The 72,089-nt window shown below is 35.1% G+C and overlaps 3 non-coding genes across 3 annotated transcripts; all 3 read right to left on the reverse strand.

The window, feature by feature from the left end:
- Positions 1–8,459: 8,459 nt before the first annotated feature.
- Trnap-ugg (transfer RNA proline (anticodon UGG)) lies at positions 8,460–8,531 on the reverse strand. Its single transcript has one exon. It is a non-coding gene; the product is annotated as a tRNA-Pro (tRNA).
- A 26,481-nt stretch (positions 8,532–35,012) lies between these two features.
- Trnap-ugg (transfer RNA proline (anticodon UGG)) lies at positions 35,013–35,084 on the reverse strand. The gene has a single exon. It is a non-coding gene; the product is annotated as a tRNA-Pro (tRNA).
- A 22,392-nt stretch (positions 35,085–57,476) lies between these two features.
- Trnap-ugg (transfer RNA proline (anticodon UGG)) lies at positions 57,477–57,548 on the reverse strand. The gene has a single exon. It is a non-coding gene; the product is annotated as a tRNA-Pro (tRNA).
- Positions 57,549–72,089: the final 14,541 nt, after the last annotated feature.

Consider the following 72,089-nt stretch of genomic DNA (forward strand, 5'->3'; position numbering starts at 1 on the left):
TTCGGATTTTAAGTAGCTTGACGGTTTTCTTATTCTCGCTATATGTAATCGATTATTTTCCTGAGTTGGGACAAATGTTCTTTCGCTGTATGTTCTCGATCATTTTCCTGAGTTGGGATAAATGTTCTGGATCGCGTCAATATGACATTTTACTTCCATCTTTCAGCGGACCAATATCAGTTATTTGTAGATTATTATAGAAATTAGGAAATATTAACCAAAATGTTTTTGAAACGAATACAATTTGTGATTGATTGTCCAACAAAAACCTAGGAACTTCCTGCAACTGATACAAATTTATTTTGTTTATTGAACTAATAAACAAAGTAAGATTGTATCAGTTGGAGGAAGTTCCTAAGTTTGTGTTGGAGAATCAATGGTGGCATTGTGGCAGATAACAGTAGCAAATATTCATTGTGAATTTAAAAAACTCAAGCTACAACTCAAACGAAAGATAATTACGATATGTAAAATGGTTAATTTTTGGCGCGGGGTGGTGGTTGGGGGTGCGGGTGGGGCAGAGTAATTGCTTTTGCGCCGATATCCTTCTCAGATTCGAATAAAATATAATTAAACGAACTAACGACTCAAAAATATGATATTGTTTTTACAATGTATTTTACTTTCAGCAGATGATCATGGAGGAGAAAAGAATGAGGTAATGGATGACAGTCTCCTTACCCCAGCAGATAGTTACGATAGACTTCTGCTCTAATGCTAAGTTAAGAATCTAAAATGTATCCTTAACCACGAACTGTTTAAGAAAATTATGAATTAAAACATAATTGATAACTTCAAAACAATTGATGTTGCTGTTACAATAAATGCTTTTCAAAAATTTACCATTTCACATATCGTAATTATCTCTTGTTTAAGTTGTAGTTAGTTTTGTATTCACAATGAATATTGGCTACTATTATCTGCCACAATATCTTTCAGCAGATGAAAATGATGAAGTAAAAAACCAAATCGAAGAAAAGAATACCATTACCCAAGCCTACACAAACGTTATGTGTTTAAATAAATTATGAACGAGACCATGATTCCTAAATTCATAAGACTTGATATTTGTTCTTACGATAATAGGCTTATAAAATACACATTTACATTTGCTGGTGTTGTAACTGTTGTTATTTTGGTAATGTACATTTAGCATTTTTATTTTCCAAAATATCTTTCAGGAAACGAAAAAGATGAAGAACAGGAGGAACTCAATGGGAACAAGCCATTGACACCGGCCGATAGTTACGATAAACTTAACAACCCATTCTGTTCCAATGGTAAGTTCCATGCTTAAAACAGTGTGCATAAGCATGACGCGTTGAAATAAAATCTGAAGGAGAACATGTTTTATAAATGCATGTGACTTGATGATGCCGTGAAGTTAAACCCCCGTAAGAAAATTCAAACCTTGTCCAAAATGGAATTATCTACGATTGTTGTAATTGTTTCCGTTTACGAAAACTAGCCTTTCAGAAATCGTATCAGCTTCTGCACTCTTTCTTGTGACCAAATATTGATGAAACAATTTGAGACGTAAATAGAAATGTATAACATAACTAGTACAAAGCGTGCGTCACCTATATTTTATTCAAGAAGATGAAAACAATGAAGAAAATAAAGAAGAGGATAATCCTTTTAAGCCAGTTGACAGCTGTGGTAGGTTGAATTCGTTCTTTTGCAATTGTAAGAACCAGTACTTTTAGCAACAAATAGTATAAATACACTTTATACGTTGATATTCGTAAGGAAAATAATAGACAAATCGAGCACCTAAAAATACACTAAATTACAGTCTCATTCAAACTAGAGTAATACAATCAAGTCGTTCAATCTTAAGTAATAAATTCGAGACTGCGTTATTATCTTAAATTGCTTGATTGATGAATGGAATCTGGTTAGAATCCATTACTGTTATTTTCTCGTTTAATAAATGGTAAAGAAAGAAAGCGTTTCAAATTGTACTTGTACAAGGGTTGGGGGGGGGGGGGGAGAGGGCTATAATTAATCAATCACACCTCCGTCTATTGATCCGTATAAGGGATGGGGTAGTAATCAATAGTCGATCCTGAAAGATATGGCTACGTCTATTTATTAGCATCTCATTTTTCATTAAACTCGCGACGATTTTAAGTAACTCTTCCGATCTAGCCAGTTACAGCATTGGTTAGCGGGACATTGTTAATTGCTAGGTGTTTATAAGGGCGGAGTCGACGATCAATTAATTAAATAAGGTCTGTAAAGTATTACAAACGTACATGGAACTTACTCCTCGAGCACGGGATTGTTTATATTATGGGATTTGGAGATTTTATTCCTAGAACACGGGATTGTTTTTTATATGGACCGAAGAAGTAATAATAACGATGCATAAACACATTCAAGTTTAGTTATTTACGTTTAGGTTATTTCTCTCTATTGAAACATCCAAAGCAAAACAAAAATGAATAACACCTGCTATAGATACGTCCAATGTACTTTTACAATCTGTTACCTTTCTTTCATTGAATCGAGCATTTATTTTAGGTGAGAGTAGACTGAATCGATGGGTAAGGGTTGTGGCCATTAATGAGCCTAAAAAGATCGAATGTCTGGAAATGGATATCAAACCAGGTAAATATAATATCAGTTTCCTATTTCCATTTAAGATCGGTTATAGTAGACTATACAGTACTTCCCGTAAGGGTCAGTTATCTAAGGTATCCTTAACTGTCGTTTATATTATACTATCGAATTTATTATCATTGCACATTCTGCAGCAACACATACATCAAATCATAACACTTTAGCTAGCAGAAGCGTTAAAAATGTCGCCGAAACTATATTCTCTGACAATCTTTTCGTCAATGGGAAGCAGCAATGTTGTACCTTTTTGGAATATGTTGATGTCACTACTTTGGTGGGTTCACTATTTTTTTTGCGAAAATTGATGGAAGTTCTTAAAGAAATTAATATCTTTGTTTCTATCTATCTATGTATCTATCTATCTATCTATATATCTATCTATTTCTAGGCGATTTGGTGGAGCAACTGACACCTCCCAATGGTATATGGAATAAGGAGGTCAAGGATAACAAGGAAGAAAATGGGCGGATTTATTCCATCCAATTGTATTTTACCTGGTTAACAAAGAATTGATTAATGAACAGACTGGTGGAGAAGAGGGCATTATAACTGATTGTTAAATCACGATTTCACCTTCCCTCCATTAGCCATCAATAGTTTCTTTGGGGTTTTCTGGTGTGAATTTTTGAGTTAAATTTAGTCATGTTTTAATTGTTTGTTTAGCGAAATATGAACACATTTGAAAACAAATATTAACCCCATCTTACTCCCTTAACCCGCCTCTCTCTCTCTCTCTCTCTCTCTCTCTGTTTTTCTCTCTTTTGCATTTCTCATTCACTGGCAATCGAATGTAAGTGCCTATAATTTTCAGTTTCTTTGCTCACCATTGATATATGCATGAAACCCTCACCCATTCATTAATCGTTTTTGTTTTTACGTGGATATCTGAATCAGATTATATTATGTATTAATGTAAAATTATCTACGTATGAACACGTTTTTAAAACAACCCATCAGTCATCTCTCTCTCTCTCTCTCTTTCTGTATTTCTGTCTCACCTCTCTCTCTCTCTCTCTCACACACACACACACACACACACACACACATACACGCACAGTATATTTACTTTTATCTCTCTCTCTCTGTCTCTCTCTCTCTCTCACACAATCGATCAAAAGTAAATTTATATATTCTTCAATTGTACACTATTATTATATACTTAAAACCGTGAAATTAATAAATAAAACTGAACCTGAAATGTTTCTCTTCTGATTATATTTCGTGACCGCATACTGCGTTCTTTAAGAAAAAAAAAAAGCGACCATGCAATCTGTCCATCCTTTTGTCCGCTGTTCCTGTATCATTCATTCTGTGACTTGAATCTTTCATGTCAGATTACACTTTTATTATATTGAAACAGGTATTGCAATTGGAAGTAATATAAATCTTGGGCAAATACAATGAACCCTAGCATAATTACTATGAATATAATGTTACAACTCTATGTCCTTAAACTAAGAAACAGAAATGAGCCAAACCAACAAGTTTGGTAAAATTCAACAAATAAATTATTTCCCTAAAATACAACATAAATATTCAAAAATAACTTACTGTGTTGTGAATTAAATTCCCAATAGCCCTAACGGTTTTATCACAAGTCTAAATGTATAAAGTTTCAATTGAATTTCAGTGGTATTCCAAATAAGTTCAAATACTGAATGTGTTGATGTGCCTGTTGTCTCGAATATGATAATGTGAAAGTGTCCTGTAGTGTAGCTATGTACTACCAGTCTCTTGATGTATCCCACTAATATTATCCAAATATGTCTTTGTCTGAATTTACTATAATTCCAAATAAATGAGCACTGATATTCCAGTGACTATGGCATTATCTCTAAAAGGTTAATCGACAACTTCACAAATGAATCTGTTTTCTCCAACAAGCCATACATGATTTAATCACAAACTTCAGACATTAATGTCGTTTCAGCTGCGTATAACTGCATGTTCTATTTCATGCAAGAACTCTTAGAGTACCTTTTAATACGAATTTCACAACTGATTTGTTTGGGGGGGGGGTGTATTTTTTTAAGATTTTTTTTTTGTTGGGGGGGTGTATGTTATTTTTCCATCAGGAATATATCTTTCTATTGATTGAATTCAGATTCGTTGCAGGTTGGACTGTAGAGATTTGACGTGAAACTGATTGATGAAGCGGTTTACACATGGTCATCATATGACTAATGAGAGTAAAGAAAGCATTTAGTAAAGTTTCCCAATACATGAAAGCTTACCCTAGCCAGAGAATTACACTCAATACTTACCCAAGTCTAAAGTACCTTGACCGATTAAAGGTATCAGAGTCAAAACGTACCTATGAATACCAAAATGTTCACAAGTCATAACGTACTCACCATAACGAACATTCGTTGTGCGACTGATGAATTTGACCAACCATTTTAATACAAATGTGGATAGTACAGGTAACACGCTTTTTCACTGAGGCACGACAAGCATTTTTCAGAAAGTCACGAGTATGGGTTGAACATAGACGAAGTAAACCGGAATTGCGAGGGGCTTACCTGACTAAAGCGCCACCTTGTCACATCAGGGGAAAGTAACTGACCAATGTTCCCATTGTCACAGCAGGTATTTCGGTACCTATTGTTTCTGCATAGACTTCAATGATAATGTTTTGCGAAATAAATATACTTTTCTATCCGACCTCGGCATGCATGTCACACACTGTCATAGAGAACAATGTTAGATTGACAATTTGACAGGGACAAAACCAGGCACACCGTTGCATTTAAGAGAGATAACTCTGCTGGAACTAGACAAGGGTAAGAGTTATCTAGTCACAGCAGAAGCATTTTCAGTTATGTGTACCACAATTTTTTTTTAAAAATCATAAAAAAAATACAACACATAATCTAGATATAAATTAACATAATTTCACATGTTGCCAGGAGGCTCAATTGACCTTACGCCAGAAGGTAGATATTGGAGAGCAATATTTGCCATATGAAACAACATTAAGACAGAGACAGAAAGCGAGAGCATTTATCCATCGCTTGCACTTCTCTAAGTTACGTCGGTATGCGGAGAACTCGCCCCATGGAGAATTCCCCCCACGCATCTGGACAAGTCGCCCCAGAGTGGTTGGAGAAGTCGCCCCAATTGGTTGGAGAAGTCATCCCAAAACTTGTCACCCAAGAAACTTTTTATAACAGAAATAAGTCACCTTTTACGTGATTCATATATATATGCTATCACAAAAGAGATATTAACTAAATTAAAGCAATATCATAGTAATACTTATAAGGACGAAATTAAGTCTGTATATAAGCTAATGAATGACGACAGTATAGTGATTAAAAAGGATGATAAGTCATACACTATTATTATTGTGAATCAAGATGATTATGTTAAAGGAATTGAACGTCAATCAGAAATTAAATAATTAAATAAAAAATTTCAACATGCATTAATGAGATCGCTAAAACTAATAATTCCATATGTGAGGAATTTGATACTTTCCCTCTTAACATACGTACACCTCAAAATTAATAATTCCGTATATGAGGAATTTGATACTTTCCCTCTTACCATACGTACACCTCAATTCTACATATTAACCAAAACTCGTACAAATCCTGACCATAATTTAGCTTTAAATTTTCAAGGACGACCCATTATATCAGGTTGTAATTCATATACTGAAAACCTATCCAAATATATTGATTGCTTTTACAACCTTTAATGAAATCACTTCCTTCATACATTAAAGATACAGCTACTGTCATTAAAAAGTCGAAGTCTATTCCACATCTATCTGATAATTTCAATCCTGGTATCATTAGTTGTAACATCACTATATACCAACATTCCGCATGCAGATGGTATTGAAGCGTGCAAATATTTTCTTGATAACAATCCTAATAATAGCACACTATCTAGCGAAGATATTTGTAAAATAATAAAAACTTGTCTTGGAAAATAATTATTTTCAATTTAATAATACGAATTACATACAGATAATGGGTATTAATATGGCTCCTATATACTCTTCCCTTTCATGGGTTAATTAGAAAAGGATTTTTATTCAAAACGAAAAGTTTAATCCATCTCTTTGGTTCAGATTTTTAGATGACATATTTATGATCTGGAAGCATTCAACTGAAGAACTGAAAAAAATTATTGATATATAATAGTCGAGTCGATATCGACAGAAGCAGCTTGTCGGAGGAAAATGGCGGACGTAAACAGTGACTGGAGGTGTGTATAATACCGCTCGCTGATTGGTCAATCGAGCAGAATGATTGACAACTGGCGATAGGTCAATTGTTTTTAAAGCCTAACAGGAACTACAACTCTTACATATTGCACCAATCACAGCTAATTTTGTAGTTTATTTCTGAGCACAATGTTCCGTACACCTTAAGCTCCGCCCACCTGGGGTTTAACAATTGGCACCGTTTATACCAGTAACCGACCCACAAAAAGAAGTCCTTGGAGATCACGGGAAAAAAATGCCTTCTGGCGGTATTCACGCTAGCGTTGAATTCGCTAAGTAAAGAGACCCTTATGGAGTATTACACTAGTAACTGCAATAGAAATTTCAGCATGAAATTTGAGGGTAATTTACTTTTTTTTTTTTTTTTTTTTTTTTTGTTGTCTGTTTTAATAAATTGTTGCAGATTAATTTTGTGTTATTTCAATTGTTTATGGATTTCGAATGATTTCTTTTACTGGAGCACTTCAGTACAGAAACTTTTTTCATAATTTTATTACGCATATTACGCTGTCATGCCACTATTCACATCCATAAATGTATACAAGATAAGCACTGTTTTTACTTGTTTCCTTACGGTATTATGAAGGCAATAATTGTACGTACATTTATTTAGATTGTAATAATTTTGATAATATTCCATTATATATTACCCACCGCAAAGTGAAGTGTCCTTCAATGTTGTTTATCACTATCTGTTTACTACTATAAATATATTGATTCCATGTTTGTGCCTATCCGAATAACCTGTATTCGTGTTACAGTTTGTGTTTTGCGAAATCAACACGTTTTCTATTATATATATATATATATATATATATATATATATATATATATATATATATATATATATATATATATATATATATATATATATCTTAGAGCGTCCGCCATGGATGCCGAAGATGGCGGGTTCGGTTCCCGGCCGAGTCATACCAAATACATATCGCTTGGCGCTCAGCAGTAATAGCTCGTGTTAGCACTGAAAACATGTTAAAGCTACATTACATATCCAATTCGCTATCTATCTATCTATCTATCTATCTATCTATTTCTCTCTCTCTCTCTCTCTCTCTCTCTCTCTGCCTGCCTACCTTCCTCGACAAATACTTAAAGACAAAATCAATATCTACTTACGCTAAAATCTTTGGAAGTGGTCAGCCAGGATGGGTCATCAACTTGGAGAAACTTTATAAACCTTTTTGCTTTAAAAAAGATTCCATATATTTGGTTTTCCTTCTGTTTTCCAGTTCATCTGAAACTAATATGCACGTGGATCCTTTGAATTTACCAACAATGTGCTTACGAAATTGTTACTGAAGTTATTAATTAATTATTTAATTAATTGTTCGTTTACTCAAATAAAAGAAGAAGATTTTGTTTCTATTGCTATCGTTTTTATAAGTATCCGGAAGTGAGAAATAGGAGATTACTTATTGCAACAGGAAATATAAAAACCTGTCCAGGAAAAGCTGAACATTGCTTAAATATAAAGGAATAAAAATATATAGTACAAAAGAGAAATACTGGTTGTTAGAAAAATGGTATTTTTTTCCCTCCAGCAAATAAACGAAACAAAGCAAAATAATAAAAATATACAGGGCTCGTCCGGGATTTGAACCCGGGACCTCTCGTACCCAAAACGAGAATCATACCCCTAGACCAACGAGCCGTTGTTACAAATGATATGAAGCTTTTATTTACAATAGACAATCACGGATTTCACCTTGGACGGAAAGGTAAGTTTCGAACATCTATCTGTATATTTCTCAATATGTTGACGCAGTCACTCTTGACGATTAAGCAACTGATGGTGCGCGGTCAAGGATTAATTAAAGACGGAAGTCACAGGTCAGTCAGAAGAATAAAGATAAGAAAGGCAGAATAAGTAAAAGAGTATCAGTGTACCTTTTCTTTTCATTTCATACTCAGACCAATCCGACTACCGTAGCGGCGATGAGATAAAATATTTATATAAAAAAACAACCGGCATAGCCCTGAGAATCACTAGGTCTTCCCAGTAGCTGACAGTTCATTGGAATTGGATTTTGGAAAGCTCCTGCTTAGGAGACACCAAGTCAGACGCTTCTACAATTATTCATGGTAATTTCCTCCAAGTGTCAAGTCCCTATTGTACGTTGGAAGAAGCAGAACTTTAGGTGAAACAATTTCTCGATGCTGACTTGATTTGGAACATTTTCCTGTGGTTTGTCCTAGTTTGGCTATATCACAGAGTCAAGTATTTGTCCGCTGGTATGTCTAATAGGTTGTTCGCTATATTGTACAACATTATCAGCTGGGCCTTGGTTCGCCTGGACTCGAGATTCCTACTGGAGGTGATTCAAAATTGCACTGCAACTCTTACGCTATCTGTGGTGAATCTAGCAGCTCTCCTTTGAACCATCTCTCTCTTATTTTTTTAGGTCTTTATTTATACATTAATAACGAGTATATTATTCACAACGTAGTATAGAGATTGTTGTATCTTTACCAATCGGTCCAAAATTGAAACCAAGACTAACCGAATGTTAACGGCAACTTCCGTGCAGCTAGGGTACATCGAAACACCCCAAACCACCAAAATCCTCGAATCACCCAAACCCACTCGTTACATATATAAAGGAAAAAATGGAAAAAAAATATTAGTATTTACATAATTTACTGGATTTACGGTTAAACTGCAATCGAAACAATTGCTTGGTCCATACTGTAATTATGGTCTTAAACACTAATACTGCAGTCATAAGTTTGTCGGGTTCTTTTCATTGTATTAAGGTAGTCAATTTTAAAACCATAGCCCTGGGTGTCACTATATATACATGACTGATATTATTATGTTTTGGAAATGGAAACTTTTTTCGGCGTGGATAATGACAATTGATAAATTGTAGCAATTCAGTGGCATCTGTTAATTATTTCAAACCGACTTTTGAGTCAATCCATACGTATTTCCTTACATAAAGAATTATGTCCACTAATTTGTTCTGATTGCCCCTTTGATCCTTTTTATATACACCCATTTATTGTTAATGTACCTATGGTACTATTGACGTGATTTGAAAAAATTAAACATCCATATTGTTTTGTGGCTCTTTATGTGTTTTGTTTCGGGTTGGGGGGTAGTTTTGTTGTTATTGATGTTTTGTTTCTTTCTCGTGAGTGGTATATAAACTTACTGTACTTCATTTTTGGTCTTTTCAGTGCTGAATTATTATGCCAGTAGTATCGGGCTTGAGCCCAAACTAATGTGTCAAAACAGGACCGCTCCTGTGGTCATGAGCTTAGAGCCTCAGTCTCAGATGTGGGAGGTCGAAAGTTAAAACCCGGACCGAGTCATACCAAAGACATAAAACTGGTACTAGCAGCTGCCTCGCTAGGCGCTCAGTATTAAGAGTTTAGTGTCAGGACTGGTCGGCCTGGTGTAAGGATAATGTGATTGGGTGGGACATCATGCTACATGTCTGCGGTATGATACCCCAGTGCTAGTCACTGTAAACTGCCACATTGCAGACATCGTAGCGATAAGACTAAAATATTTTTACAAATTCAAATAACACACACACACACACACACACACTTTAAAACAGAATACAAACTTAAATGTAACTTTGGAAAAGTATGGAGAAACTCGGTGAGTAATCAGATACACGACCATGCAGGTTCTTATTTATAAATACCTGCATGCGGGGCCAATGACAGCAAGCGATGAGCGGGGCCCCAAGCAAACAAATTGCATCATGGAGTTGATTTCCTGAAAGCGCGGGGCCCAAGGCGTTGCCAGCATTATATGTGGATCACAGTGGTATAAACCTTTTGATGGCATATTCTAATTAGAATATCAGTATGCCCCTTATCATCTTCGCTAGCCAAGGTTCCCATGTGATATCTCTATCTACAGGATTATCATATCGGAACCTTGGCTAGCTAAGATGGCCATTATGTAAACGTGGAGTATACTCCAAGAAACATTTTATCGTAGATTGTAAATGATCGTAAATGCATAAAAACGGAAAATGAGACACTGTTATAAAGAAAATTATGGATAAAATAGGAACGTGCAGTAAGAAGCTCTTATTGTATACGAGCCATGTTTAGGATAAAAATGTAAATGGCCAAACCATGAAAAATATTGTAAGCTGTGTGGTCAAATATGAACGGCTCAACAGAAACTGAATTCTGCGAGTCAGAATATATGGCCACCGTCACCACGGCACGAAGAAGAGAACTACTAATAGAATATTAAAATACTAAAGTAAATAAAGTCATATCGCAGACACTTACATAGCCAAACAACACAATAAACATATCACAACGTGTCGCATATAACCAGACAATAAACAATTCCACACATGGTTTAGTCCCCACGAGGCAGATTATAATGAAGGTGGGACGCTGATGCTATTGACTAACGCGAGGTGGTATTGGTCAACTTGGAATATAAGAAAGAGATGAGTTTAATAATATTTTGCACAACAACACATACAAACCTAACATCCAACCACATTACCTAACCTAACACCTGCCAGCGTACCAAATAAAACCCACAATATGCATATATACACTTCAAATTAACTATTTATGTTTCTTTCCTTGTTTATATTGTTTCTTTGGAGTGGACGTGAAGGCGACTTTGAGGGGAGCGGTGGGAATCATTAGTCCACCTGGGGCTGTTATTGCTTCAATCTGATTAAAATCAGTTCTCCACTGTCCAAATAGCGCGCGCGCACACACACACGCACACACACACACACACACACACACACATCTAACTTGGCTTGTCCTTTTTTCATCTTTTTCAGATTGATTTGATTTGCCAATTACACCTCTTAGATTAAGATGCTAAGTTATCCAACATTAAGTTATTTAAAGAGTTCTCAATATCAAAGGAAATTTCTAAGGCCAATATGTTGTTATATTATTAAAGATACTACTTCTCCGTAAGTTGTGAATAGGCTTGGTTTGGTTTTAGACTGCTTTTCTTCGATCATTGTTGCAGAAAAGATACCAGATAAAGGACTCACGGTACTAATGAAATGGGTGAAGCTAAAATAGAGTATATATGGGTTAGGCTGACCATGATTGGTTAATAATGTAAGTTATGTTGTAGGAAAAAGAACCTTTTGAGAGTTTATCCTAACTGCAAGTGAAATAAATGGAGACTTTGTTTTATTAATGGAAATTTAGTCCGTTAACAGTCTTGAGTTTGGAACACTCATTACTAAGATTAGCTCCTGACTTTGGTGCGGAATTGAAAGCACATGTTTCAAACACATGCTGGTCCAGAAAATGCCGCGGCTCATATCCTTTCCTCTACACAGAAGCTGACATCCAGATTTCATCTATACTGTTAAATAGAGGTTTCATCATGAGCACTCCAAAATTATAAGTTATTGTATTTTTAATATCATGGGGTTTGCAGAGGTTTACTATGGGAAATGAATTAGTACCGTGAGTCCTAAACGGAGATATCAACACTATCTGCGTCCTTTCGTTATTCGTGACAAATAGTTTTAAATAACTATATTTTTGCGAAACGGTTATAAATGTCACAAATTAATCTTTAAAATTTTTGATCACATGTTTGACACGTGTCAAGTACGGCAACTCGGCGACATACGGAATGGTGTGAAACATAATCATGCCAAATCTAAGTTTGCAGAAAAATTCCGATAAAAAAGGAGCGAAAACACGCCACCCACCAAAACAAGAAACCAAAAAGAAAACCGCATGCCCTGTTTTAGTTATTTACTAGTGTATGTGAATGTGTTAAGTTTACGTTTTCTTTGTATTACTGCGATTGATCCTGATATTTTCAGGAGTGCATTTGTTTTCTGCTTGAACATTACATCATTTTTTCCAAGTCTACTAAATATTTTCTCGGTTGTTAAGCATGTGTGTTTTGTATTTACCTGCCCTCTCTGACTCATATTTTGTCCAGGCTTGGCATCCAACTCAATTCTTCTGCCTACATCAATAGTATAGCTAATAAATTGTATACTTCATTATCAACGGTTCCTACTGTGATCAATACGTTCTCTAATGTCAGAAGTATCTGCTAAAACGTTAGCCTAATCATTCCTCTTTATTTACTGCTTTAAGATTTAAACGTATTCAACAATTGACATGTATATCAAAGTCGTGTACTGGTCATATAAGTGTAGTATCTATAAGTTGATATATTTTCGTTTCTTTTAACTCAAGATAATTAATAGTTTTAAAAAATAATAATAAAATAAAAATAATAATATTATGTATGTAATATGTTGTTATTTTACTATAATGAGATCAAGACAATATCCAGTATTAACAGGCGGAAAGTGTCAGTCCCTTGCCCAAGAACATTGAATTGTTGGTTCAGAAATACCGCGGTAGAAAGTTTTCGTAGTGTCTGTTCTAAAGAACTTCGAAATCCTAAGCAACTGTTGACGTCACTATATTCTCGACGTCATCTGCTGGTTGACATGGGACGTTGTTAGTGTTAGTCTAGCACCGTTCTCGTATTTAACACGCGTTGCTTCAGACAATGTTAAATTTCGATAAAATGGTAGATCTAAAGCTATTTAATGGTCTTGGGGATAGCTACGGTGTATTATCGTAAGTATCACTGCCACTTTTGCTTTGCTTTTAATGCCTTGCTTTGTTTGAAATATATCGTTAAACGATAAAAGTATAACTTAGATTGCAATATCGGTTTCAGTTACAGATTATCGTATAAAATTTACTCAAAGAGTATCCATGCTTAAGGATATCGTGAAACAGGCCGGCATTCCTTCAGTGAGTTCATATCCGAGTTGACATGACCATAAACATAATTTGTATGCGGCTGATATATAAATGTGCTGCAAAATAAAAGTCGTGAATGGGAAATAAATGCGTCGATAGCGAGGCAGATAGGTTAGATGTGTATTTAACAAGGAAAATAGGTTTATAGGTACATACATTGTGAGTTGTAATCTATCTTATTGATCAAAATCAACCATTAAGCGATTTCGGTCCAGTCCTTCCATCGTATAATTTATTTATTTATTTATTTATTTATTTATTTATTTATTTAGTTAGTTATTTAGTTACTTGGTTTAGTTAGTTTAGTTAGTTACATATTCAGCCAGTTTGTTTGTCCACGCATACTGTATGTCATCCAGGCATACTCACAGTCAGTCAGTCCCTGCACCCAGCACGAAAACCTGGAGGGCAGTCCATGCATCCACTCAATTAATCACTTAACATATTCAGTCAGTTATTTTAGTGGGCTGTTTGGTACCTTAGTTACATTAGCAGTAAATATATTTCCTTTTTTGTGTTAGGCATATCACTGCATGAATCATGGTATGTATTGTGTCAGCTTAAGCTAGTAAAATTACAACAGAGCAAATGAGTCGTTCTTCTCGTTTCTTAGAGACGTTCCATTCTGGTTGTCTGTGATGCAATTTCGTACCCAGCTGGAAAGAGAGTTTGCCTAAAAAGCAGAGAAATGGTGTAAGAACATGTCTGATAAATTTAATATCCTGAGACAACACAACGTTGATGGTAATTTTCCTACATGTCTCCATGTGTCCTATTTTCTTCTTTAATAAGAGTTATTTTTTTGATGATATTCATTTACAAAAGGAGATTGGGTTGGGTTGAGTTCATTGCATAGGTTCTTTAGTAATATATAATCCTTTGACCATATTCACTCGCGGTAACGATTGATCCAGATTCCACCCATTTTCCACGCTAGCTGGTACTCCTTTTATTGCTAAAATAAAACTCTTCTTGTGTGTATATACTGAAACATCAAGTACTTTATTTTTAAAGTAAGAAATTAACATCTACTTATCGATCCATCTACCCATCAACTTCAAAGATATCACGAAAGGAATAAGCATTGCTTGAATTAAACATGCCAACAAGTAAACAGTGTATCATTCCATCGTTCTCACTCTCATTTCGAAACACTAATTCAGTTTGACTATCTTTTCGTCGTTACTTCTCAATCCATTGACAATCTCGTCCCACAAAACGTAGCACCACAGTCTACTACAGTGCGATATATCAATTCGTAAGCTCTTTATTGGTTTGTAGATATAATTCAGATAGAATATGCTCTGCGACTGTAAGTGGCAATGATGGAAGAAAGGACCCGTTTTGCTCGTAAATTATTATGTTCCTATGAAGAGTCTGCCAAACTCCTTCTCAAGTGAGTAAAACTGTTAAGTAGAGTAGTGTGCAAATGGTCGATTTTGAACGACCCAGCACCAGTTCAAACCAGATTAAACCCGTCATCGTCTGTTTCCAATGCGAGCCAGTTAAATATCATAGATTTACTCTCGCATGTAATGGCAAAGGTCAAGGGTGTTCCAAATGAACACAACCCCAACCACTCAACCCGTACCCGCTTGGAAATAGACGACAGAGCATTTGAGGCTGAGAATGAAACTAAATAGCCCATCACCATAACCATGTCCATGTTGGGAATCCTACAAAACAACCTTAAGTAAAAGAAAAGAAATAAAAGTATGGCAGGTTGCATCGGAATGGTGATCTCCATGCTTTAGATTCCTTATAGTGGGAATAAAGATCGATTTATGAAAACTTGAAGCCTATCTAATTGCGTGGTTACTTACATAATTACTACTTTCTGGCATGTAACGAATGTCGCGATTATGATTATAATGATGATGATATATATTGCTATTATTATTATTATTATTATTATTATTATTATTATTATTATTATTGATTTTTATTGTGGATATATAGTATGTTAGATAATCAGTTTCCATAAAATATCACAATAATTTGTTATGAATCCTTTGAACTGTACATATTTTGTAAGTAAATATAAAGCTGTGAACAAACGAACCAGGGTCCACTTACTGTTTTAATGGCGAAAATTGTCGATCAGTATGGTTTTATTTTGGTACAGTACCTGAAGTATGTCAAGACATTTCAATATATGTTCGGGGAGATTGGGTATTTGGTAAAAGCGATGTCTGTATCTTAGTCATTAACTGGTATAGAGTAAAGATATTTCCCGCGACAATACAGTCTTATATCCTTTTAATTTACAGTGAGAGAGAAGCTGATGAAAAAGTCATCTTGAAAAAATACGACACGTCCTTCCAGGAGATGCTGAACCCGTACAAACGTTTCTGTAATAGAGTTGAGAAAGGACAGAAGGTACAGTAAATTTAGTCCAGAGTGATTAAATGCTACTATATTCATTTGTACAGACGGGGGCTCAACCGAAAACGTTTGTACAATATTAATAAATATCTTCATTCAATTCAATAAGAAGTTATGAAACAGTAAGCCTCATCTTGATGAGTTCGCGTCGATCAATATGATAGTTTTGCTGGTTCATAAAACTTAATTCATCCATGTTTTATTTCCTGATTTAGAGTAAAAAATACAACATAACTTATTTACCTAATTAACAACCTAGAAGTGTAATAAATAGGTTTATCACATAGTTGATATCATTTACATATAATACTTGTCGTTTATTATATTTGATATGTCAACACCTTAGCGTATCTTTGAACTGGTCCCAAGAAAAGCCCATTAAATCATTCCTCTGTCTTCATATTATAAAACGGCCACCACCATGTTGATTTTCCTTGCCCAGCCACTTTTTGTTAAAGTTATGTTAACAATATGGCGTCCGTTTTACCAACTGGTAGTCAAACGGTTATTGGAAAGAAAGAATAACTAACACAGAAACGCACAGTGGTGGCTACATCTGTCGAAATATGACCTTTTTACCCTACATAGAAATTTTCAAATGCCAACCTAGGAAATGAGTAACCTTGCTGGACGTTTATCAAGTCCAAACGACATGTGTCGAGGCCCAAAACGTTAAATCACACTGTCCAAAACGAACATAAAACATTTAGGCAAAAAAAAGACACAAAACAGCCTATAATTATATAGACAGCCCCCGTTATAGTGTAGGTGACACGCGCAATAATATTCAAATTATGAAACATGGTGAATCATTTACATCTGCTCGCCATAAATTCAATAGTAGGTCATTACTCTTTTAAGATTCTCTTTGAGTATATGATTCCTGTGACAGATGGTTTTTATTTGATGGCAAAACGTCACCTGATAATGTCGTATGATCATTCTTCATATCGTATTGTTTGTGCGTGACCTCGTCACGTTAAATTGTTAACATCATGCAGTTTTGGTTAGTTTCCAAATGTCTTGCGGCTAATTTAATGTAGCAATTCATTTTTTTGTCAATAGAAAATTGTTCAGCTGTTGATGATATTGTAATAAATTTTGGAGTATTCGCATTTGGTTATAGCGTACCGTTTTAAGGAATTCCTAGATTTTTGTGATTACTTGTCTGATTATTGGAATTCTGTGCAATATAAATATTCCTTTGCCAGAAATAATTGGCCAATTACTAGAAACAAACGTTACAGAGTAAAGTGTTAGTGCGTTTCCATGATGTCATTGTTCAGTAGTAGTGAATTCAAGTCCAAACCGAATGCGAATGAATGTCAATGGATTAATAAAGTACCTACTAAAATATAGTGGCGTATATTGGTGGTGTGACTGCAGTGGCAGTATTTACGGTAGGAAACCGGTAAATTACATAATGTAATCAATAAGAAGGGACTCGGCAGATACCGTTTATGTCGCCATGGTGGCAAAGGCCAAGCAGTTATACCTTCGAAAAGTGCCTGGAAACTACAGTTTGACTAGCCTAAGGTGGCGTAGTTTAAAATAGATTCCTGTGTTAAGGGACAGTTGCATAATTTCGACGACGAGAACTGCTGGCGGTACGGAAACCTAACGAAGAGAAACCATATATTTGGCTGGTTGTGAGATCTATGGTCTTGCAATGATTAGAGTAAAATGCATGTATAGAATAGACACGTTGGGCTTTCTAATTTACAACTGAAGTTGTGTGGAAGCCTTTGGAAATTTGGGGTAAACTTATCACTTCTAGCGGGAATCGCGCCAGGGTTTGAAACCGATCGGTCAAGTAAGGACCCCTGGTAATGTTTCATTTCCCTCATTTCTAGGTCTACAAACGATCAATGGTCAGATTAGAAAAGTTGGTTTTGGAAGAGAACGCGTCTTGGTTTAGCAATAGGAAAGTAAAGAAAGCCAGGAAGGTGGCAAAGACGAACCCTGAAGGATACATTAAACTTTTAAAGGAGGAGACAAATCAAGCGGTTAACATTGCCTCAGTAAGCAGATATTTATTACTAACAAATGGCTGTGTACTATTTTACAGATATAACGCTTTCCCATTCACCTCGGACCATTTATGTCTTACAAAATACCATTAAACATGAGAATTCTTTGTTGCATACTTTTAATTATCAGAGTAAGATAAGATGTATTTAACGTCGGCATGATTTAAAACAACAATCTATTTACCGACATTACGTAAAACAAATGAGGCATTACAACAAGCGTGATTAGCAAGACATCCAAACACATCATAATACATGAATACAAATTGGACAAAATACACACTGCATGAATTGAAAAATAAGCAGGCAAAGCATTTAAAATTCAGTGACTAAAGGTGAATTTAGCAGCTGTATAAATGTTTTAAAAAACAACACAATTTAGGAATAAAGTTATAAAAGAATTCGTCCCAATTTAAATTTACAATAAATTCAGAAGTTCCAAATAAGAATTAACAAAATTATGTGATGCAGCTTACGCCTGGCTTGAAAGGAAAGGGGGTAACAGTAAGGCACTTGAGTAACAAATACGACAAGAAGAGATAAAGGAATAACGCTAACACAAACATTAGCTGTCATCATGGCATAAGGTGGAATATTATTTAAGGCTATTACATTGACAGCCTTTACCATTCCAGGATCGAATTAAAGCTCTACATGAATCCAATTTCGCTTGTTGTCTAAAGTTATTTGGTAGCTCATTCCAACGGACGGCAGCTGCTTATACCAATAATATATCTTCCAGCTCTCTTTGGAATATAAAGGAGTCGCCACTGAGATTGCTGACAAAGAGGTCAAATCTTTCGTGGACTGTTGGTCTACCTGTATGTTACAACATGCAGAAAATTCCACTGGTGATAGAAGGTAAAGCATATATACGCATGTACGTACATCAATCCCGACTTTACAACGTTGTATAAATTGATATATTCTTCAATCTACACGTCTGTTAATCCAACTATTCATCTATCTGTGAATTATCTGCATTAGGTCATGGCACGTATTATTTCTTCACCTCTACCACCAATTATACTCTCTCTCTCTCTCTCTCTCTCTCTCTCTCTCTCTCCGAAATGCCCATACCAGTGTGTCATATAAAAGATGAAAAGGAAAGAGGTGAAATGGTAGAACAGAACAAATTCATATATTTTAGTATAGGGATGACCACATATATAAAGTAGGGTTGTTCTGTCAAATCCAGAAACATAACACTTTTAATTTTCAAAATATATATCCAGTTTCAGCTAGACGAAGACAGAACAATCAGTAAAGAGAAGTCCTGGACAAACATCCTGCACTTTGTAAGAGGCATATATTTCTGGATTTTGAAGCATTAAAACTAACTTTGTGCCGTGAATATAGAGCGATAATTCATGTCCTGAAAGACGAGACCTCAACATACACATATCCTCACACACATGTCAATATGATGATTATTTTCATGTCTTTTTCAGGAACGTGATTAATACAGGACAGTACCTACGCAGCAAAGTTGATTCTGAAAAGTTGGTTAAGCTTCTATCAGAATTCAATAAGGAAAGCCTCCATATACCAACATACCAGGTAAATGCCATTTAGGAAACTCTCATCTTCTCTACGACGCCTCAACCCTCTTGGATACATAAGTGTTAGTGTCAGAACAACGTTTGCTAGTGATGTTGAGGACAAAGCCAATGAGATGAAAGTCTCATTCATGTGTACTCTTCTTATATTAAAGGGTTATAGAAACACGTGACATTCGTATGCGTCTTAGAAATACGTGTTCTAAATTGAAACGTAATTTGTCTTCCGATTGTCACATTTATTGCGTGTATCTTGTTCAAATGTTCAAGCCATGTCTTTCTGAAATATATGGTTTCGTAGGATGGACTCTTTCGCTGAAATGACCGTTGAGTCGACAGAAAGTCGCGGAAGAATGGATTGATGATTATTTACTCTTCCACATGCTGGGGATCGACCCCAGGAGGGATAGCTGAGCAACAAAATATCAAGTTGTGTGCTCCCCTTGTTTCGATCACGTAGCAACAGTGTTCAAATGTAAACAACTTTATTTTGGTTCGATGCAGCGGCAAGCCACTGCATCCAATGAAATTCAAAGACCCGACGCACAGAAATATTTGCTCGAAACGCCAAGATGTATATAGGGTATCATATCGCAACTTTGCCTAGCGAAAATATTCTCATATATATAGTGCATATGTGTCAAGTGTTTAGGTCTTGTTGTCAGGCGTATATTTCAAGGTATGTGTGTAGCTTTCGTGAATATCTGTATAAATATCGAGGATATGTGTGTGCGTGTCTGTTGATTTTCTAGTATTACTATTTTGATTTCTCCGTCGCTTCAAGAACCTTTAGTCTCTCTCTCTCTCTCTCTCTCTCTCTCTCTCTCTCTCTCTCTCTCTATATATATATATATATATATATATATATATATATATATATATATATATATATATAATCTTCAAGATCTTTGATCATTTCTAGGAATTCCAAGGAACTATCGATCTTGAGGAGCTACTTGGCTATCGGCCTGTGGTAGAAACTATCATTTCAGGTTAGTTTGGAGTCATGCAAGATCAGTATGTTTGTATGTATGTATAGAGGGTTTAAAAGAGCATCATCTCAATCGGGATAATATAGAAATACGTAAAATTTAGGTATGAAGTGAAACAGTTAAACAATTTCCTACACACATCTTATGTTTCACACTGGGTTTGCAGTTTTATGATGACAAGCTATTTTCAAACATGACTACTGTCACTTGCACCATGTATGTTCGGTAACATAGAATATTAAAGATGCATCCTCCGTTGCATCGTAAGAGGCGACTAATTGAGGCAGCCTTTTCGCCCATGTTATAATGCTTCAGCTGTGCTTGCTTTGACCTTTTGAAAGAGCGGGAATTATTCAAATATTTTGTATGTTTTAAATTAGACGTTGTTTTTCAGGTGGAATACCCCTTTTCTTGTTCTTATCTTTGTGATTTCGTAGTTAAACTTCATATTGTCCATGTTTTGCCACATTACAACCAGTGAATGCATTCTTTTCCACATGTATTTGTCCATTACTACACCAGTACTTAATCCATTCATTGAGAGCAAGACGTTCCTACGAAAATGAGAACTCTATACTGTCACACAAACAAGTGAACAACTATAAGTATAGTATCTAACCCCAAAGACGGAGCTAACGTTGCATAACTGAATGAATGTACATTTAGACGCTTACTTTGTAGGCTACCAACACCAATCAGATACAAACATATGCATTTACTTACTGAACAGTTGTATTATTTGTGCAAAGATATTCTTCTCATAATCGGTAATGATCATGCCTGCTACTAATGCAATTGGATTTGTTGAATGTTTATTTGTATATGCTTTACTTACACAATTAAGATCATTGGACGTCTATGATGTCCTTCACAATCTTTTCTCTGAAAGAACTATGCGGTTACTTAGTGGTCTTTATTGTTAGAGAGATACAAGAGGGGAGGGTATAGGGTGAGAGATGGACAGACAGACGCAGAGGCATATCATCGTATGAAATAGATTTTTGAGATTCCTTCTACCAAATACACGAACCCAGTTTTATAGACGTTACTTTTAATTCATGCCTCAGGTTCATCGTGGTTGAGTTATTGTTGACCTGAACCTAAGAGGACATGGAAAGCTGAAAATGAAGTAACTACTCAATTATTATTTTCAATAAAATGTGGGATGGAACTAGAAACGTTGCTGCAATGCCGCAAAGTCGAAGTCTTTCGTATATATATGTATGTATGTATTGTATGGGGTTTTTTCTTCAAAAGTGGCTGTGTGTAAATTTATAATTAAAGTGTTTTCCTTGATAACTTTTAAACTGAAATAATTAGGTTTCAAAATATATTACAGAAGATGAAGTTGGAAAGGGATGTCAAGATCATACGCCGATGACACCAGCTGATAGTTATGATCGTCTGTTCAATCCTTTCTCTTTAAATGGTATGTGCAGTTTTGATAAACATTCGGAAGAGAACGGGATATACTGACATGGGTGATAACAGATATATAAATAATTACCACATACGCATAAACCTATAAATACAATTCTAGCACGATTGAATATTTTAGCTGAATGATAAAAACACACGTTTATTCATGTGCTATTAATGTTCATGAATTTACTTGTTTGCCAAATTTTATGAAATAATTGAATAGCGGATTTGGGATGTTGAATAGCCCTGTAATAGCTGGACATTTTGAAACCAGGAAAAGTTGTGATGTTCGGATTTTAAGTAGCTTGACGGTTTTCTTATTCTCACTATATGTAATCGATTATTTTCCTGAGTTGGGACAAATGTTCTTTCGCTGTATGTTCTCGATCATTTTCCTGAGTTGGGATAAATGTTCTTGATCACGTCAATATGACATTTTACTTCCATCTTTCAGCGGACTAATATCAGTTATTTGTAGATTATTATAGAAATTAGGAAATATTAACCAAAATGTTTTTGAAACGAATACAATTTGTGATTGATTGTCCAACAGAAACCTAGGAACTTCCTGCAACTGATACAAATTTATTTTGTTTATTGAACTAATAAACAAAGTAAGATTGTATCAGTTGGAGGAAGTTCCTAAGTTTGTGTTGGAGAATCAATGGTGGCATTGTGGCACATAACAGTAGCAAATATTCATTGTGAATTTAAAAAACTCAAGCTACAACTCAAACGAGAGATAATTACGATATGTAAAATGGTTAATTTTTGGCGCGGGGTGGTGGTTGGGGGTGCGGGTGGGGCAGAGTAATTGCTTTTGCGCCGATATCCTTCTCAGATTCGAATAAAATATAATTAAACGAACTAACGACTCAAAAATATGATATTGTTTTTACAATGTATTTTACTTTCAGCAGATGATCATGGAGGAGAAAAGAATGAGGTAATGGATGACAGTCTCCTTACCCCAGCAGATAGTTACGATAGACTTCTGCTCCAATCCTAAGTTAAGAATCTAAAATGTATCCTTAACCACGAACTGTTTAAGAAAATTATGAATTAAAACATAATTGATAACTTCAAAACAATTGATGTTGCTGTTACAATAAATGCTTTTCAAAAATTTACCATTTCACATATCGTAATTATCTCTTGTTTAAGTTGTAGTTAGTTTTGTATTCACAATGAATATTGGCTACTATTATCTGCCACAATATCTTTCAGCAGATGAAAATGATGAAGTAAAAAACCAAATCGAAGAAAAGAATACCATTACCCAAGCCTACACAAACGTTATGTGTTTAAATAAATTATGAACGAGACCATGATTCCTAAATTCATAAGACTTGATATTTGTTCTTACGATAATAGGCTTATAAAATACACATTTACATTTGCTGGTGTTGTAACTGTTGTTATTTTGGTAATGTACATTTAGCATTTTTATTTTCCAAAATATCTTTCAGGAAACGAAAAAGATGAAGAACAGGAGGAACTCAATGGGAACAAGCCATTGACACCGGCCGATAGTTACGATAAACTTAACAACCCATTCTGTTCCAATGGTAAGTTCCATGCTTAAAACAGTATGCATAAGCATGACGCGTTGAAATAAAATCTGAAGGAGAACATGTTTTATAAATGCATGTGACTTGATGATGCCGTGAAGTTAAACCCCCGTAAGAAAATTCAAACCTTGTCCAAAATGGAATTATCTACGATTGTTGTAATTGTTTCCGTTTACGAAAACTAGCCTTTCAGAAATCGTATCAGCTTCTGCACTCTTTCTTGTGACCAAATATTGATGAAACAATTTGAGACGTAAATAGAAATGTATAACATAACTAGTACAAAGCGTGCGTCACCTATAGTTTATTCAAGAAGATGAAAACAATGAAGAAAATAAAGAAGAGGATAATCCTTTAAAGCCAGTTGACAGCTGTGGTAGGTTGAATTCGTTCTTTTGCAATTGTAAGAACCGGTACTTTTAGCTACAAATAGTATAAATACACTTTATACGTTGATATTCGTAAGGAAAATAAGACACACATCGAGCACCTAAAAATACACTAAATTACAGTCTCATTCAAACTAGAGTAATACAATCAAGTCGTTCAATCTTAAGTAATAAATTCGAGACTGCGTTATTATCTTAAATTGCTTGATTGATGAATGGAATCTGGTTAGAATCCATTACTGTTATTTTCTCGTTTAATAAATGGTAAAGAAAGAAAGCGTTTCAAATTGTACTTGTACAAGGGTTGGGGGGGGATAGGGCTATAATTAATGAATCACACCTCCGTCTATTGATCCTTATAAGGGATGGGGTAGTAATCAATAGTCGATCCTGAAAGATATGGCTACGTCTATTTATTAGCATCTCGTTTTTCATTAAACTCGCGACGATTTTAAGTAACTCTTCCGATCTAGCCAGTTACAGCATTGGTTAGCGGGACATTGTTAATTGCTAGGTGTTTATAAGGGCGGAGTCGACGATCAATTAATTAAATAAGGTCTGTAAAGTATTACAAACGTACATGGAACTTACTCCTCGAGCACGGGATTGTTTATATTATGGGACTTGGAGATTTTATTCCTTGAACACGGGATCGTTTTTTTATATGGACCGAAGAAGTAATAATAACGATGCATAAACACGTTCAAGTTTAGTTATTTACGTTTAGGTTATTTCTCTCTATTGAAACATCCAAAGCAAAACAAAAATGAATAACACCTGCTATAGATACGTCCAATGTACTTTTACAATCTGTTACCTTTCTTTCATTGAATCGAGCATTTATTTTAGGTGAGAGTAGACTGAATCGATGGGTAAGGGTTGTGGCCATTAATGAGCCTAAAAAGATCGAATGTCTGGAAATGGATATCAAACCAGGTAAATATAATATCAGTTTCCTATTTCCATTTAAGATCGGTTATAGTAGACTATACAGTACTTCCCGTAAGGGTCAGTTATCTAAGGTATCCTTAACTGTCGTTTATATTATACTATCGAATTTATTATCATTGCACATTCTGCAGCAACACATACATCAAATCATAACACTTTAGCTAGCAGAAGCGTTAAAAATGTCGCCGAAACTATATTCTCTGACAATCTTTTCGTCAATGGGAAGCAGCAATGTTGTACCTTTTTGGAATATGTTGATGTCACTACTTTGGTGGGTTCACTATTTTTTTTGCGAAAATTGATGGAAGTTCTTAAAGAAATTAATATCTTTGTTTCTATCTATCTATGTATCTATCTATCTATCTATCTATCTATCTATTTCTAGGCGATTTGGTGGAGCAACTGACACCTCCCAATGGTATATGGAATAAGGAGGTCAAGGATAACAAGGAAGAAAATGGGCGGATTTATTCCATCCAATTGTATTTTACCTGGTTAACAAAGAATTGATTAATGAACAGACTGGTGGAGAAGAGGGCATTATAACTGATTGTTAAATCACGATTTCACCTTCCCTCCATTAGCCATCAATAGTTTCTTTGGGGTTTTTTGGTGTGAATTTTTGAGTTAAATTTAGTCATGTTTTAATTGTTTGTTTAGCGAAATATGAACACATTTGAAAACAAATATTAACCCCATCTTACTCCCTTAACCCGCCTCTCTCTCTCTCTCTCTCTGTTTTTCTCTCTTTTGCATTTCTCATTCACTGGCAATCGAATGTAAGTGCCTATAATTTTCAGTTTCTTTGCTCACCATTGATATATGCATGAAACCCTCACCCATTCATCATCGTTTTTGTTTTTACGTGGATATCTGAATCAGATTATATTATGTATTAATGTAAAATTATCTACGTATGAACACGTTTTTAAAACAACCCATCAGTCATCTCTCTCTCTCTCTCTCTCTCTGTATTTCTATCTCACCTCTCTCTCTCTCTCTCTCTCTCTCACACACACACACACACATACACGCACAGTATATTTACTTTTATCTCTCTCTCTCTCTGTCTCTCTCTCTCTCACACAATCGATCAAAAGTAAATTTATATATTCTTCAATTGTACACTATTATTATATACTTAAAACCGTGAAATTAATAAATAAAACTGAACCTGAAATGTTTCTCTTCTGATTATATTTCGTGACCGCATACTGCGTTCTCTAAGAAAAAAAAAAAGCGACCATGCAATCTGTCCATCCTTTTGTCCGCTGTTCCTGTATCATTCATTCTGTGACTTGAATCTTTCATGTCAGATTACACTTTTATTATATTGAAACAGGTATTGCAATTGGAAGTAATATAAATCTTGGGCAAATACAATGAACCCTAGCATAATTACTATGAATATAATGTTACAACTCTATGTCCTTAAACTAAGAAACAGAAATGAGCCAAACCAACAAGTTTGGTAAAATTCAACAAATAAATTATTTCCCTAAAATACAACATAAATATTCAAAAATAACTTACTGTGTTGTGAATTAAATCCCCAATAGCCCTAACGGTTTTATCACAAGTCCAAATGTATAAAGTTTCAATTGAATTTCAGTGGTATTCCAAATAAGTTCAAATACTGAATGTGTTGATGTGCCTGTTGTCTCGAATATGATAATGTGAAAGTGTCCTGTAGTGTAGATATGTACTACCAGTCTCTTGATGTATCCCACTAATATTATCCAAATATGTCTTTGTCTGAATTTACTATAATTCCAAATAAATGAGCACTGATGTTCCAGTGACTATGGCATTATCTCTGAAAGGTTTATCGCCAACTTCACAAAGGAATCTGTTTTCTCCAACAAGCCATACATGATTTAATCACAAACTTCAGACATTAATGTCGTTTCAGCTGCGTATAACTGCATGTTCTATTTCATGAAAGAACTCTTAGAGTACCTTTTAATACGAATTTCACAACTGATTTGTTTGGGGGGGGGTGTATTTTTTTAAGATTTTTTTTTTTTGTTGGGGGGGTGTATGTTATTTTTCCATCAGGAATATATCTTTCTAATCATTGAATTCAGATTCGTTGCAGGTTGGACTGTAGAGATTTGACGTGAAACTGATTGATGAAGCGGTTTACACATGGTCATCATATGACTAATGAGAGTAAAGAAAGCATTTAGTAAAGTTTTCCAATACATGAAAGCTTACTCTAGCCAGAGAATTACACTCAATACATACCCAAGTCTAAAGTACCTTGACCGATTAAAGGTATCAGAGTCAAAACGTACCTATGAATACCAAAATGTTCACAAGTCATAACGTACTCACCATAACGAACATTCGTTGTGCGACTGATGAATTTGACCAACCATTTTAATACAAATGTGGATAGTACAGGTAACACGCTTTTTCACTGAGGCACGACAAGCATTTTTCAGAAAGTCACGAGTATGGGTTGAACATAGACGAAGTAAACCGGAATTGCGAGGGGCTTACCTGACTAAAGCGCCACCTTGTCACATCAGGGGAAAGTAACTGACCAATGTTCCCATTGTCACAGCAGGTATTTCGGTACCTATTGTTTCTGCATAGACTTCAATGCTAATGTTTTGCGAAATAAATATACTTTTCTATCCGACCTCGGCATGCATGTCACACACTGTCATAGAGAACAATGTTAGATTGACAATTTGACAGGGACAAAACCAGGCACACCGTTGCATTTAAGAGAGATAACTCTGCTGGAACTAGACAGGGGTAAGAGTTATCTAGTCACAGCAGAAGCATTTTCAGTTATGTGTACCACAATTTTTTTTTAAAAATCATAAAAAAAATACAACACATAATCTAGATATAAATTAACATAATTTCACATGTTGCCAGGAGGCTCAATTGACCTTACGCCAGAAGGTAGATATTGGAGAGCAATATTTGCCATATGAAACAACATTGAGACAGAGACAGAAAGCGAGAGCATTTATCCATCGCTTGCACTTCTCTAAGTTACGTCGGTATGCGGAGAACTCGCCCCATGGAGAATTCCCCCCACGCATCTGGACAAGTCGCCCCAGAGTGGTTGGAGAAGTCGCCCCAATTGGTTGGAGAAGTCATCCCAAAACTTGTCACCCAAAGAAACTTTTTATAACAGAATTAAGTCACCTTTTACGTGATTCATATATATATGCGATCACAAAAGAGATATTAACTAAATTAAAGCAATATCATAGTAATACTTATAAGGACGAAATTAAGTCTGTATATAAGCTAATGAATGACGACAGTATAGTGATTGAAAAGGATGATAAGTCAAACACTATTATTACTGTGAATCAAGATGATTATGTTAAAGAAATTGAACGTCAATCACAAATTAAATAATTAAATAAAAATTTCAACATGCATTAATGAGATCGCTAAAACTAATAATTCCATATGTGAGGAATTTGATACTTTTCCTCTTAACATACGTATACCTCAAAATTAATAATTCCGTATATGAGGAATTTGATACTTTCCCTCTTAACATACGTACACCTCAATTCTACATATTAACCAAAACTCGTACAAATCCTGACCATAATTTAGCTTTAAATTTTCAAGGACGACCCATTATATCAGGTTGTAATTCATATACTGAAAACCTATCCAAATATATTGATAGTTTTTACAACCTTTAATGAAATCACTTCCTTCATACATTAAAGATACAGCTACTGTCATTAAAAAGTCGAAGTCTATTCCACATCTATCTGATAATTTCAATCCTGGTATCATTAGTTGTAACATCACTATATACCAACATTCCGCATGCAGATGGTATTGAAGCGTGCAAATATTTTCTTGATAACAATCCTAATAATAGTACACTATCTAGCGAAGATATTTGTAAAATAATAAAAACTTATCTTGGAAAATAATTATTTTCAATTTAATAATACGAATTACATACAGATAATGGGTATTGATGTGGCTCCGATATACTCTTCCCTTTCATGGGTTAATTAGAAAAGGATTTTTATTCAAAACGAAAAGTTTAATCCATCTCTTTGGTTCAGATTTTTAGATGACATATTTATGATCTGGAAGCATTCAACTGAAGAACTGAAAAAAATTATTGATATACAATAGTCGAGTCGATATCGACAGAAGCAGCTTGTCGGAGGAAAATGGCGGACGTAAACAGTGACTGGAGGTGTGTATCATACCGCTCGCTGATTGGTCAATCGAGCGGAATGATTGACAACTGGCGATAGGTCAATTGTTTTTAAAGCCTAACAGGAACTACAACTCTCACATATTGCACCAATCACAGCTAATTTTGTAGTTTATTTCTGAACACAATGTTCCGTACACATTAAGCTCCGCCCACCTGGGGTTTAACAATTGGCACCGTTTATACCAGTAACCGACCCACGAAAAGAAGTCCTTGGAGATCACGGGAAAAAATGCCTTCTGGCGGTATTCACGCTAGCGTTGAATTCGCTAAGTAAAGAGACCCCTATGGAGTATTACACTAGTAACTGGAATAGAAATTTCAGCATGAAATTTAAGGGTAATTTTTTTTTTTTTTTTTTTTGTCTGTTTTAATAAATTGTTGCAGATTAATTTTGTGTTATTTCAATTGTTTATGGATTTCGAATGATTTCTTTTACTGGAGCACTTCAGTACAGAAACTTTTTTCATAATTTTATTACGCATATTACGCTGTCATGCCACTATTCACATCCATAAATGTATACAAGATATCCACTGTTTTTACTTGTTTTCTTACGGTATTATGTATGCAATAATTGTACGTACATTTATTTAGATTGTAATAATTTGATAATATTCCATTATATATTACCCACCGCAAAGTGAAGTGTCCTTCAGTGTTGTTTACCACTATCTGTTTACTACTATAAATATACTGATTCCATGTTTGTGCCTATCCGAATAACCTGTAATCGTGTTACAGTTTGTGTTTTGCGAAATAAACACGTTTTCTATTTGCTGCAATAAATGTTTCGATTTCAATCTGCCTATTTCATAAGTCAGACCTTATTCACAATCACAAGTGATATTTCCGAAGTTAACTCATTTTCCCTATATATATATATATATATATATATATATATGAATCTCCCTCTCTCTCTCTCTCTCTCTCTCTCTCTATATATATATATATATATATATATATATATATATATATATATATATATATATATATATATATATATATCTTAGAGCGTCCGCCATGGATGACGAAGATGGCGGGTTCGGTTCCCGGCCGAGTCATACCAAATACATATCGCTTGGCGCTCAGCAGTAATAGTTCGTGTTAGCACTGAAAACATGTTAAAGCTATATTACATATCCAATTCGCTATCTATCTATCTATCTCTCTCTCTCTCTCTCTCTCTCTCTCTCTCTCTCTCTCTCTCTGTGCCTGCCTACCTTCCTCGACAAATACTTAAAGACAAAATCAATATCTACTTACGCTAAAATCTTTGGAAGTGGTCAGCCAGGATGGGTCATCAACTTGGAGAAACTTTATAAACCTTTTTGCTTTAAAAAAGATTCCATATATTTGGTTTTCCTTCTGTTTTCCAGTTTATCTGAAACTAAAATGCAAGTGGATCCTTTGAATTTACCAACAATGTGCTTACGAAATTGTTACTGAAATTATTAATTAATTATTTAATTAATTGTTCGTTTACTCAAATAAAAGAAGAAGATTTTGTTTCTATTGCTATCGTTTTTATAAGTATCCGGAAGTGAGAAATAGGCGACTACTTCTTGCAACAGGAAATATAAAAACCCGTCCAGGAAAAGCTGAACATTGCTTAAATATAAAAGAATAAAAATATATAGTACAAAAAAGAAATACTGGTTGTTAGAAAAATTGTTACCAGACACAGATATATTTGTTATCACTGAACATTGGCTTTGTACAAAGAATCTAACGTATTTAGATAAATTACATGATGATTTCAAAGTAGTTGCGCTACCTACTGAAGAGATACAACAATGCTATAGAGGTAGTGGCGGGGTTGCCGTATTTTATAGATCATCACTATGCAAAGCAAGCACCTTACAAAATGAGTTCCCAAATATTATGGCGGTGAAAATCTTAGTGAGAGACTTGGAACCTATAATTTTGATTGCAACCTACTTTCCCTCGACAACTAGAACTGATGATGCATATGACAAATTTTGTGAAAATGTTTTTGATGTGTATGATAGGTATTCTGCTGAAAATATATGCATAATTACGGGCGACATGAATGCAGATCTTGTGTGTAAAAATCCATCAAGAAGAGATCTTGCTCTCAAAAAAAGAATAGAACAGAGAAACATAGTTGCTACGCTGGTGATAAAACCACATGAACATTACATCACGTATAGATCAAAAGTCATGTCACGAACGTCCACACTTGATTATATATTAATACCTGAAATAATTAGAGGTGCTGTAAAAAGACACATAGTAAATGACAAAATCGATTTCTCAATATCGGATCACCTACCTATTACAGCGGCACTTGCAAAAGATATACTGAAGGAAAATAAAAAGACATGTGTATCTCCAAGAATGAAATGGAACTTGGCAAATCCATTAGAAATGAGCATGTATAAATCTGATGTTAGTGCATTCTTGAATTTCACCTATGAGTGTAAAAAGGTAGAAGATATAGAGAAGTATAATGAATTGATAACTAAGAGTGTAATAACTGCATCAGACCGATATATTCCAAAGTCCGAATTCAAATCGCACTTGAAACCATATTGGAAGAAAAGTGGGCTTGAAAATTTACATCAGAATATGAGAAAAGCGCGCGGAGAATGGATCAAAGCAGGAATAAATAGAAGCACAGAGTGTAGCATCAAAAGAAGATACAAGGACGCGAAAAGAAAGTTTAGAAAGAAACATAGGCAAGAGAAAAAGGTATATAAAGAGTGTATATTTGAAGAGATAGAAAAGAGTGCAGAAATGGGAATAGACGAATTCTATGCAGTCATACGGGAAAATAGAAAAGATAAATCGGACATTGGTAATATTGCATTTCGAGGAGTAGAATCTAATACTTTGGATGAATGTGTCAATCTATGGAAACTATATTTTTCTGAATTAAGTGGTACAACAGATGAGGAACATAATGATTGTGTCAAAATGAAGAATATGTACGAAGAAAGCAAACTAGAGAATGATAACATAAAATGTAATAATATTACAGAGGAAGAAGTGTTGCAGCATATCAAGTCTCTAAAAACAAAAAAATCACCAGGCATTGATTGCATATCGAATGAACACTTAAAGTATGGTGGAAAATATTTAATCAGACATTTAACTGCCCTTTTTAATTACATGATCCAGTATGAGTATTTGCCTAATGTATATAGATGTGGGATGATTATACCGATATACAAACAAAATGGTAAAGATAAAAAGGATCCAGTGAATTATCGTGGTATAACATTGACATCTTGTCTGGGAAAATTGTTTGAAAAAATATTGATGACTAGAATTCAAAAGTATTTAGACAAAATAAGCTTTCCACATCCTTATCAATTTGGATTTCGTAAGGAGGCTGGATCTATCTCCGCTGCTTTTACTCTTCAAGAATGTTTGATGTACTTTAATAATCATAACTCTAATGTATATGCTGTTTTTCTGGATAACGAAAAGGCATTCGATAGACTGTGGCATTGTGGACTATTAAAAAAACTAAAAATATTAGGAATTAATGCAAAAATATGGAGAATAATCGCCCATTCCTACACACAGTCAAGTGCCTGTGTAGCGTGTAGAGGATGTATATCTAACACATTTCCATTACGGAGAGGCGTTGGTCAAGGGCGTGTAATGTCGGCTTTTTTATTTCTCGTGTACATAAATGACCTATTGAATGAGCTAGTAATGACTAATTGCGGGATAACAGTGAATCAGATGAACATACCTGGCATGCTTTTGGCAGACGACACTACTCTACTAAGCTCTACGCTGAATGGATTGCAAATACTCGTGAATACAGCTTATCAGTATGCACAGAAGTGGAAATTGAAATATAACTCTAACAAGAGTAATTGGATGATATTTAGTAAAAGAAAGGAAGTGTACTCATCAAATGGAATTACTCTGGGATCACAGAATATTCCTAGAGCAAAAAAAGTGAAATATGCAGGAGTTACCTTTTCGCAATCAATGAAAACTAATGATCGTATAATCTATTCCTACGATAAAGCTAAACGTGTAACAAACTCACTATACTCAACTGGATTAAATGCAAATGGAATGAATCCTATAGTCTCTGTGAAAGTCTGGGAAAGAGTTATATTGCCATCTGCTTTGTATGGCTCAGAACTCTGGTTTAATATGTCATATCAGGGCATTGAATCAATGGAGAAAATACAACGATATTTCGCCCGGAGAGTACAAGGTTTCCCTCAAAGATCGCCTACTGGATCTACGACATCGTGCTTGGGGATGATATCAATGGAAGCTCGCATAGATAAGCAAAAACTCGTATTCCTTGGTCGCATGTGTAGAACATCAGCAAATTTAACGGCTAAAAAGGTTTTCCTCTGGGCTGTTGGAAATTTTATTTTTGACCCCCAACATAGCTACAACTCTTTTATATATGATGTAAATACTGTACTAAAAAAGTATGATTTAGAAGACTATCTCAACGACTTTATTTTCACTGGAAAATTTCCAGACAAAATAACATGGAAAAACTTAATTGGGACAAGAATACAGATATTAGAGGAGAGAAAACATGAAATGAGTATCAGAAATCCATCAGAGGGATTTGGTAGATTTTTAAAAATTAATCCAGGATTAAAAATGCATCATCTATGGAAAATAGCTTACACTGACTCAAGCAGAAAAATGGAATATGGGACATTAATTCGTATTGGAGGAATGCAAGCAAGACCTGGACTGTGTCCCCTATGTGGCAAAATGAGTCATGACCGTATTTTGCACATTTCGATGAATTGTGCCTTAACCTCAGACGACAGAAACCACTTGATGGAAAGTCTATTTTCGTATATGCCTCCAGTGATTTACCGTGATTTCTGTGATCAGATCGATGATGTTATACTGATTATACTACTTGGTGGTTTAAATGATATATCAGAACGTTTAGAATTTGAGGCATGGTTAAATATGATCAGACTATCTACCAAGTATTTCATTAAGATAAAGGATATTATATATTCGATTCAATAGAGAACTCACTCAAAATATAAGAAAAGAAATACTTGTACTGGATTGCAAAGAGAGTAGGAAACTATTTTTGTTGTGAGGATACATTTTCAAATGTTTTATCGTATATATATCTCTATCTAGATTAGTAATGATTTTAATTTATTTATTCGTTTGCTATTGGAAATAATTCAATAAGTAACGAATCTACCATTTTTGTGATTCTATGTATTTAAATGCATTTCTTTTTTGTCTTAAAATCTTCAGAAAATGGAGGAATAAAAGAATATCATCATCTCTCTCTCTCTCTTTCTCTCTCTCTCTCTCTCTCTCTCTCTCTCTCTCTCTCTCTCTGTGCCTGCCTACCTTCCTCGACAAATACTTAAAGACAAAATCAATATCTACTTACGCTAAAATCTTTGGAAGTGGTCAGCCAGGATGGGTCATCAACTTGGAGAAACTTTATAAACCTTTTTGCTTTAAAAAAGATTCCATATATTTGGTTTTCCTTCTGTTTTCCAGTTTATCTGAAACTAAAATGCAAGTGGATCCTTTGAATTTACCAACAATGTGCTTACGAAATTGTTACTTAAGTTATTAATTAATTATTTAATTAATTGTTCGTTTACTCAAATAAAAGAAGAAGATTTTGTTTCTATTGCTATCGTTTTTATAAGTATCCGGAAGTGAGAAATAGGCGACTACTTCTTGCAACAGGAAATATAAAAACCCGTCCAGGAAAAGCTGAACATTGCTTAAATATAAAAGAATAAAAATATATAGTACAAAAAAGAAATACTGGTTGTTAGAAAAATGGTATTTTTTACCCTCCAGCAAATAAACGAAACAAAGCAAAATAATAAAAATAGACAGGGCTCGTCCGGGATTTGAACCCGGGACCTCTCGTACCCAAAACGAGAATCATACCACTAGACCAACGAGCCGTTGTTACAAATGATATGAAGCTTTTATTTACAATAGACAATCACGGATTTCACCTTGGACGGAAAGGTAAGTTTCGAACATCTATCTGTATATTTCTCAATATGTTGACGCAGTCACACTTGACGATTAAGCAACTGATGGTGCGCGGTCAAGGATTAATTAAAGACGGAAGTCACAGGTCAGTCAGAAGAATAAAGATAAGAAAGGCAGAATAAGTAAAAGAGTATCAGTGTACCTTTTCTTTTCATTTCATACTCAGACCAATCCGACTACCGTAGCGGCGATGAGATAAAATATTTATTAAAAAAAAAACAACCGGCATAGCCCTGAGAATCACTAGGTCTTCCCAGTAGCTGGCAGTTCATTAGAATTGGATTTTGGAAAGCTCCTGCTTAGGAGACACCAAGTCAGACGCTTCTGCAATTATTGATGGTAATTTCCTCCAAGTGTCAAGTCCCTATTGTACGTTGGAAGAAGCAGAACTTTAGGTGAAACAATTTCTCGATGCTGACTTGAATTGGAACATTTTCCTGTGGTTTGCCCTAGTTTGGCTATATCACAGAGTCAAGTATTTGTCCGCTGGTATGTCTAATAGGTTGTTCGCTATCTTGTACAACATTATCAGCTGGGCCTTGGTTCGCCTGGACTCGAGATTCCTACTGAAGGTGATTCAAAATTGCACTGCAACTCTTACGCTATCTGTGGTGAATCTAGCAGCTCTCCTTTGAACCATCTCTCTCTTATTTTTTAGGTCTTTATTTATACATTAATAACGAGTATATTATTCACAACGTAGTATAGAGATTGTTGTATCTTTAGCAATCGGTCCAAAATTGAAACCAAGACTAACCGAATGTTAACGGCAACTTCCGTGCAGCTAGGGTACATCGAAACACCCCAAACCACCAAAATCCTCGAATCACCCAAACCCACTCGTTACATATATAAAGGAAAAAATGGAAAAAAAATATTAGTATTTACATAATTTACTGGATTTACGGTTAAACTGCAATCGAAACAATTGCTTGGTCCATACTGTAATTATTGTCTTAAACACTAATACTGCAGTCATAAGTTTGTCGGGTTCTTTTCATTGTATTAAGGTAGTCAATTTTAAGACCATAGCCCTGGGTGTCACTATATATACATGACTGATATTATTATGTTTTGGAACTAGAAACTTTTGGCGGCGTGGATAATGACAATTGATAAATTGTAGCAATTCAGTGGCATCTGTTAATTATTTCAAACCGACTTTTGAGTCAATCCATACGTATTTCCTTACATAAAGAATTATGTCCACTAATTTGTTCTGATTGCCCCTTTAATCCTTTTCATATACACCCATTTATTGTTAATGTACCTATGGTACTATTGACGTGATTTGAAAAAATTAAACATCCGTATTGCTTTGTGGCTCTTTATGTGTTTTGTTTCGGGTTCGGGGGTTATTATGTTGTTATTGATGTTTTGTTTCTTTCTCGTGAGTGGTATATAAACTTACTGTACTTCATTTTTTGTCTTTTCAGTGCTGAATTATTATGCCAGTAGTATCGGGCTTGAGCCCAAACTAATGTGCCAAAACAGGACCGCTCCTGTGGTCATGAGCTTAGAGCCTCAGTCTCAGATGTGGGAGGTCGAAAGTTAAAACCCGGACCGAGTCATACCAAAGACATAAAACTGGTACTAGCAGCTGCCTCGCTAGGCGCTCAGTATTAAGAGTTTAGTGTCAGGACTGGTCGGCCTGGTGTAAGGATAATGTGATTGGGTGGGACATCATGCTACATGTCTGCGGTATGATACCCCAGTGCTAGTCACTGTAAACTGCCACATTGCAGACATCGTAGCGATAAGACTAAAATATTTTTACAAATTCAAATAACACACACACACACACACACACTTTAAAACAGAATACAAACTTAAATGTAACTTTGGAAAAGTATGGAAAAACTCGGTGAGTAATCAGATACACGACCATGCAGGTTCTTATTTATAAATACCTGCATGCGGGGCCAATGACAGCAAGCGATGAGCGGGGCCCCAAGCAAACAAATTGCATCATGGAGTTGATTTCCTGAAAGCGCGGGGCCCAAGGCGTTGCCAGCATTATATGTGGATCACAGTGGTATAAACCTTTTGATGGCATATTCTAATTAGAATATCAGTATGCCCCTTATCATCTTCGCTAGCCAAGGTTCCCATGTGATATCTCTATCTACAGGATTATCATATCGGAACCTTGGCTAGCTGAGATGGCCATTATGTAAACGTGGAGTATACTCCAAGAAACATTTTATCGTAGATTGTAAATGATCGTAAATGCATAAAAACGGAAAATGAGACACTGTTATAAAGAAAATTATGGATAAAATAGGAACGTGCAGTAAGAAGCTCTTATTGTATACGAGCCATGTTTAGGATAAAAATGTAAATGGCCAAACCATGAAAAATATTGTAAGCTGTGTGGTCAAATATGAACGGCTCAACATAAACTGAATTCTGCGAGTCAGAATATATGGCCACCGTCACCACGGCACGAAGAAGAGAACTACTAATAATATATTAAAATACTAAAGTAAATAAAGTCATATCGCAGACACTTACATAGCCAAACAACTCAATAAACATATCACAACGTGTCTCATATAACCAGACAATAAACAATTCCACACATGGTTTAGTCCCCACGAGGCAGATTATAATGAAGGTGGGACGCTGATGCTATTGACTAACGCGAGGTGGTATTGGTCAACTTGGAATATAAGAAAGAGATGAGTTTAATAATATTTTGCACAACAACACATACAAACCTAACATCCAACCACATTACCTAACCTAACACCTGCCAGCGTACCAAATAAAACCCACAATATGCATATATACACTTCAAATTAACTATTTATGTTTCTTTCCTTGTTTATATTGTTTCTTTGGAGTGGACGTGAAGGCGACTTTGAGGGGAGCGGTGGGAATCATTAGTCCACCTGGGGCTGTTATTGCTTCAATCTGATTGAAATCAGTTCTCCACTGTCCAAATAGCGCGCGCGCACACACACACACACACACACACACACACACACACACACACATCTAACTTGGCTTGTCCTTTTTTCATCTTTTTCAGATTGATTTGATTTGCCAATTACACCTCTTAGATTAAGATGCTAAGTTATCCAACATTAAGTTATTTAAAGAGTTCTCAATATCAAAGGAAATTTCTAAGGCCAATATGTTGTTCTATTATTAAAGATACTACTTCTCCGTAAGTTGTGAATAGGCTTGGTTTGGTTTTAGGCTGCTTTTCTTCGATCATTGTTGCAGAAAAGATACCAGATAAAGGACTCACGGTACTAATGAAATGGGTGAAGCTAAAATAGAGTATATATGGGTTAGGCTGACCATGATTGGTTAATAATGTAAGTTATGTTGTAGGAAAAAGAACCTTTTGAGAGCTTATCCTAATTGCAAGTGAAATAAATGGAGACTTTGTTTTATTGATGGAAATTTAGTCCGTTAACAGTCTTGAGTTTGGAACACTCATTACTAAGATTAGCTCCTGACTTTGGTGCGGAATTGAAAGCACATGTTTCAAACACATGCTGGTCCAGAAAATGCCGCGGCTCATATCCTTTCCTCTACACAGAAGCTGACATCCAGATTTCATCTATACTGTTAAATAGAGGTTTCATCATGAGCACTCCAAAATTATAAGTTATTGTATTTTTAATATCATGGGGTTTGCAGAGGTTTACTATGGGAAATGAATTAGTACCGTGAGTCCTAAACGGAGATATCAACACTATCTGCGTCCTTTCGTTATTCGTGACAAATAGTTTTAAATAATTATCTTTTTGCGAAACGGTTATAAATGTCACAAATTAATCTTTAAAATTTTTGATCACATGTTTGACACGTGTCAGGTACGGCAACTCGGCGACATACGGAATGGTGTGAAACATAATCATGCCAAATCTAAGTTTGCAGAAAAATTCCGATAAAAAAAGGAGCGAAAACACGCCACCCACCAAAAGAAGAAACCAAAAAGAAAACCGCATGCCCTGTTTTAGTTATTTACTAGTGTATGTGAATGTGTTAAGTTTACGTTTTCTTTGTATTACTGCGATTGATCCTGATATTTTCAGGAGTGCATTTGTTTTCTGCTTGAACATTACATCATTTTTTCCAAGTCTACTAAATATTTTCTCGGTTGTTAAGCATGTGTGTTTTGTATTTACCTGCCCTCTCTGACTCATATTTTGTCCAGGCTTGGCATCCAACTCAATTCTTCTGCCTACATCAATAGTATAGCTAATAAATTGTATACTTCATTATCAACGGTTCCTACTTTGATCAATACGTTCTCTAATGTCAGAAGTATCTGCTAAAACGTTAGCCTAATCATTCCTCTTTATTTACTGCTTTAAGATTTAAACGTATTCAACAATTAACATGTATATCAAAGTCGTGTACTGGTCATATAAGTGTAGTATCTATAAGTTGATATATTTTCGTTTCTTTTAACTCAAGATAATTAATAGTTTTAAAAAATAATAATAAAATAAAAATAATAATATTATGTATGTAATATATTGTTATTTTACTATAATGAGATCAAGACAATATCCAGTATTAACAGGCGGAAAGTGTCAGTACCCTGCCCAAGAACATTGAATTGTTGGTTCAGAAATACCGCGGTAGAAAGTTTTCGTAGTGTCTGTTCTAAAGAACTTCGAAATCCTAAGCAACTGTTGACGTCACTATATTCTCGACGTCATCTGCTGGTTGACATGGGACGTTGTTAGTGTTAGTCTAGCACCGTTCTCGTATTTAACACGCGTTGCTTCAGACAATGTTAAATTTCGATAAAATGGTAGATCTAAGGCTATTTAATGGGCTTGGGGATAGCTACGGTGTATTATCGTAAGTATCACTGCCACTTTTGCTTTGCTTTTAATGCCTTGCTTTGTTTGAAATATATCGTTAAACGATAAAAGTATAACTTAGATTGCAATATCGGTTTCAGTTACAGATTATCGTATAAAATTTACTCAAAGAGTATCCATGCTTAAGGATATCGTGAAACAGGCCGGCATTCCTTCAGTGAGTTCATATCCGAGTTGACATGACCATAAACATAATTTGTATGCGGCTGATATATAAATGTGCTGCAAAATAAAAGTCGTGAATGGGAAATAAATGCGTCGATAGCGAGGCAGATAGGTTAGATGTGTATTTAACAAGGAAAATAGGTTTATAGGTACATACATTGTGAGTTGTAATCTATCTTATTGATCAAAATCAACCATTAAGCGATTTCGGTCCAGTCCTTCCATCGTATAATTTATTTATTTATTTATTTATTTATTTATTTATTTATTTATTTATTTATTTATTTATTTATTTAGTTAGTTACTTGGTTTAGTTAGTTTAGTTAGTTACATATTCAGCCAGTTTGTTTGTCCACGCATACTGTATGTCATCCAGGCATACTCACAGTCAGTCAGTCCCTGCACCCAGCACGAAAACCTGGAGGGCAGTCCATGCATCCACTCAATTAATCACTTAACATATTCAGTCAGTTATTTTAGTGGGCTGTTTGGTACCTTAGTTACATTAGCAGTAAATATATTTCCTTTTTTGTGTTAGGCATATCACTGCATGAATCATGGTATGTATTGTGTCAGCTTAAGCTAGTAAAATTACAACAGAGCAAATGAGTCGTTCTTCTCGTTTCTTAGAGACGTTCCATTCTGGTTGTCTGTGATGCAATTTCGTACCCAGCTGGAAAGAGAGTTTGCCGAAATAGCAGAGAAATGGTGTAAGAACATGTCTGATAAACTTTATATCCTGAGACAACACAACATTGATGGTAATTTTCCTACATGTCTCCATGTGTCCTATTTTCTTCTTTAATAAGAGTTATTTTTTTGATGATATTCATTTACAAAAGGAGATTGGGTTGGGTTGAGTTCATTGCATAGGTTCTTTAGTAATATATAATCCTTTGACCATATTCACTCGCGGTAACGATTGATCCAGATTCCACCCATTTTCCACGCTAGCTGGTACTCCTTTTATTGCTAAAATAAAACTCTTCTTGTGTGTATATACTGAAACATCAAGTACTTTATTTTTAAAGTAAGAAATTAACATCTACTTATCGATCCATCTACCCATCAACTTCAAAGATATCACGAAAGGAATAAGCATTGCTTGAATTAAACATGCCAACAAGTAAACAGTGTATCATTCCATCGTTCTCACTCTCATTTCGAAACACTAATTCAGTTTGACTATCTTTTCATCGTTACTTCCTCAATCCATTGACAATCTCGTCCCACAAAACGTAGCACCACAGTCTACTACAGTGCGATATATCAATTCGTAAGCTCTTTATTGGTTTGTAGATATAATTCAGATAGAATCTGCTCTGCGACTGGAAGTGGCAATGATGGAAGAAAGGACCCGTTTTGCTCGTAAATTATTATGTTCCTATGAAGAGTCTGCCAAACTCCTTCTCAAGTGAGTAAAACTGTTAAGTAGAGTAGTGTGCAAATGGTCGATTTTGAACGACCCAGCACCAGTTCAAACCAGATTAAACCCGTCATCGTCTGTTTCCAATGCGAGCCAGTTAAATATCATAGATTTACTCTCGCATGTAATGGCAAAGGTCAAGGGTGTTCCAAATGAACACAACCCCAACCACTCAACCCGTACCCGCTTGGAAATAGACGACAGAGCATTTGAGGCTGAGAATGAAACTAAATAGCCCATCACCATAACCATGTCCATGTTGGGAATCCTACAAAACAACCTTAAGTAAAAGAAAAGAAATAAAAGTATGGCAGGTTGCATCGGAATGGTGATCTCCATGCTTTAGATTCCTTATAGTGGGAATAAAGATGGATTTATGAAAACTTGAAGCCTATCTAATTGCGTGGTTACTTACATAATTACTACTTTCTGGCATGTAACGAATGTCGCGATTATGATTATAATGATGATGATATATATTGCTATTATTATTATTATTATTATTATTGATTTTTATTGTGGATATATAGTATGTTAGATAATCAGTTTCCATACAATATCACAATAATTTGTTATGAATCCTTTGAACTGTACATATTTTGTAAGTAAATATAAAGCTGTGAACAAACGAACCAGGGTCCACTTACTGTTTTAATGGCGAAAATTGTCGATCAGTATGGTTTTATTTTGGTACAGTACCTGAAGTGTGTCAAGACATTTCAATATATGTTCGGGGAGATTGGGTATTTGGTAAAAGCGATGTCTGTATCTTAGTCATTAACTGGTATAGAGTAAAGATATTTCCCGCGACAATACAGTCTTATATCCTTTTAATTTACAGTGAGAGAGAAGCTGATGAAAAAGTCATCTTGAAAAAATACGACACGTCCTTCCAGGAGATGCTGAACCCGTACAAACGTTTCTGTAATAGAGTTGAGAAAGGACAGAAGGTACAGTAAATTTAGTCCAGAGTGATTAAATGCTACTATATTCATTTGTACAGACGGGGGCTCAACCGAAAACGTTTGTACAATATTAATAAATATCTTCATTCAATTCAATAAGAAGTTATGAAACAGTAAGCCTCATCTTGATGAGTTCGCGTCGATCAATATGATAGTTTTGCTGGTTCATAAAACTTAATTCATCCATGTTTTATTTCCTGATTTAGAGTAAAAAATACAACATAACTTATTTACCTAATTAACAACCTAGAAGTGTAATAAATAGGTTTATCACATAGTTGATATCATTTACATATAATACTTGTCGTTTATTATATTTGATATGTCAACACCTTAGCGTATCTTTGAACTGGTCCCAAGAAAAGCCCATTAAATCATTCCTCTGTCTTCATATTATAAAACGGCCACCACCATGTTGATTTTCCTTGCCCAGCCACATTTTGTTAAAGTTATGTTAACAATATGGCGTCCGTTTTACCAACTGGTAGTCAAACGGTTATTGGAAAGAAAGAATAACTAACACAGAAACGCACAGTGGTGGCTACATCTGTCGAAATATGACCTTTTTACCCTACATAGAAATTTTCAAATGCCAACCTAGGAAATGAGTAACCTTGCTGGACGTTTATCAAGTCCAAACGACATGTGTCGAGGCCCAAAACGTTAAATCACACTGTCCAAAACGAACATAAAACATTTAGGCAAAAAAAAACACAAAACAGCCTATAATTATATAGATAGCCCCCGTTATAGTGTAGGTGACACGCGCAATAATATTCAAATTATGAAACATGGTGAATCATTTACATCTGCTCGCCATAAATTCAATAGTAGGTCATTACTCTTTTAAGATTCTCTTTGAGTATATGATTCCTGTGACAGATGGTTTTTTATTTGATGGCAAAACGTCACCTGATAATGTCGCATGATCATTCTTCATATCGTATTGTTTGTGCGTGACCTCATCACGTTAAATTGTTAACATCATGCAGTTTTGGTTAGTTTCCAAATGTCTTGCGGCTAATTTAATGTAGCAATTCATTTTTTTGTCATTAGAAAATTGTTCAGCTGTTGATGATATTGTAATAAATTTTGGAGTATTCGCATTTGGTTATAGCGTACCGTTTTAAGGAATTCCTAGATTTTTGTGATTACTTGTCTGATTATTGGAATTCTGTGCAATATAAATATTCCTTTGCCAGAAATAATTGGCCAATTACTAGAAACAAACGTTACAGAGTAAAGTGTTAGTGCGTTTTCATGATGTCATTGTTCAGTAGTAGTGAATTCAAGTCCAAACCGAATGCGAATGAATGTCAATGGATTAATAAAGTACCTACTAAAATATAGTGGCGTATATTGGTGGTGTGACTGCAGTGGCAGTATTTACGGTAGGAAACCGGTAAATTACATAATGTAATCAATAAAAATGACTCGGCAGATACCGTTTATGTCGCCATGGTGGCAAAGGCCAAGCAGTTATACCTTCGAAAAGTGCCTGGAAACTACAGTTTGACTAGCCTAAGGTGGCGTAGTTTAAAATAGATTCCTGTGTTAAGGGACAGTTGCATAATTTCGACGACGAGAACTGCTGGCGGTACGGAAACCTAACGAAGAGAAACCATATATTTGGCTGGTTGTGAGATCTGTGGTCTTGCAATGATTAGAGTAAAATGTATGTATAGAATAGACAAGTTGGGCTTTCTAATTTACAACTGTAGTTGTGTGGAAGCCTTTGGAAATTTGGGGTAAACTTATCGCTTCTAGCGGGAATCGCGCCAGGGTTTGAAACCGATCGGTCAAGTAAGGACCCCTGGTAATGTTTCATTTCCCTCATTTCTAGGTCTACAAACGATCAATGGTCAGATTAGAAAAGTTGGTTTTGGAAGAGAACGCGTCTTGGTTTAGCAATAGGAAAGTAAAGAAAGCCAGGAAGGTGGCAAAGACGAACCCTGAAGGATACATTAAACCTTTAAAGGAGGAGACAAATCAAGCGGTTAACATTGCCTCAGTAAGCAGATATTTATTACTAACAAATGGCTGTGTACTATTTTACAGATATAACGCTTTCCCATTCACCTCGGACCATTTATGTCTTACAAAATACCATTAAACATGAGAATTCTTTGTTGCATACTTTTAATTATCAGAGTAAGATAAGATGTATTTAACGTCGGCATGATTTAAAACAACAATCTATTTACCGACATTACGTAAAACAAATGAGGCATTAGAACAAGAGTGATTAGCAAGACATCCAAACACATCATAATACATGAATACAAATTGGACAAAATACACACTGCATGAATTGAAAAATAAGCAGGCAAAGCATTTAAAATTCAGTGACTAAAGGTGATTTTAGCAGCTGTATAAATGTTTTAAAAAACAACACAATTTAGGATTAAAGTTATAAAAGAATTAGTCCCAATTTAAATTTACAATAAATTCAGAAGTTCCAAATAAGAATTAACAAAATTATGTGATGCAGCTTACGCCTGGCTTGAAAGGAAAGGGGGTAACAGTAAGGCACTTGAGTAACAAATACGACAAGAAGAGATAAAGGAATAACGCTAACACAAACATTAGCTGTCATCATGGCATAAGGTGGAATATTATTTAAGGCTATTACATTGACAGCCTTTACCATTCCAGGATCGAATTAAAGCTCTACATGAATCCAATTTCGCTTGTTGTCTAAAGTTATTTGGTAGCTCATTCCAACGGACGGCAGCTGCTTATACCACTAATATATCTTCCAGCTCTCTTTGGAATATAAAGGAGTCGCCACTGAGATTGCTGACAAAAAGGTCAAATCTTTCGTGGACTGTTGGTCTACCTGTATGTTACAACATGCAGAAAATTCCACTGGTGATAGAAGGTAAAGCATATATACGCATGTACGTACATCAATCCCGACTTTACAACGTTGTATAAATTGATATATTCTTCAATCTACACGTCTGTTAATCCAACTATTCATCTATCTGTGAATTATCTGCATTAGGTCATGGCACGTATTATTTCTTCACCTCTACCTCCAATTATACTCTCTCTCTCTCTCTCTCTCTCTCTGAAATGCCCATACCAAAATCTCATATAAAAGATGAATGGGAAAGAGGTGAAACGGTAGAACAGAACAAATTCATATATTTTAGTATAGGGATGACCACATATATAAAGTAGGGTTGTTCTGTCAAATCCAGAAACATAACACTTTTAATTTTCAAAATATATATCCAGTTTCAGCTAGACGAAGACAGAACAATCAGTAAAGAGAAGTCCTGGACAAATATCCTGCCCTTTGTAAGAGGCATATATCTCTGGCTTTTGAAGCATTAAAACTAACTTTGTGCCATGAATATAGAGCGATAATTCATGTCCTGAAAGACGAGACCTCAACATACACATATCCTCACACACATGTCAATATGATGATTATTTTCATATCTTTTTCAGGAACGTGATCAATACAGGACAGTACGTACTCAGCAAAGTTGATTCTGAAAGGTTGGTTAAGCTTCTATCAGAATTCAATAAGGAAAGCCTCCATATACCAACATACCAGGTAAATGCCATTTAGGAAACTATCATCTTCTCTACGACGCCTCAACCTTCTTGGATAGATAAGTGTTAGTGTCAGAACAACGTTTGCTAGTGATGTTGAGGACAAAGCCAATGAGATGAAAGTCTCATTCATGTGTACTCTTCTTATATTCAAGGGTTATAGAAACACGTGACATTCGTATGCGTCTTAGAAATACGTGTTCTAAATTGAATCGTGATTTGTCTTGCGATTGTCACATTTATTGCGTGTATCTTGTTCAAATGTTCTGAAATATATGGTTTCCTAGGATGGACTCTTTCGCTGAAATGACTGTTGAGTCGACAGAAAGTCGCGGAAGAATGGATTGATGATTATTTACTCTTCCACATGCTGGGGATCGACCCCAGGAGGGATAGCTGAGCAACAAAATATCAAGTTCTGTGCTCCCCTTGTTTCGATCACGTAGCAACAGTGTTCAAATGTAAACAACTTTATTTTTGTTCGATGCAGCGGCAAGCCACTGCATCCAATGAAATTCAAAGACCCGACGCACAGAAATACTTGCTCGAAACGCCAAGATGTATATAGGGTATCATATCGCAACTTTGCCTAGCGAAGATATTCTCACATATATAGTGCATATGTGTCAAGTGTTTAGGTTTTGTTGTCAGGCGTATATTTCGAGGTATGTGTGTAGCTTTCGTGGATATCTGCTTAAATATCGAGGATATGTGTGTGCGTGTCTGTTGATTTTCTAGTATTACTATTTTGATTTCTCCGTCGCTTCAAGAACCTTTAATCTCTCTCTCTCTCTCTCTCTCTCTCTCTCTCTCTCTATATATATATATATATATATATATATATATATATATATATATATATATATATATATATATATAATCTTCAAGATCTTTGATCATTTCTAGGAATTCCAAGGAACTATCGATCTTGAGGAGCTACTTGGCTATCGGCCTGTGGTAGAAACTATCATTTCAGGTTAGTTTGGAGTCATGCAAGATCAGTATGTTTGTATGTATGTATAGAGGGTTTAAAAGAGCATCATCTCAATCGGGATAATATAGAAATACGTAAAATTTAGGTATGAAGTGAAACAGTTAAACAATTTCCTACACACATCTTATGTTTCACACTGGGTTTGCAGTTTTATGATGACAAGCTATTTTCAAACATGACTACTGTCACTTGCACCATGTATGTTCGGTAACATAGAATATTAAAGATGCATCCTCCGTTGCATCGTAAGAGGCGACTAATTGAGGCAGCCTTTTCGCCCATGTTATAATGCTTCAGCTGTGCTTGCTTTGACCTTTTGAAAGAGCGGGAATTATTCAAATATTTTGTATGTTTTAAATTAGACGTTGTTTTTCAGGTGGAATACCCTTTTTTTGTCCTTATCTTTGTGATTTCGTAGTTAAACTTCATATTGTCCATGTTTTGCCAAATTACAACCAGTGAATGCATTCTTTTCCATATGTATTTGTCCATTACTACACCAGCACTTAATCCATGCATTGAGAGCAAGACGTTCCTACGAAAATGAGAACTCTATACTGTCACACAAACAAGTGAACAACTATAAGTATAGTATCTAACCCCAAAGACGGAGCTAACGTTGCATAACTGAATGAATGTACATTTAGACGCTTACTTTGTAGGCTACCAACACCAATCAGATACAAACATATGCATTTACTTACTGAATAGTTGTATTATTTGTGCAAAGATATTCTTCTCATAATCGTTAATGATCATGCTTGCTACTAATGCAATTGGATTTGTTGAATGTTTATTTATATATGCTTTACTTACACAATTAAGATCATTGGACGTCTATGATGTCCTTCACAATCTTTTCTCTGAAAGAACTATGCGGTTACTAAGTGGTCTTTATTGTTAGAGAGATACAAGAGGGGAAGGTATAGGGTGAGAGATGGACAGACAGACGGAAAGGCATATCATCGTATGAAATAGATTTTTGAGATTCCATCTACCAAATACACGAACCCAGTTTTATTGACGTTACTTTTAATTCATGCCTCAGGTTCATCGTGGTTGAGTTATTGTTGATCTGAACCTAAGAGTACATGGAAAGCTGAAAATGAAATAAGTACTCAAGTATTATTTTCAATAAAATGTGGGATGGAACTAGAAACGTTGCTACAATGCCGCAAACTCGAAGTCTTTCGTATATATATGTATGTATGTATTGTATGGGGTTTTTTCTTCAAAAGTGGCTGTGTGTAAATGGATAATTAAAGTGTTTTCCTTGATAACTTTTAAACTGAAATAATTAGGTTTCAAAATATATTACAGAAGATGAAGTTGGAAAGGGATGTCAAGATCATACGCCGATGACACCAGCTGATAGTTATGATCGTCTGTTCAATCCTTTCTCTTTAAATGGTATGTGCAGTTTTGATAAACATTCGGAAGAGAACGGGATATACTGACATGGGTGATAACAGATATATAAATAATTACCACATACGCATAAACCTATCAATACAATTCTAGCACGATTGAATATTTTAGCTGAATGATAAAAACACATGTTTATTCATGTGCTATTAATGTTCATGAATTTACTTGTTTGCCAAATTTTATGAAATAATTTGAATAGCGGATTTGCGATGTTGAATAGCCCTGTAATAGCTGGACATTTTGAAACCAGGAAAAGTTGTGAAGTTCGGATTTTAAGTAGCTTGACGGTTTTCTTATTCTCGCTATATGTAATCGATTATTTTCCTGAGTTGGGACAAATGTTCTTTCGCTGTATGTACTCGATCATTTTCCTGAGTTGGGATAAATGTTCTGGATCGCGTCAATATGACATTTTACTTCCATCTTTCAGCGGACCAATATCAGTTATTTGTAGATTATTATAGAAATTAGGAAATATTAACCAAAATGTTTTTGAAACGAATACAATTTGTGATTGATTGTCCAACAAAAACCTAGGAACTTCCTCCAACTGATACAAATTTGTTTTGTTTATTGAACTAATAAACAAAGTAAGATTGTATCAGTTGGAGGAAGTTCCTAAGTTTGTGTTGGAGAATCAATGGTGGCATTGTGGCAGATAACAGTAGCAAATATTCATTGTGAATTTAAAAAACTCAAGCTACAACTCAAACGAAAGATAATTACGATATGTAAAATGGTTAATTTTTGGCGCGGGGTGGTGGTTGGGGGTGCGGGTGGGGCAGAGTAATTGCTTTTGCGCCGATATCCTTCTCAGATTCGAATAAAATATAATTAAACGAACTAACGACTCAAAAATATGATATTGTTTTTACAATGTATTTTACTTTCAGCAGATGATCATGGAGGAGAAAAGAATGAGGTAATGGATGACAGTCTCCTTACCCCAGCAGATAGTTACGATAGACTTCTGCTCTAATGCTAAGTTAAGAATCTAAAATGTATCCTTAACCACGAACTGTTTAAGAAAATTATGAATTAAAACATAATTGATAACTTCAAAACAATTGATGTTGCTGTTACAATAAATGCTTTTCAAAAATTTACCATTTCACATATCGTAATTATCTCTTGTTTAAATTGTAGTTAGTTTTGTATTCACAATGAATATTGGCTACTATTATCTGCCACAATATCTTTCAGCAGATGAAAATGATGAAGTAAAAAACCAAATCGAAGAAAACAATACCATTACCCAAGCCTACACAAACGTTATGTGTTTAAATAAATTATGAACGAGACCATGATTCCTAAATTCATAAGACTTGATATTTGTTCTTACGATAATAGGCTTATAAAATACACATTTACATTTGCTGGTGTTGTAACTGTTGTTATTTTGGTAATGTACATTTAGCATTTTTATTTTCCAAAATATCTTTCAGGAAACGAAAAAGATGAAGAACAGGAGGAACTCAATGGGAACAAGCCATTGACACCGGCCGATAGTTACGATAAACTTAACAACCCATTCTGTTCCAATGGTAAGTTCCATGCTTAAAACAGTATGCATAAGCATGACGCGTTGAAATAAAATCTGAAGGAGAACATGTTTTATAAATGCATGTGACTTGATGATGCCGTGAAGTTAAACCCCGGTAAGAAAATTCAAACCTTGTCCAAAATGGAATTATCTACGATTGTTGTAATTGTTTCCGTTTACGAAAACTAGCCTTTCAGAAATCGTATCAGCTTCTGCACTCTTTCTTGTGACCAAATATTGATGAAACAATTTGAGACGTAAATAGAAATGTATAACATAACTAGTACAAAGCGTGCGTCACCTATATTTTATTCAAGAAGATGAAAACAATGAAGAAAATAAAGAAGAGGATAATCCTTTTAAGCCAGTTGACAGCTGTGGTAGGTTGAATTCGTTCTTTTGCAATTGTAAGAACCAGTACTTTTAGCAACAAATAGTATAAATACACTTTATACGTTGATATTCGTAAGGAAAATAATACACAAATCGAGCACCTAAAAATACACTAAATTACAGTCTCATTCAAACTAGAGTAATACAATCAAGTCGTTCAATCTTAAGTAATAAATTCGAGACTGCGTTATTATCTTAAATTGCTTGATTGATGAATGGAATCTGGTTAGAATCCATTACTGTTATTTTCTCGTTTAATAAATGGTAAAGAAAGAAAGCGTTTCAAATTGTACTTGTACAAGGGTTGGGGGGGGGGAGAGGGCTATAATTAATCAATCACACCTCCGTCTATTGATCCTTATAAGGGATGGGGTAGTAATCAATAGTCGATCCTGAAAGATATGGCTACGTCTATTTATTAGCATCTCATTTTTCATTAAACTCGCGACGATTTTAAGTAACTCTTCCGATCTAGCCAGTTACAGCATTGGTTAGCGGGACGTTGTTAATTGCTAGGTGTTTATAAGGGCGGAGTCGACGATCAATTAATTAAATAAGGTCTGTAAAGTATTACAAACGTACATGGAACTTACTCCTCGAGCACGGGATTGTTTATATTATGGGATTTGGAGATTTTATTCCTAGAACACGGGATTGTTTTTTTATATTGACCAAATAAGTAATAATAACGATGCATAAACACATTCAAGTTTAGTTATTTATGTTTAGGTTATTTCTCTCTATTGAAACATCCAAAGCAAAACAAAAATGAATAACACCTGCTATAGATACGTCCAATGTACTTTTACAATCTGTTACCTTTCTTTCATTGAATCGAGCATTTATTTTAGGTGAGAGTAGACTGAATCGATGGGTAAGGGTTGTGGCCATTAATGAGCATAAAAAGATCGAATGTCTGGAAATGGATATCAAACCAGGTAAATATAATATCAGTTTCCTATTTCCATTTAAGATCGGTTATAGTAGACTATACAGTACTTCCCGTAAGGGTCAGTTATCTAAGGTATCCTTAACTGTCGTTTATATTATACTATCGAATTTATTATCATTGCACATTCTGCAGCAACACATACATCAAATCATAACACTTTAGCTAGCAGAAGCGTTAAAAATGTCGCCGAAACTATATTCTCTGACAATCTTTTCGTCAATGGGAAGCAGCAATGTTGTACCTTTTTGGAATATGTTGATGTCACTACTTTGGTGGGTTCACTATTTTTTTTTGCGAAAATTGATGGAAGTTCTTAAAGAAATTAATATCTTTGTTTCTATCTATCTATGTATCTATCTATCTATCTATCTATCTATCTATTTCTAGGCGATTTGGTGGAGCAACTGACACCTCCCAATGGTATATGGAATAAGGAGGTCAAGGATAACAAGGAAGAAAATGGGCGGATTTATTCCATCCAATTGTATTTTACCTGGTTAACAAAGAATTGATTAATGAACAGACTGGTGGAGAAGAGGGCATTATAACTGATTGTTAAATCACGATTTCACCTTCCCTCCATTAGCCATCAATAGTTTCTTTGGGGTTTTTTGGTGTGAATTTTTGAGTTAAATTTAGTCATGTTTTAATTGTTTGTTTAGCGAAATATGAACACATTTGAAAACAAATATTAACCCCATCTTACTCCCTTAACCCGCCTCTCTCTCTCTCTCTCTCTGTTTTTCTCTCTTTTGCATTTCTCATTCACTGGCAATCGAATGTAAGTGCCTATAATTTTCAGTTTCTTTGCTCACCATTGATATATGCATGAAATCCTCACCCATTCATCATCGTTTTTGTTTTTACGTGGATATCTGAATCAGATTATATTATGTATTAATGTAAAATTATCTACGTATGAACACGTTTTTAAAACAACCCATCAGTCATCTCTCTCTCTCTCTCTGTATTTCTATCTCACCTCTCTCTCTCTCTCTCTCTCACACACACACACACACATACACGCACAGTATATTTACTTTTATCTCTCTCTCTCTGTCTCTCTCTCTCTCACACAATCGATCAAAAGTAAATTTATATATTCTTCAATTGTACACTATTATTATATACTTAAAACCGTGAAATTAATAAATAAAACTGAACCTGAAATGTTTCTCTTCTGATTATATTTCGTGACCGCATACTGCGTTCTTTAAGAAAAAAAAAGCGACCATGCAATCTGTCCATCCTTTTGTCCGCTGTTCCTGTATCATTCATTCTGTGACTTGAATCTTTCATGTCAGATTACACTTTTATTATATTGAAACAGGTATTGCAATTGGAAGTAATATAAATCTTGGGCAAATACAATGAACCCTAGCATAATTACTATGAATATAATGTTACAACTCTATGTCCTTAAACTAAGAAACAGAAATGAGCCAAACCAACAAGTTTGGTAAAATTCAACAAATAAATTATTTCCCTAAAATACAACATAAATATTCAAAAATAACTTACTGTGTTGTGAATTAAATCCCCAATAGCCCTAACGGTTTTATCACAAGTCCAAATGTATAAAGTTTCAATTGAATTTCAGTGGTATTCCAAATAAGTTCAAATACTGAATGTGTTGATGTGCCTGTTGTCTCGAATATGATAATGTGAAAGTGTCCTGTAGTGTAGCTATGTACTACCAGTCTCTTGATGTATCCCACTAATATTATCCAAATATGTCTTTGTCTGAATTTACTATAATTCCAAATAAATGAGCACTGATATTCCAGTGACTATGGCATTATCTCTAAAAGGTTTATCGCCAACTTCACAAATGAATCTGTTTTCTCCAACAAGCCATACATGATTTAATCACAAACTTCAGACATTAATGTCGTTTCAGCTGCGTATAACTGCATGTTCTATTTCATGAAAGAACTCTTAGAGTACCTTTTAATACGAATTTCACAACTGATTTGTTTGGGGGGGGGTGTATTTTTTTAAGATTTTTTTTTTTGTTGGGGGGGGTGTATGTTATTTTTCCATCAGGAATATATCTTTCTATTCATTGAATTCAGATTCGTTGCAGGTTGGACTGTAGAGATTTGACGTGAAACTGATTGATGAAGCGGTTTACACATGGTCATCATATGACTAATGAGAGTAAAGAAAGCATTTAGTAAAGTTTTCCAATACATGAAAGCTTACTCTAGCCAGAGAATTACACTCAATACATACCCAAGTCTAAAGTACCTTGACCGATTAAAGGTATCAGAGTCAAAACGTACCTATGAATACCAAAATGTTCACAAGTCATAACGTACTCACCATAACGAACATTCGTTGTGCGACTGATGAATTTGACCAACCATTTTAATACAAATGTGGATAGTACAGGTAACACGCTTTTTCACTGAGGCACGACAAGCATTTTTCAGAAAGTCACGAGTATGGGTTGAACATAGACGAAGTAAACCGGAATTGCGAGGGGCTTACCTGACTAAAGCGCCACCTTGTCACATCAGGGGAAAGTAACTGACCAATGTTCCCATTGTCACAGCAGGTATTTCGGTACCTATTGTTTCTGCATAGACTTCAATGCTAATGTTTTGCGAAATAAATATACTTTTCTATTTGACCTCGGCATGCATGTCACACACTGTTATAGAGAACAATGTTAGATTGACAATTTGACAGGGACAAAACCAGGCACACCGTTGCATTTCAGAGAGATAACTCTGCTGGAACTAGACAGGGGTAAGAGTTATCTAGTCACAGCAGAAGCATTTTCAGTTATGTGTACCACAATTTTTTTTTAAAAATCATAAAAAAAATACAACACATAATCTAGATATAAATTAACATAATTTCACATGTTGCCAGGAGGCTCAATTGACCTTACGCCAGAAGGTAGATATTGGAGAGCAATATTTGCCATATGAAACAACATTGAGACAGAGACAGAAAGCGAGAGCATTTATCCATCGCTTGCACTTCTCTAAGTTACGTCGGTATGTGGAGAACTCGCCCCATGGAGAATTCCCCCCACGCATCTGGACAAGTCGCCCCAGAGTGGTTGGAGAAGTCGCCCCAATTGGTTGGAGAAGTCATCCCAAAACTTGTCACCCAAAGAAACTTTTTATAACAGAATTAAGTCACCTTTTACGTGATTCATATATATATGCGATCACAAAAGAGATATTAACTAAATTAAAGCAATATCATAGTAATACTTATAAGGACGAAATTAAGTCTGTATATAAGCTAATGAATGACGACAGTATAGTGATTGAAAAGGATGATAAGTCAAACACTATTATTACTGTGAATCAAGATGATTATGTTAAAGAAATTGAACGTCAATCAGAAATTAAATAATTAAATAAAAATTTCAACATGCATTAATGAGATCGCTAAAACTAATAATTCCATATGTGAGGAATTTGATACTTTTCCTCTTAACATACGTACACCTCAAAATTAATAATTCCGTATATGAGGAATTTGATACTTTCCCTCTTAACATACGTACACCTCAATTCTACATATTAACCAAAACTCGTACAAATCCTGACCATAATTTAGCTTTAAATTTTCAAGGACGACCCATTATATCAGGTTGTAATTCATATACTGAAAACCTATCCAAATATATTGATTGCTTTTACAACCTTTAATGAAATCACTTCCTTCATACATTAAAGATACAGCTACTGTCATTAAAAAGTCGAAGTCTATTCCACATCTATCTGATAATTTCAATCCTGGTATCATTAGTTGTAACATCACTATATACCAACATTCCGCATGCAGATGGTATTGAAGCGTGCAAATATTTTCTTGATAACAATCCTAATAATAGCACACTATCTAGCGAAGATATTTGTAAAATAATAAAAACTTATCTTGGAAAATAATTATTTTCAATTTAATAATACGAATTACATACAGATAATGGGTATTGATGTGGCTCCGATATACTCTTCCCTTTCATGGGTTAATTAGAAAAGGATTTTTATTCAAAACGAAAAGTTTAATCCATCTCTTTGGTTCAGAATTTTAGATGACATATTTATGATCTGGAAGCATTCAACTGAAGAACTGAAAAAAATTATTGATATACAATAGTCGAGTCGATATCGACAGAAGCAGCTTGTCGGAGGAAAATGGCGGACGTAAACAGTGACTGGAGGTGTGTATCATACCGCTCGCTGACTGGTCAATCGAGCGGAATGATTGACAACTGGCGATAGGTCAATTGTTTTTAAAGCCTAACAGGAACTACAACTCTCACATATTGCACCAATCACAGCTAATTTTGTAGTTTATTTCTGAACACAATGTTCCGTACACATTAAGCTCCGCCCACCTGGGGTTTAACAATTGGCACCGTTTATACCAGTAACCGACCCACGAAAAGAAGTCCTTGGAGATCACGGGAAAAAATGCCTTCTGGCGGTATTCACGCTAGCGTTGAATTCGCTAAGTAAAGAGACCCCTATGGAGTATTACACTAGTAACTGGAATAGAAATTTCAGCATGAAATTTAAGGGTAATTTTTTTTTTTTTTTTTTTTTTTTGTCTGTTTTAATAAATTGTTGCAGATTAATTTTGTGTTATTTCAATTGTTTATGGATTTCGAATGATTTCTTTTACTGGAGCACTTCAGTACAGAAACTTTTTTCATAATTTTATTACGCATATTACGCTGTCATGCCACTATTCACATCCATAAATGTATACAAGATATCCACTGTTTTTACTTGTTTTCTTACGGTATTATGTATGCAATAATTGTACGTACATTTATTTAGATTGTAATAATTTGATAATATTCCATTATATATTACCCACCGCAAAGTGAAGTGTCCTTCAGTGTTGTTTACTACTATCTGTTTACTACTATAAATATACTGATTCCATGTTTGTGCCTATCCGAATAACCTGTAATCGTGTTACAGTTTGTGTTTTGCGAAATAAACACGTTTTCTATTTGCTGCAATAAATGTTTCGATTTCAATCTGCCTATTTCATAAGTCAGACCTTATTCACAATCACAAGTGATATTTCCGAAGTTAACTCATTTTCCCTATATATATATATATATATATATATATATATATATATATATATATATATATATATATATATGAATCTCCCTCTCTCTCTCTCTCTCTCTCTCTCTCTCTCCCTCTCTCTCTCTCTCTCTCTCGATCTATATATATATATATATATATATATATATATATATATATATATATATATATATATATATATCTTAGAGCGTCCGCCATGGATGACGAAGATGGCGGGTTCGGTTCCCGGCCGAGTCATACCAAATACATATCGCTTGGCGCTCAGCAGTAATAGTTCGTGTTAGCACTGAAAACATGTTAAAGCTATATTACATATCCAATTCGCTATCTATCTATCTATCTATCTATTTCTCTCTCTCTCTCTCTCTCTCTCTCTCTCTCTCTCTCTCTCTGTGCCTGCCTACCTTCCTCGACAAATACTTAAAGACAAAATCAATATCTACTTACGCTAAAATCTTTGGAAGTGGTCAGCCAGGATGGGTCATCAACTTGGAGAAACTTTATAAACCTTTTTGCTTTAAAAAAGATTCCATATATTTGGTTTTCCTTCTGTTTTCCAGTTTATATGAAACTAAAATGCAAGTGGATCCTTTGAATTTACCAACAATATGCTTACGAAATTGTTACTGAAGTTATTAATTAATTATTTAATTAATTGTTCGTTTACTCTAATAAAAGAAGAAGATTTTGTTTCTATTGCTATCGTTTTTATAAGTATCCGGAAGTGAGAAATAGGCGACTACTTCTCTCACTTCTTGCAACAGGAAATATAAAAACCCGTCCAGGAAAAGCTGAACATTGCTTAAATATAAAAGAATAAAAATATATAGTACAAAAAAGAAATACTGGTTGTTAGAAAAATGGTATTTTTTACCCTCCAGCAAATAAACGAAACAAAGCAAAATAATAAAAATAGACAGGGCTCGTCCGGGATTTGAACCCGGGACCTCTCGTACCCAAAACGAGAATCATACCCCTAGACCAACGAGCCGTTGTTACAAATGATATGAAGCTTTTATTTACAATAGACAATCACGGATTTCACCTTGGACGGAAAGGTAAGTTTCGAACATCTATCTGTATATTTCTCAATATGTTGACGCAGTCACACTTGACGATTAAGCAACTGATGGTGCGCGGTCAAGGATTAATTAAAGACGGAAGTCACAGGTCAGTCAGAAGAATAAAGATAAGAAAGGCAGAATAAGTAAAAGAGTATCAGTGTACCTTTTCTTTTCATTTCATACTCAGACCAATCCGACTACCGTAGCGGCGATGAGATAAAATATTTATTAAAAAAAAAACAACCGGCATAGCCCTGAGAATCACTAGGTCTTCCCAGTAGCTGGCAGTTCATTAGAATTGGATTTTGGAAAGCTCCTGCTTAGGAGACACCAAGTCAGACGCTTCTGCAATTATTGATGGTAATTTCCTCCAAGTGTCAAGTCCCTATTGTACGTTGGAAGAAGCAGAACTTTAGGTGAAACAATTTCTCGATGCTGACTTGAATTGGAACATTTTCCTGTGGTTTGCCCTAGTTTGGCTATATCACAGAGTCAAGTATTTGTCCGCTGGTATGTCTAATAGGTTGTTCGCTATCTTGTACAACATTATCAGCTGGGCCTTGGTTCGCCTGGACTCGAGATTCCTACTGAAGGTGATTCAAAATTGCACTGCAACTCTTACGCTATCTGTGGTGAATCTAGCAGCTCTCCTTTGAACCATCTCTCTCTTATTTTTTAGGTCTTTATTTATACATTAATAACGAGTATATTATTCACAACGTAGTATAGAGATTGTTGTATCTTTAGCAATCGGTCCAAAATTGAAACCAAGACTAACCGAATGTTAACGGCAACTTCCGTGCAGCTAGGGTACATCGAAACACCCCAAACCACCAAAATCCTCGAATCACCCAAACCCACTCGTTACATATATAAAGGAAAAAATGGAAAAAAAATATTAGTATTTACATAATTTACTGGATTTACGGTTAAACTGCAATCGAAACAATTGCTTGGTCCATACTGTAATTATTGTCTTAAACACTAATACTGCAGTCATAAGTTTGTCGGGTTCTTTTCATTGTATTAAGGTAGTCAATTTTAAGACCATAGCCCTGGGTGTCACTATATATACATGACTGATATTATTATGTTTTGGAACTAGAAACTTTTGGCGGCGTGGATAATGACAATTGATAAATTGTAGCAATTCAGTGGCATCTGTTAATTATTTCAAACCGACTTTTGAGTCAATCCATACGTATTTCCTTACATAAAGAATTATGTCCACTAATTTGTTCTGATTGCCCCTTTAATCCTTTTCATATACACCCATTTATTGTTAATGTACCTATGGTACTATTGACGTGATTTGAAAAAATTAAACATCCGTATTGCTTTGTGGCTCTTTATGTGTTTTGTTTCGGGTTCGGGGGTTATTATGTTGTTATTGATGTTTTGTTTCTTTCTCGTGAGTGGTATATAAACTTACTGTACTTCATTTTTTGTCTTTTCAGTGCTGAATTATTATGCCAGTAGTATCGGGCTTGAGCCCAAACTAATGTGCCAAAACAGGACCGCTCCTGTGGTCATGAGCTTAGAGCCTCAGTCTCAGATGTGGGAGGTCGAAAGTTAAAACCCGGACCGAGTCATACCAAAGACATAAAACTGGTACTAGCAGCTGCCTCGCTAGGCGCTCAGTATTAAGAGTTTAGTGTCAGGACTGGTCGGCCTGGTGTAAGGATAATGTGATTGGGTGGGACATCATGCTACATGTCTGCGGTATGATACCCCAGTGCTAGTCACTGTAAACTGCCACATTGCAGATATCGTAGCGATAAGACTAAAATATTTTTACAAATTCAAATAACACACACACACACACACACACACACACACACACTTTAAAACAGAATACAAACTTAAATGCAACTTTGGAAAAGTATGGAAAAACTCGGTGAGTAATCAGATACACGACCATGCAGGTTCTTATTTATAAATACCTGCATGCGGGGCCAATGACAGCAAGCGATGAGCGGGGCCCCAAGCAAACAAATTGCATCATGGAGTTGATTTCCTGAAAGCGCGGGGCCCAAGGCGTTGCCAGCATTATATGTGGATCACAGTGGTATAAACCTTTTGATGGCATATTCTAATTAGAATATCAGTATGCCCCTTATCATCTTCGCTAGCCAAGGTTCCCATGTGATATCTCTATCTACAGGATTATCATATCGGAACCTTGGCTAGCTGAGATGGCCATTATGTAAACGTGGAGTATACTCCAAGAAACATTTTATCGTAGATTGTAAATGATCGTAAAAATGCATAAAAACGGAAAATGAGACACTGTTATAAAGAAAATTATGGATAAAATAGGAACGTGCAGTAAGAAGCTCTTATTGTATACGAGCCATGTTTAGGATAAAAATGTAAATGGCCAAACCATGAAAAATATTGTAAGCTGTGTGGTCAAATATGAACGGCTCAACAGAAACTGAATTCTGCGAGTCAGAATATATGGCCACCGTCACCACGGCACGAAGAAGAGAACTACTAATAATATATTAAAATACTAAATAAATAAAGTCATATCGCAGACACTTACATAGCCAAACAACTCAATAAACATATCACAACGTGTCTCATATAACCAGACAATAAACAATTGCACACATGGTTTAGTCCCCACGAGGCAGATTATAATGAAGGTGGGACGCTGATGCTATTGACTAACGCGAGGTGGTATTGGTCAACTTGGAATATAAGAAAGAGATGAGTTTAATAATATTTTGCACAACAACACATACAAACCTAACATCCAACCACATTACCTAACCTAACACCTGCCAGCGTACCAAATAAAACCCACAATATGCATATATACACTTCAAATTAACTATTTATGTTTCTTTCCTTGTTTATATTGTTTCTTTGGAGTGGACGTAAAGGCGACTTTGAGGGGAGCGGTGGGAATCATTAGTCCACCTGGGGCTGTTATTGCTTCAATCTGATTGAAATCAGTTCTCCACTGTCCAAATAGCGCGCGCGCGCACACACACACACACACACATCTAACTTGGCTTGTCCTTTTTTCATCTTTTTCAGATTGATTTGATTTGCCAATTACACCTCTTAGATTAAGATGCTAAGTTATCCAACATTAAGTTATTTAAAGAGTTCTCAATATCAAAGGAAATTTCTAAGGCCAATATGTTGTTCTATTATTAAAGATACTACTTCTCCGTAAGTTGTGAATAGGCTTGGTTTGGTTTTAGGCTGCTTTTCTTCGATCATTGTTGCAGAAAAGATACCAGATAAAGGACTCACGGTACTAATGAAATGGGTGAAGCTAAAATAGAGTATATATGGGTTAGGCTGACCATGATTGGTTAATAATGTAAGTTATGTTGTAGGAAAAAGAACCTTTTGAGAGCTTATCCTAATTGCAAGTGAAATAAATGGAGACTTTGTTTTATTAATGGAAATTTAGTCCGTTAACAGTCTTGAGTTTGGAACACTCATTACTAAGATTAGCTCCTGACTTTGGTGCGGAATTGAAAGCACATGTTTCAAACACATGCTGGTCCAGAAAATGCCGCGGCTCATATCCTTTCCTCTACACAGAAGCTGACATCCAGATTTCATCTATACTGTTAAATAGAGGTTTCATCATGAGCACTCCAAAATTATAAGTTATTATATTTTTAATATCATGGGGTTTGCAGAGGTTTACTATGGGAAATGAATTAGTACCGTGAGTCCTAAACGGAGATATCAACACTATCTGCGTCCTTTCGTTATTCGTGACAAATAGTTTTAAATAATTATCTTTTTGCGAAACGGTTATAAATGTCACAAATTAATCTTTAAAATTTTTGATCACATGTTTGACACGTGTCAAGTACGGCAACTCGGCGACATACGGAATGGTGTGAAACATAATCATGCCAAATCTAAGTTTGCAGAAAAATTCCGATAAAAAAAGGAGCGAAAACACGCCACCCACCAAAAGAAGAAACCAAAAAGAAAACCGCATGCCCTGTTTTAGTTATTTACTAGTGTATGTGAATGTGTTAAGTTTACGTTTTCTTTGTATTACTGCGATTGATCCTGATATTTTCAGGAGTGCATTTGTTTTCTGCTTGAACATTACATCATTTTTTCCAAGTCTACTAAATATTTTCTCGGTTGTTAAGCATGTGTGTTTTGTATTTACCTGCCCTCTCTGACTCATATTTTGTCCAGGCTTGGCATCCAACTCAATTCTTCTGCCTACATCAATAGTATAGCTAATAAATTGTATACTTCATTATCAACGGTTCCTACTGTGATCAATACGTTCTCTAATGTCAGAAGTATCTGCTAAAACGTTAGCCTAATCATTCCTCTTTATTTACTGCTTTAAGATTTAAACGTATTCAACAATTAACATGTATATCAAAGTCGTGTACTGGTCATATAAGTGTAGTATCTATAAGTTGATATATTTTCGTTTCTTTTAACTCAAGATAATTAATAGTTTTAAAAAATAATAATAAAATAAAAATAATAATATTATGTATGTAATATATTGTTATTTTACTATAATGAGATCAAGACAATATCCAGTATTAACAGGCGGAAAGTGTCAGTACCCTGCCCAAGAACATTGAATTGTTGGTTCAGAAATACCGCGGTAGAAAGTTTTCGTAGTGTCTGTTCTAAAGAACTTCGAAATCCTAAGCAACTGTTGACGTCACTATATTCTCGACGTCATCTGCTGGTTGACATGGGACGTTGTTAGTGTTAGTCTAGCACCGTTCTCGTATTTAACACGCGTTGCTTCAGACAATGTTAAATTTCGATAAAATGGTAGATCTAAAGCTATTTAATGGTCTTGGGGATAGCTACGGTGTATTATCGTAAGTATCACTGCCACTTTTGCTTTGCTTTTAATGCCTTGCTTTGTTTGAAATATATCGTTAAACGATAAAAGTATAACTTAGATTGCAATATCGGTTTCAGTTACAGATTATCGTATAAAATTTACTCAAAGAGTATCCATGCTTAAGGATATCGTGAAACAGGCCGGCATTCCTTCAGTGAGTTCATATCCGAGTTGACATGACCATAAACATAATTTGTATGCGGCTGATATATAAATGTGCTGCAAAATAAAAGTCGTGAATGGGAAATAAATGCGTCGATAGCGAGGCAGATAGGTTAGATGTGTATTTAACAAGGAAAATAGGTTTATAGGTACATACATTGTGAGTTGTAATCTATCTTATTGATCAAAATCAACCATAAGCGATTTCGGTCCAGTCCTTCCATCGTATAATTTTTTTATTTATTTATTTATTTATTTATTTATTTATTTATTTATTTATTTATTTAGTTAGTTAGTTAGTTAGTTACTTGGTTTAGTTAGTTTAGTTAGTTACATATTCAGCCAGTTTGTTTGTCCACGCATACTGTATGTCATCCAGGCATACTCACAGTCAGTCAGTCCCTGCACCCAGCACGAAAACCAGGAGGGCAGTCCATGCATCCACTCAATTAATCACTTAACATATTCAGTCAGTTATTTTAGTGGGCTGTTTGGTACCTTAGATACATTAGCAGTAAATATATTTCCTTTTTTGTGTTAGGCATATCACTGCATGAATCATGGTATGTATTGTGTCAGCTTAAGCTAGTAAAATTACAACAGAGCAAATGAGTCGTTCTTCTCGTTTCTTAGAGACGTTCCATTCTGGTTGTCTGTGATGCAATTTCGTACCCAGCTGGAAAGAGAGTTTGCCGAAAAAGCAGAGAAATGGTGTAAGAACATGTCTGATAAACTTTATATCCTGAGACAACACAACATTGATGGTAATTTTCCTACATGTCTCCATGTGTCCTATTTTCTTCTTTAATAAGAGTTATTTTTTTGATGATATTCATTTACAAAAGGAGATTGGGTTGGGTTGAGTTCATTGCATAGGTTCTTTAGTAATATATAATCCTTTGACCATATTCACTCGCGGTAACGATTGATCCAGATTCCACCCATTTTCCACGCTAGCTGGTACTCCTTTTATTGCTAAAATAAAACTCTTCTTGTGTGTATCTACTGAAACATCAAGTACTTTATTTTTAAAGTAAGAAATTAACATCTACTTATCGATCCATCTACCCATCAACTTCAAAGATATCACGAAAGGAATAAGCATTGCTTGAATTAAACATGCCAACAAGTAAACAGTGTATCATTCCATCGTTCTCACTCTCATTTCGAAACACTAATTCAGTTTGACTATCTTTTCGTCGTTACTTCCTCAATCCATTGACAATCTCGTCCCACAAAACGTAGCACCACAGTCTACTACAGTGCGATATATCAATTCGTAAGCTCTTTATTGGTTTGTAGATATAATTCAGATAGAATCTGCTCTGCGACTGGAAGTGGCAATGATGGAAGAAAGGACCCGTTTTGCTCGTAAATTATTATGTTCCTATGAAGAGTCTGCCAAACTCCTTCTCAAGTGAGTAAAACTGTTAAGTAGAGTAGTGTGCAAATGGTCGATTTTGAACGACCCAGCACCAGTTCAAACCAGATTAAACCCGTCATCGTCTGTTTCCAATGCGAGCCAGTTAAATATCATAGATTTACTCTCGCATGTAATGGCAAAGGTCAAGGGTGTTCCAAATGAACACAACCCCAACCACTCAACCCGTACCCGCTTGGAAATAGACGACAGAGCATTTGAGGCTGAGAATGAAACTAAATAGCCCATCACCATAACCATGTCCATGTTGGGAATCCTACAAAACAACCTTAAGTAAAAGAAAAGAAATAAAAGTATGGCAGGTTGCATCGGAATGGTGATCTCCATGCTTTAGATTCCTTATAGTGGGAATAAAGATGGATTTATGAAAACTTGAAGCCTATCTAATTGCGTGGTTACTTACATAATTACTACTTTCTGGCATGTAACGAATGTCGCGATTATGATTATAATGATGATGATATATATTGCTATTATTATTATTATTATTATTATTATTATTATTGATTTTTATTGTGGATATATAGTATGTTAGATAATCAGTTTCCATACAATATCACAATAATTTGTTATGAATCCTTTGAACTGTACATATTTTGTAAGTAAATATAAAGCTGTGAACAAACGAACCAGGGTCCACTTACTGTTTTAATGGCGAAAATTGTCGATCAGTATGGTTTTATTTTGGTACAGTACCTGAAGTGTGTCAAGACATTTCAATATATGTTCGGGGAGATTGGGTATTTGGTAAAAGCGATGTCTGTATCTTAGTCATTAACTGGTATAGAGTAAAGATATTTCCCGCGACAATACAGTCTTATATCCTTTTAATTTACAGTGAGAGAGAAGCTGATGAAAAAGTCATCTTGAAAAAATACGACACGTCCTTCCAGGAGATGCTGAACCCGTACAAACATTTCTGTAATAGAGTTGAGAAAGGACAGAAGGTACAGTAAATTTAGTCCAGAGTGATTAAATGCTACTATATTCATTTGTACAGACGGGGGCTCAACCGAAAACGTTTGTACAATATTAATAAATATCTTCATTCAATTCAATAAGAAGTTATGAAACAGTAAGCCTCATCTTGATGAGTTCGCGTCGATCAATATGATAGTTTTGCTGGTTCATAAAACTTAATTCATCCATGTTTTATTTCCTGATTTAGAGTAAAAAATACAACATAACTTATTTACCTAATTAACAACCTAGAAGTGTAATAAATAGGTTTATCACATAGTTGATATCATTTACATATAATACTTGTCGTTTATTATATTTGATATGTCAACACCTTAGCGTATCTTTGAACTGGTCCCAAGAAAAGCCCATTAAATCATTCCTCTGTCTTCATATTATAAAACGGCCACCACCATGTTGATTTTCCTTGCCCAGCCACTTTTTGTTAAAGTTATGTTAACAATATGGCGTCCGTTTTACCAACTGGTAGTCAAACGGTTATTGGAAAGAAAGAATAACTAACACAGAAACGCACAGTGGTGGCTACATCTGTCGAAATATGACCTTTTTACCCTACATAGAAATTTTCAAATGCCAACCTAGGAAATGAGTAACCTTGCTGGACGTTTATCAAGTCCAAACGACATGTGTCGAGGCCCAAAACGTTAAATCACACTGTCCAAAACGAACATAAAACATTTAGGCAAAAAAAAAACACAAAACAGCCTATAATTATATAGATAGCCCCCGTTATAGTGTAGGTGACACGCGCAATAATATTCAAATTATGAAACATGGTGAATCATTTACATCTGCTCGCCATAAATTCAATAGTAGGTCATTACTCTTTTAAGATTCTCTTTGAGTATATGATTCCTGTGACAGATGGTTTTTTATTTGATGGCAAAACGTCACCTGATAATGTCGCATGATCATTCTTCATATCGTATTGTTTGTGCGTGACCTCATCACGTTAAATTGTTAACATCATGCAGTTTTGGTTAGTTTCCAAATGTCTTGCGGCTAATTTAATGTAGCAATTCATTTTTTTGTCATTAGAAAATTGTTCAGCTGTTGATGATATTGTAATAAATTTTGGAGTATTCGCATTTGGTTATAGCGTACCGTTTTAAGGAATTCCTAGATTTTTGTGATTACTTGTCTGATTATTGGAATTCTGTGCAATATAAATATTCCTTTGCCAGAAATAATTGGCCAATTACTAGAAACAAACGTTACAGAGTAAAGTGTTAGTGCGTTTCCATGATGTCATTGTTCAGTAGTAGTGAATTCAAGTCCAAACCGAATGCGAATGAATGTCAATGGATTAATAAAGTACCTACTAAAATATAGTGGCGTATATTGGTGGTGTGACTGCAGTGGCAGTATTTACGGTAGGAAACCGGTAAATTACATAATGTAATCAATAAAAATGACTCGGCAGATACCGTTTATGTCGCCATGGTGGCAAAGGCCAAGCAGTTATACCTTCGAAAAGTGCCTGGAAACTACAGTTTGACTAGCCTAAGGTGGCGTAGTTTAAAATAGATTCCTGTGTTAAGGGACAGTTGCATAATTTCGACGACGAGAACTGCTGGCGGTACGGAAACCTAACGAAGAGAAACCATATATTTGGCTGGTTGTGAGATCTGTGGTCTTGCAATGATTAGAGTAAAATGTATGTATAGAATAGACAAGTTGGGCTTTCTAATTTACAACTGTAGTTGTGTGGAAGCCTTTGGAAATTTGGGGTAAACTTATCGCTTCTAGCGGGAATCGCGCCAGGGTTTGAAACCGATCGGTCAAGTAAGGACCCCTGGTAATGTTTCATTTCCCTCATTTCTAGGTCTACAAACGATCAATGGTCAGATTAGAAAAGTTGGTTTTGGAAGAGAACGCGTCTTGGTTTAGCAATAGGAAAGTAAAGAAAGCCAGGAAGGTGGCAAAGACGAACCCTGAAGGATACATTAAACTTTTAAAGGAGGAGACAAATCAAGCGGTTAACATTGCCTCAGTAAGCAGATATTTATTACTAACAAATGGCTGTGTACTATTTTACAGATATAACGCTTTCCCATTCACCTCGGACCATTTATGTCTTACAAAATACCATTAAACATGAGAATTCTTTGTTGCATACTTTTAATTATCAGAGTAAGATAAGATGTATTTAACGTCGGCATGATTTAAAACAACAATCTATTTACCGACATTACGTAAAACAAATGAGGCATTAGAACAAGAGTGATTAGCAAGACATCCAAACACATCATAATACATGAATACAAATTGGACAAAATACACACTGCATGAATTGAAAAATAAGCAGGCAAAGCATTTAAAATTCAGTGACTAAAGGTGATTTTAGCAGCTGTATAAATGTTTTAAAAAACAACACAATTTAGGATTAAAGTTATAAAAGAATTAGTCCCAATTTAAATTTACAATAAATTCAGAAGTTCCAAATAAGAATTAACAAAATTATGTGATGCAGCTTACGCCTGGCTTGAAAGGAAAGGGGGTAACAGTAAGGCACTTGAGTAACAAATACGACAAGAAGAGATAAAGGAATAACGCTAACACAAACATTAGCTGTCATCATGGCATAAGGTGGAATATTATTTAAGGCTATTACATTGACAGCCTTTACCATTCCAGGATCGAATTAAAGCTCTACATGAATCCAATTTCGCTTGTTGTCTAAAGTTATTTGGTAGCTCATTCCAACGGACGGCAGCTGCTTATACCACTAATATATCTTCCAGCTCTCTTTGGAATATAAAGGAGTCGCCACTGAGATTGCTGACAAAAAGGTCAAATCTTTCGTGGACTGTTGGTCTACCTGTATGTTACAACATGCAGAAAATTCCACTGGTGATAGAAGGTAAAGCATATATACGCATGTACGTACATCAATCCCGACTTTACAACGTTGTATAAATTGATATATTCTTCAATCTACACGTCTGTTAATCCAACTATTCATCTATCTGTGAATTATCTGCATTAGGTCATGGCACGTATTATTTCTTCACCTCTACCTCCAATTATTCTCTCTCTCTCTCTCTCTCTCTCTCTCTCTCTCTGAAATGCCCATACCAGAATCTCATATAAAAGATGAATGGGAAAGAGGTGAAACGGTAGAACAGAACAAATTCATATATTTTAGTATAGGGATGACCACATATATAAAGTAGGGTTGTTATGTCAAATCCAGAAACATAACACTTTTAATTTTCAAAATATATATCCAGTTTCAGCTAGACGAAGACAGAACAATCAGTAAAGAGAAGTCCTGGACAAATATCCTGCCCTTTGTAAGAGGCATATATTTCTGGCTTTTGAAGCATTAAAACTAACTTTGTGCCATGAATATAGAGCGATAATTCATGTCCTGAAAGACGAGACCTCAACATACACATATCCTCACACACATGTCAATATGATGATTATTTTCATATCTTTTTCAGGAACGTGATCAATACAGGACAGTACGTACTCAGCAAAGTTGATTCTGAATGGTTGGTTAAGCTTCTATCAGAATTCAATAAGGAAAGCCTCCATATACCAACATACCAGGTAAATGCCATTTAGGAAACTCTCATCTTCTCTACGACGCCTCAACCTTCTTGGATATATAAGTGTTAGTGTCAGAACAACGTTTGCTAGTGATGTTGAGGACAAAGCCAATGAGATGAAAGTCTCATTCATGTGTACTCTTCTTATATTCAAGGGTTATAGAAACACGTGACATTCGTATGCGTCTTAGAAATACGTGTTCTAAATTGAATCGTGATTTGTCTTGCGATTGTCACATTTATTGCGTGTATCTTGTTCAAATGTTCTGAAATATATGGTTTCCTAGGATGGACTCTTTCGCTGAAATGACTGTTGAGTCGACAGAAAGTCGCGGAAGAATGGATTGATGATTATTTACTCTTCCACATGCTGGGGATCGACCCCAGGAGGGATAGCTGAGCAACAAAATATCAAGTTCTGTGCTCCCCTTGTTTCGATCACGTAGCAACAGTGTTCAAATGTAAACAACTTTATTTTTGTTCGATGCAGCGGCAAGCCACTGCATCCAATGAAATTCAAAGACCCGACGCACAGAAATACTTGCTCGAAACGCCAAGATGTATATAGGGTATCATATCGCAACTTTGCCTAGCGAAGATATTCTCACATATATAGTGCATATGTGTCAAGTGTTTAGGTTTTGTTGTCAGGCGTATATTTCGAGGTATGTGTGTAGCTTTCGTGGATATCTGCTTAAATATCGAGGATATGTGTGTGCGTGTCTGTTGATTTTCTAGTATTACTATTTTGATTTCTCCGTCGCTTCAAGAACCTTTAATCTCTCTCTCTCTCTCTCTCTCTCTCTCTCTCTCTCTCTCTCTCTATATATATATATATATATATATATATATATATATATATATATATATATATATATATATATATAATCTTCAAGATCTTTGATCATTTCTAGGAATTCCAAGGAACTATCGATCTTGAGGAGCTACTTGGCTATCGGCCTGTGGTAGAAACTATCATTTCAGGTTAGTTTGGAGTCATGCAAGATCAGTATGTTTGTATGTATGTATAGAGGGTTTAAAAGAGCATCATCTCAATCGGGATAATATAGAAATACGTAAAATTTAGGTATGAAGTGAAACAGTTAAACAATTTCCTACACACATCTTATGTTTCACACTGGGTTTGCAGTTTTATGATGACAAGCTATTTTCAAACATGACTACTGTCACTTGCACCATGTATGTTCGGTAACATAGAATATTAAAGATGCATCCTCCGTTGCATCGTAAGAGGCGACTAATTGAGGCAGCCTTTTCGCCCATGTTATAATGCTTCAGCTGTGCTTGCTTTGACCTTTTGAAAGAGCGGGAATTATTCAAATATTTTGTATGTTTTAAATTAGACGTTGTTTTTCAGGTGGAATACCCTTTTTTTGTCCTTATCTTTGTGATTTCGTAGTTAAACTTCATATTGTCCATGTTTTGCCAAATTACAACCAGTGAATGCATTCTTTTCCATATGTATTTGTCCATTACTACACCAGCACTTAATCCATGCATTGAGAGCAAGACGTTCCTACGAAAATGAGAACTCTATACTGTCACACAAACAAGTGAACAACTATAAGTATAGTATCTAACCCCAAAGACGGAGCTAACGTTGCATAACTGAATGAATGTACATTTAGACGCTTACTTTGTAGGCTACCAACACCAATCAGATACAAACATATGCATTTACTTACTGAATAGTTGTATTATTTGTGCAAAGATATTCTTCTCATAATCGTTAATGATCATGCTTGCTACTAATGCAATTGGATTTGTTGAATGTTTATTTATATATGCTTTACTTACACAATTAAGATCATTGGACGTCTATGATGTCCTTCACAATCTTTTCTCTGAAAGAACTATGCGGTTACTAAGTGGTCTTTATTGTTAGAGAGATACAAGAGGGGAAGGTATAGGGTGAGAGATGGACAGACAGACGGAAAGGCATATCATCGTATGAAATAGATTTTTGAGATTCCATCTACCAAATACACGAACCCAGTTTTATTGACGTTACTTTTAATTCATGCCTCAGGTTCATCGTGGTTGAGTTATTGTTGATCTGAACCTAAGAGTACATGGAAAGCTGAAAATGAAATAAGTACTCAAGTATTATTTTCAATAAAATGTGGGATGGAACTAGAAACGTTGCTACAATGCCGCAAACTCGAAGTCTTTCGTATATATATGTATGTATGTATTGTATGGGGTTTTTTCTTCAAAAGTGGCTGTGTGTAAATGGATAATTAAAGTGTTTTCCTTGATAACTTTTAAACTGAAATAATTAGGTTTCAAAATATATTACAGAAGATGAAGTTGGAAAGGGATGTCAAGATCATACGCCGATGACACCAGCTGATAGTTATGATCGTCTGTTCAATCCTTTCTCTTTAAATGGTATGTGCAGTTTTGATAAACATTCGGAAGAGAACGGGATATACTGACATGGGTGATAACAGATATATAAATAATTACCACATACGCATAAACCTATCAATACAATTCTAGCACGATTGAATATTTTAGCTGAATGATAAAAACACACGTTTATTCATGTGCTATTAATGTTCATGAATTTACTTGTTTGCCAAATTTTATGAAATAATTTGAATAGCGGATTTGCGATGTTGAATAGCCCTGTAATAGCTGGACATTTTGAAACCAGGAAAAGTTGTGAAGTTCGGATTTTAAGTAGCTTGACGGTTTTCTTATTCTCGCTATATGTAATCGATTATTTTCCTGAGTTGGGACAAATGTTCTTTCGCTGTATGTACTCGATCATTTTCCTGAGTTGGGATAAATGTTCTGGATCGCGTCAATATGACATTTTACTTCCATCTTTCAGCGGACCAATATCAGTTATTTGTAGATTATTATAGAAATTAGGAAATATTAACCAAAATGTTTTTGAAACGAATACAATTTGTGATTGATTGTCCAACAAAAACCTAGGAACTTCCTCCAACTGATACAAATTTGTTTTGTTTATTGAACTAATAAACAAAGTAAGATTGTATCAGTTGGAGGAAGTTCCTAAGTTTGTGTTGGAGAATCAATGGTGGCATTGTGGCACATAACAGTAGCAAATATTCATTGTGAATTTAAAAAACTCAAGCTACAACTCAAACGAAAGATAATTACGATATGTAAAATGGTTAATTTTTGGCGCGGGGTGGTGGTTGGGGGTGCGGGTGGGGCAGAGTAATTGCTTTTGCGCCGATATCCTTCTCAGATTCGAATAAAATATAATTAAACGAACTAACGACTCAAAAATATGATATTGTTTTTACAGTGTATTTTACTTTCAGCAGATGATCATGGAGGAGAAAAGAATGAGGTAATGGATGACAGTCTCCTTACCCCAGCAGATAGTTACGATAGACTTCTGCTCTAATGCTAAGTTAAGAATCTAAAATGTATCCTTAACCACGAACTGTTTAAG

Source organism: Sinohyriopsis cumingii, chromosome 3 (assembly GCF_028554795.1).
Source record: "Sinohyriopsis cumingii isolate HCF-2022 chromosome 3, ASM2855479v2, whole genome shotgun sequence".
NCBI classification, from domain to species: domain Eukaryota; kingdom Metazoa; phylum Mollusca; class Bivalvia; order Unionida; family Unionidae; genus Sinohyriopsis; species Sinohyriopsis cumingii.